Source organism: Lacerta agilis, chromosome 2 (assembly GCF_009819535.1).
Source record: "Lacerta agilis isolate rLacAgi1 chromosome 2, rLacAgi1.pri, whole genome shotgun sequence".
Classification (NCBI taxonomy): Eukaryota; Metazoa; Chordata; class Lepidosauria; order Squamata; family Lacertidae; genus Lacerta; species Lacerta agilis.
This window is the reverse complement of record NC_046313.1, coordinates 95,126,122-95,196,908: the sequence shown is the minus strand read 5'-3', so window position 1 is coordinate 95,196,908 and position 70,787 is coordinate 95,126,122. Positions and strand designations below refer to the sequence as shown.

General features: G+C 42.2%; 1 protein-coding gene across 1 annotated transcript; it reads left to right on the top strand.

Moving 5' to 3' along the window:
• The first annotated feature begins 15,799 nt into the window (after positions 1 to 15,799).
• LOC117041924 (monocarboxylate transporter 2-like) lies at positions 15,800 to 50,178 on the top strand. Its single transcript, XM_033141257.1, has 5 exons — positions 15,800 to 15,889; positions 18,809 to 19,072; positions 40,051 to 40,194; positions 42,986 to 43,843; positions 48,283 to 50,178. Exons 2-5 carry the CDS (start codon positions 18,856 to 18,858, stop codon positions 48,582 to 48,584), a joined length of 1,521 nt encoding a protein of 506 aa, XP_032997148.1. The 5' UTR covers positions 15,800 to 15,889; positions 18,809 to 18,855; the 3' UTR covers positions 48,585 to 50,178.
• The last annotated feature ends 20,609 nt before the right edge of the window (positions 50,179 to 70,787 follow it).

The window sequence follows — 70,787 nt, the reverse complement described above, 5'->3', positions numbered from 1 at the left end:
CCACCTGCGCCCCGCTGCAGCCAGGTACTAGCACTAATGTAACTACTTTGTGGCATCCCATAGTTTGGTTCCCACAAGCTGCATTGTGCCCTTCCCCACCCTCTTTCCATTCTAGTGCTTGAAAACTTCCTCACAAGTCTAATAATGATGGCACCCCTTAGTTCAAATATAGAGGACTGCCACTGCTGCAATAAGCAGAAAGATTTAGATAACTTGGTTGATGCCAGCACAGCTTTGCTCAGGAGTAATCACTTGTGAACCAGCCTGTGTACTTCAGGGTCAAACTGCTTGGTTTTCTGTAATCTCTTCTCCCCCACCCCACCCCACTCCATCCTCCTAGATTCAAAAGTTGTATTTGCTCCAGGATGCTGAGACCAGCTTCAATAGGTAAAATTTACCATACAGAATTCAGCCCTGAGCTCCACGTTACAGCTTCCCATAGTTGCTTTCTTAAAAATAAATAAAATAAAGAACACATCCATCTGGCTTTGGATCATATGCAGTTTGATTCTAAATACCTGCCCAAATAGGAACATTCTGCATTGCTTCTAGGAAGGGAATATTTTCTTCTCACACTCAAGCAGCAATGTTCTATATCCTCATGATATGTCTTTACAAGCCTTAGTGCCCTGAGCCCCTGTTTGGTAAAAGTCTGGGTCTAATAATAATAATAATAATAATAATAAATAGCCTAAGGAGCATTGGGAGATTTTTAGCACTAGACTGATGGAAGAAAGGATAAGGGTTGGTATCTGCATGTTCTTGTTGAAAAGAGCTCTGCATGTCCCAGCCTATGAATAGTATTAAAGATAACACTAGGGTACTTGATAGATAGTTCAGATGAGCTTGTCTGTCTGGTATGATGGGGCCCTTAGAATTGATTTGACTAGAGGTTTATTTTAATTTCTGTTTCTATCCATCTTTCAGGATGCAAAGCTGTAGCAAAATGGATCAGAGGCAGTGCTTTCAGTTACACATTCAATAAATGCCATGCATCTTTTCAAATGTGATACTGGTCAACTGGAACAACACTGAATAATGTTTATGAAAAGAGTAGGTGTTGGATATAACATGACAACAGCAGTAGCACACTACCAGCACAATTGACTACAGCGGATGTGTGATGAAATCATAAATGTGCAGATTGGAGAATACACTCCTGTGCATCATGCAGAAAACCCCCTTATTGCTTGCTCTAAGCTTAACATTTCTTTTTTATTCGTAATTTCTAACTTACCTGTCATCATACCATCCCAGCGCAGTTTACAACCAAACAGTAAGATTATGCAACCAAATGACCGTGGTTTCAAATGGCTCAAGACTTCCAGCAAGTGCACAAGTTCAGCAGTGCAAAAGTGAAAGGTTCAATATACAGCAACTAAAACACAGAGAGCCAAACTTCCTCAAAACCACACAGCCAACCAGAGCGCAACTATGGCTGTGTTCTTTCTGCACCATTTGGAAGCATTATATTTGATTCTGTAAACTGCAGGTGGGCAGAGTGCTGTTGCACTTAGCTCCTGCTTGTTAGATGGGCCATTGCAACCTTATTGAAACAAGTTATCAAGAAGAAGTCTACACTCTGGAGAAGAAGCTACTTTTGAAGGGAACTGTAGAAGTGAAAAGGAAAGAAGTCAAGCCAACGTTGGATGAGATAATAGGAGAAGGAGAATCTGGACTGGTGGCATGTTGGGGGGGAGACTGTGGGGTGTGTGGGAAAGCTGAAGAATAGGAAACAAATGGGCAAGAGAGGGGTGGGGTAAAGGGTGAATTAGTAGAAAGGAAGGATTGATTATGGTATCTGACACCAGAGGGAAAATGGAATATGAGATTGGAAGAAACATTTAGGTATAGGTTAATTTGGGTTTTTAATAGATTGAGAATTGGAATCAGTAGAAATATAGGCTATAGTATAACAAAGTTAAGTTAAGAAAGGATATAAGAGGTAGTGAGGGGCATTTGAGGTTTGTTTTAAAGAGAAAATTTTTTATGAAGTTAAAATGTGTTGAAAAGAATAAGGATCAAGATTTAAGATTGTATGACTAAGATTAGGATTGTATGATTAAGATGTGAGGGTGGAAAGTAGATATTACAATGTTACAAAGTTACTAAAAGAGGTTTGGAAATGAACACAGAGGAGAGGACGGGAGGAGGTCCCAATGAAATGTTAAAAAATTGGGATAAGATAATGAGATTTTTCTTTTTTCTTTTTTGTAGTTTTATAGTTTTGTATTTGTTTGTTTGTTGTTGTTTGTTGGATTGTGGTTGTCTCATTGGAAAATACAATAAACTTTTTCTAAAAAAAATAAAAATAGATGGGCCATTGGCCTCAGTAGCAGTTGGTGGGAGTGGGGGTGGTGGAAGGCACCATTGGTCTCATGCGTCCAAACACTGTGTCATTGGCGCTTACTGGAGGGAGAGGGGAAAGCTGTGGGGTGCATGGCTCTGTGCAGCGCAATGTCCCATCTCTGCTGACCCACCAGCTGCTTCTGATTGGCTTGATAACAGCAGGCTAGTCTTATGTTCACCTTGGGCAGGTTTGGGGTTGTGGCACCCATCTGTTGACTGTCATTTACCAGGCTCAATGATAATGTATTCATCATGTTTATAAAGTGTACACATGTGCTTTACTCTGTATTTTTCAAAATCTGCCAAAAAAGCCCCCTCCCTTCTTACATTTCACCCCTTGCTTTTTCCTGTAAGACCAATTGCAGTCGTTAACAGTCGTCAACAGGTTTACCACACCTATCAGCCAATCACCCATTCCCACCACCCTTATGAGTAATACCCCTCCCCACCCTCTCACTATATATAAGGGTCTGGTGACTTCTGTTTCAGTGTACAGTGGTACCTCTCAGGGGCGTTCTTAGCCCCTTGGCTGCCGGGGGCGGGAAGCCAAGAGGCACCCCTGGGGGCGGGGCATCGTGGGGCGTGCGTGCGTCATGACGCACGCGACGCCCCGCCCCCGGGGGTGCCGGGCGGCGGATTCAGGAGTCTTTGTGGGCTGCAAAGACTCCCGAAGAAGCCGCTGCCCGGCGGCAGCACCCCTTCTTGCCGCGGCTGCTCACGCAGGCACGAGCAGCCGCAGCAAGAAGGGGTGCTGGGCGGCGGATTCGGGAGTCTTTGCGGGCTGCAAAGACTCCCGAATCCGCCGCGCGGGCTCCCTTGGCGGAGTGCAAGTCGGGGCAGGGAGAGGGACGGGCCACCTCGCTGGCCCGCCCCTTGCCTCCATGCCGAGCTGCGCCGCTGGAAGGGGGGGCTATTTTCGGCGCTGCTGGGGCGGAGCCGCAGGGGCGGCCAGCGAGGGGGGGGGTGACACCCCGGCAGTGCCGAAAATAACCTAAATTTAAAAAATAAAATAATTTTTTTTAAAAAAAACAAATTTTAAAAAGCCCATTGGGCGGGGCTGCCCCCGATGTGTCACCCCCAACAGGGGCACTGCCCCGGGCCCTCCGCCCCCCTGCGACGCCCCTGGTACCTCTGGTTACGTACTTAATTCGTTCCGGAGGTCCGTTCTTAACCTGAAACTGTTCTTAACCTGAAGCACCACTTTAGCTAATGGGGCCTCCCGCTGCCGCTGCGCTGCCAGATCAGGATTTCTGTTCTTATCCTGAAGCAAAGTTCTTAACCTGAAGCGTTATTTATGGATTAGCCGAGTATGTAACCTGAAGCGTATGTAACCCGAGGTACCACTGTATCTGAAGAAGTGTGCATGCACACGAAAGCTCATACCAATAACAAACTTAGTTGTTCTATAAGGTGCTACTGGAAGGATTTTTTATTTTGTTTCGACTATGGCAGACCAACATGGTTACCTACCTGCAGGACCGGTGCTAGGGTTTCTGGCGCCCTAGGCAGACCACCTTCTGGCACCCCCCGCCCCCGCCTGCTTTAGCGGGAGGTGGGGGGGTGGAGAGGCAAGCAGCAGTTTCTCCGCTGAAAGGAGAAGCTGCTGCTCGCCCGTCCCCCTGCCCGCCCCCCGCCAAAGCCTGGTTTAGCGGGAGGTGGGGGGTGGTGGAAAGGCAAGCAGCAGTTTCTCCGCTGAAAGGAGAAGCTGCTGCTCGCCTGTCCCACCGCCCGCCCCCCGCCAAAGCCTGCTTTAGCGGGAGCCGGGGGTGGTGTGGGGGGCAAGCAGCACCTCTCCGCTACAGCGGGGAAGCTGCTGCTGGCCCGTCCCGCCCCCCTGCCCAAGCCTGGCCAGCGCCCCCTCCATTTTGGCGCCCTAGGCAATTGCCTACTTCACCTAAATGGACGCGCCAGCCCTGCCTACCTGTATCCAGCAAAATGGTCCTTCGGTGGATTCCTTATTGTCATACTTAGTTGTATTATTATTTACTCACTCATCACTCCAAGGTACCAGGGCAGGTTACAACAAATAAAACGCAGCATTATGTTTAAAGCAACATACGAACACAGAAATACAATTTCTGGGTCCCAAATATTGACATCTCAAGGGTCAAAAGCCAGGGTAAAGACATGCAACTGTGGATGCAATGTTTCAAGCAGTGCTGTGCAGCCTCTGCTCAGCCACACTTTTAACTTCTCAGAATGCACCGCAAAGACATTTTTATTTATGTCTACTCAGAAGTGGGCTTACTCCCACTAAGAGTTGATAGCATTACAACATTAGTTGGGTTGAATGTTTGGAAAACAATGATATGGTTGTTAGGCCTGCATATGTTTTATAGCTGTATAATTCTGCTAGGTGACTGAACTAGCAGCAGTAAAATCTAATTTCGGTTTAACAGTGCAGTTAGGTCTAAAGTAACTGTGCATTTTTATGAGAGAGTCAGACAGAAAGTGTGTGAATATAATTACTGTGGCAAAACTCCTATTCACTTGTTTGACTTTAAAAAAAAAGATAGAAGGTAACTTAAAAGTACAAAACCCAAGATTTTGCAGCACTACAAACTCGATGGATTTGATTTTACCTATTATGCTGTTTTTATTTTCTTTTTAAAGTATTTTTTATTAAAGATTTTCTTGATTTATAAAGGTATATGCAATGTCTCTCTGGTATTTTTTCCATGTAACATTTTTACAAATCAGTTTCGTTTGTTGAGACATTAGGAAGAGAAGGGGGAAAGAGGTGGGCGGGATGGGGAGATGGGTGGGGTGGGGTGACAATGTTTCTATTTTACTTAATATATGTACGGTTTGGTGTCAGCGTTGTTTGTGCAGGTTCTCTGTTCTTCGCTTGTGCTCCTTTGGTGGTGAGAGAGGTCGGGTGTGATGGTTCATTTGTGGTTGGCTGTGGTGGTCTTTGGTTTCCTGTGTGAGTGGGGTGGGTGAGTGTTTTCAATCAGGTTAGCCATATTGATTTGTATGCTGTCGGTAGATTTTTGTCATCTATTATGCTGTTTTTCTAAACCCATACTGTTTTTTAAAGAAATGTTTTTATATATGCTATTTTTTAACTGTTCTTATATATGTAATTGTTTAATATATGCTTCTGTGACAGAGTGCAGATTTAAATCAAGGTCTCATTAGCCCTAGTGTGAAACTCTAACCCAGAGCTTTTCCAACTTTTCATATTGATGACACACTTTTTTGACATGCATCATTTCTGTGACACAGTAATTCAGTTTTACTATCAAACCAGAGGTTAAACTAACCCCTTTCCAGCCCTGGAAGAAGCAATGGGAATGCTCATGCAACACACCTTCACACTGCAGCCAACACATTAATGTGTCGTGACACACACTTTGGAAAGCTCTGCTCTAACCAGTGTACCACGATGGCTCTCCAATAGGGTTCAGTGTCTAACCCAAGTCTGGCCCCATATCAGGATTATGAATCAGGAACATAGGAACTTGCATTGTACTGAGTTGCATTGTACTAGGCCCATCTAGCTCAGCATTGATCAGCCGTAGAGTTCTCTAGGGGTTATTTATTTATTGCTTCATTTCTTGTCTGCCCAGTAACTAAAATTATCTGTTTTATTTGCCATTGTTCATCCTAGAACTTTGGCTTTCAGAACCCTCATCATCTTGTATGTGTTCCTCTGGACACACTCCAGTGAATTTGCCAATGCCATTCTTAAAATGCAGCATCCAAAACTGGACCCGAGTACTCTAGATGAGTACTCACAAGGCTCTTATAATGACTAGTTGCATGGAAACAATTCAAGGAAAGGAGGAGATAAATGGAGTGGTTATGTCAGGAGAGCCAATGTAGTAGGCCTCTCTTTTTATTTCTTCCTTTGCTACAGACAGGTGGCGTGGTGAATTATTGGATAGCCAGCTTTTCACAAACTGAAACAACGATTCAGACTGTTCCTGCTCACTTTCATTCCTGAGAGTAACATAAGTCAGTGCTTTTCCAGCACATGAGAGGCGGATGAAGTAAGTAAGGATTGCTATACAAGGAATTGCTATGTGAGCTCCTTTACTCCACTGTTCTCTTTTGCGAACTCTTGATTACCAGTGTCAAAGATTTAAACTTAGCAAGCCAAAGTTCATGTAAATAGTGCATTCCTAGGTCTTAGAAAGCATATATAAATATACTCTTGCAGATGAGAGAGACACTTTACAGTCTTTTATAACACATTTTAAGTTATTGTTTTATGCTAGTATATTGACCTGTTTTACAAGTCAGTTTACACCCATTGTGGTGTTCAATTGGCCTTGGACCTAAATGTTTATATACTACAACAGCATGGAATACAAACCCATCCACAATGTCTCACTTCACACAAGCTTTCCAGTCTCTCCCCTTGCCTAAATCCCCCTTTTCCACATTTCAGCTATAACTTGATGAGTTGACTGCTCTGTTAATCCTTGTCTAAATATTTTCCCTTGATCCTGTACCTTCCGGATTCTGTATGCCACCTCTCCTCCTGCTGATATATCTCTTCTCCATTGTCTAATCATTCCCTTTCTCTCCAGTAATGTGGGTTTCCTGGAAATTTTGAACAATTTGTGTAGGGTAGTTTAGATCGGAAAGTTTTCTGATGCCCCCAAAAAGTGGTCTAATTTATCATGCTTACTTTTACTTGTCTTTAGTAAATAGAGCTAAAAAAATTGGGCGGTATCCAATGAAGCAATTCTGTTAAGTGCAAGGCCTTCTGGCTGAGCAATAGAACTTTCCCTGCCTCTCTTGTATTCTCCACACTCCCAATCTATTCTGGGTCCCTCCCCCAACCCTCCGGAGCAGATTTGGGAAGGGCTCAGAGTGTGCGTGGGGAAGAGAGATTGGCTGGAACTACTTCGTAAACAGAGCTATTGAAGCACACCACTGGTTCTCAACAAAATAATCCCTCAACCTACCACCCAATTTCCCCTTGGGAATTTCCCCTTCTGTTATTGTCAACTCAAACCATAAAACCATGGTTTGTTTTCGCATCTGGACTGTGTACAACCTGTGATATTTAAGGGCCTGACAAACCAGGATCTGAAGCTACAATTTGTGGTTTGCTCTTTTGTCTGAATTTGAAGACAATTTACAAACCACAACTGGGGCCATTTCTCATCTCAGAAGGCTGTTGGATCATGGATAAAAGAAGAAACTTGAAATCCTGAGTCCTGAGCAGATAAGGAGATGAAAGCAGATAAACATCCATTAACACTGGAAGGGAAGCTTCCCGAAACAATGCCATGTGCTAGAGGAGATAGAAGCAGCCCCCATGTCATTGCATTTTAGTAAGCTGCCTTGGGGGGTGGAGGTGGGGGCTACTGTATCAAAAGGTGGGGAGAAATCAATCCCAGAAACACACAAACACTTCTCCTACTACCACATTTTGTACTTACCGGTAGATATGCCAAGTATAATATTTTCAAAGGCAGGTTCATATTTTTATTTTTTTTAGTATTAAAAGCACTTTTATTGAAATATCGTTAAAAAGTATTATCAAGTAATCATACAAACAGTATTACAATATTACATTGTACACTAAAGAATTGCAGAAAAGAAAAGGTAGGTTACCCCACACCATCAGGTAAATAAAGTAAATTACGACACACAACACACATTCAATTACATAGAACAGAAATAAAAATAAAAGTTACAAATTAAAAGACTTCCTAAAGTTCTGCTTCATGTTCATTACAAAGACTCCTGTCAATGCTCTTTTTTGTAAATCGAACTTATACCAAAATGTCTATATTTATATTTCTCTGTAACTGTCTATATTTACCTTATCCCTGGTGAGTAAATCATTCCAAACAGATCACCAATTTTGTTTCAACTCCTTCTTTTTTTCAAATATTCCTCCACATATTTCAATTCACCTGTCACTTTTTGATTTGGAATGTTTCTAATTGCTGATGTCATTCTTGCCAAATTCATAAACTCTACCAGCTTTAAATAAGGCAGGTTCATAAATTAAACAGCATATCTCCTCCTTCTGCACACCCGTATTCTGGGGAACAGTTTACCTGTGCCAGGTTGCTGCTGAAAACACAGAGCTGGACTAGTGAAAAGGCTAGCGAATGCTGTGTAAATACCAAAGAGTTAAAACACATGACTTCTCACAAAGAATCACTGGAGCTGTAGTTTGCTAAGGGAGCTAGGAATTGTAACTCCATAATGGGTAAACTACAGTTCTAATGATTCTTTTGGGGGGGCAGTCATGTGCTTTAACAGTATCATGCACACAAGCCAAAGGTATGAGCCAAAATATTGGCTCTTACCTGTTCCTTCCCTACCTTCTCCTCTGCACCATCTTTTTCCTGCCCACTATGTGGTAAGGGCTTGCTTAAAGGGTTTTGCACAGGTGTTTGAACATCCTTTGCCCATGTCGTGGAATCTTTGTGTAGCCATGTAGAGAAACACCACAGTGTTCTTTTACAGTGTGCAAATTGCTAGTCACTCTTGGCTTGCTTCTCTCCTCCCCCCAACCCCCTCCTTTGGAAACAAACTTTGCCATGGATTTGATTTTTCATCTTGAGAGAGGAGGGACTTGGCCTTGCTCCTAAGAAGGTAAATTTTTATTGGCCCATGTTCTTGCCTTAACGTTTCAAGAAAATTGTAAGAATGCTAGTGATGCAATAGCCCCTGCTGCTTCTGGATCAAATATGAGGTCCTGGTACAAGGATAAACAGACTGCTTCCAAACCTTAGAGGAACTCTTGAATTAGTTTCTCAAAAACGTTTCAGGGGCTTTGAGCTGGTTGCTTCTGGAATCCTCCACTTTCCATTGCCATAAAATTTTAATAGCCTACACTTCTGCGATCAAGACGCTGAACAACAAGTCACCTGCTGCTTATGCAATGGGCTTATGCTTGTAAGCAGGGATCATATGGGACCAGAGTTTTTTGTTCAGTTTTTAACCAGCCGTTCAGAAAATAGTATGATGATGAAGCATTAGTCCTAAAAAGGGGGTCAAGTTTAATCTCTCTTAAGGACAAAGAAGCAGCGACCACCAGGACAACTGTTTGGAACAGGATTCGAAGGTAAGAGAGTTGAAGTTCCTGTACGAACGAGATGCGATTCCATATGCTTATCACTTGGGCTCTGAGCTCCATAACCTTCAAACCATTAAATCCCAAGGAGCCCCTCTTTTCTAGCCTGAAAAGGGAGGGGGGGCATGCTGCTGCTGCTGCTGCAAAAAGGTAGGTACCATTTCTTTTTAATATGTAGCACAGAAGTAGTTAAGAATCCTTAAAGTTCTATAGAGAGTTTGTCTGAGTCAACAAGTCTCTCTCTCTCTCTCTCTCTCTCATATGCTCCCCCCACATGTTTTAGGGCATTGGTCCAGGAAGCCAGTGTGGTATGGCAGTAGACTACTGTTCTCTGTCTTGAGAGATCATTCAGCCATGGGTGATCTTCAGCCAGTTGTTCTCTCTAAGCCTAACCTGCCAATGTTGATTTGAGGGTGAAGTAGGATAACCCTCACCTGCTTGTGCCACCAACCTCAGTGAAGGAAATTTGAGTTATGAATGTGAATGCTAGCACCACCACCATCACTAATAACAATTGCATTCTTATTGGTTAGGGCCCATAGGTAGACTACTCTAGTAGTGGTTAATTAATGAGACAAAAAATGGGAAGGTGAAAAACCCAGAGAGAGAAAGAGGAGGGCAGAGTTGTTTACTCTGAATCACTGTGCAGAAAAAGAAATTTCATCCGGTTCACCCCTGCATGACAAATCCTAGCTGCCAAAATTCCCTCCTTCGTATCTATGGGTTGTAGCTCATGTTAGTTCTCCCTAGAGTAGGCCCATTGCAGTTAATGGGCATGGCTACCTCGGGTTCATAAATTTCAACAGGTCTACTCCGAGTAGGACCACCATTGGCTACAACCCTGTATCTATATCTGGTAATAAATATATCTATATCTATATCTGGTATATTGGACAACAAACAGAGAGATTGATGTTGCAGCTTTGGGTTGAAATTGGGTTCTAGGTCAGAGGAAGTTGAACACTGCTGTTCTGTTAGTTCATGCACAGCAACTATGAATTACAGAGATTACCAGTGTCTGACAGTACTGGCCTTTTCATTGGCCAGAGTGAGGTGGCCACCTAAAGCAGCTAGTTTGGAGTGTCATGAAAGGGCAGCATGTCGTTTTGCTTTTTTCACAAATGCTCCTAATTACAGTCCCCTGTCGATGACAGTACCCAATTATCCTATGGAAAACAAGAACTCATGGAATCATAGAGGGTACCCTCGTGGGTCATCTAGTCCAACCCTTTGCAATGCAGGAATCTAAATGTAACCAAATGCACACAGAAAAATATATACACTAAATAAATGAATGCTGTTTTAATGCATTCTGGTCTTCCAAGTGGTTGCAGCTCTCTGAGAGATGTCTTTGTGTGAAAGACACACACTGGAGTCAAAATTTACTTCTGTTGTTGAAATTTAATTTCTGTGCTCTTCTATATATATGACCATCTGTCATGGGTGCTTTAGTTGAGATTCCCACAATTCTCTGTTTCTATGGTCTATATTTTGCCTCTAATTAGAGAGTCAGTCTTTAGCTGAGTGGAATTCCCTCCCCATTAAATATCAGACAGTTACTATCTTTAATGACTTTTCGGTGCTCACTGAAGATCTTCCTGCTGTATGCAAAATACCAATTTTATATAACATATACTGTATAAAAGTTCTATAAGCACCCTGAGAGTGCTGTACCTATGTAGGTTTTCAATTTATTTTTATTTATTCCTGTTTAGGTCATCCTTGTTGCATCCGATTGTGAAATTCAGCCATGTCTCCCCCACTTAACACAAACTATGGCTACACCCCTCCTGATGGGGGATGGGGATGGGTGGTTGTCTTTGGAGCATCCATCTCTGTTGGATTTGCATACTCCTTCCCTAAGGCTTTCACAATCTACTACAAAGAACTCCAGGCTGTTTATAATATCTCCTATGGCCAGATTGCATGGGTGTCTTCAATTATGTGTGCCACAACCTATGGAGGAGGTAAGTGAATTGAAAATGTCCCCCCCCCCCAAAGTGGAAAAGAAGAATCCTCCATACCTCAAAACCTCACTTCTTCTAGAAGTTACAGGTAGGTAGCCGTGTTGGTCTGCCATAGTCAAAACAAAATAAAAAATAAAATAATTCCTTCCAGTAGCACCTTAGAGACCAACTAAGTTTGTTCTTGGTATGAGCTTTCGTGTGCAAGGTATGCATGCACACAAAAGCTCATACCAAGAACAAACTTAGTTGGTCTCTAAGGTGCTACTGGAAGGATTTTTTATTTTTTATTTTGTTTCTTCTAGAAGGTTCTTGAGCATATTAAACCAGGCTGTACAGTACATATCATCCAGCTACATAGAATCCAGCAAATTGGACAGGCTTTCGTGGAAATAAAACATTCTCTTTGCATAATTTTACATTTCATGCAATCTCTCACTGAAGTTTCAACCAATGATGCCAACTTGAATAAAATGTATGGGGGGGAGGGCAGATAAACCCCGCCTTGCATCACAAGACATGGCACATGCACACCATTTGAATGGCAATGCCCATTAACCTGGTGGGGCAGCTCTCTCAAATATTCTATTGGGGGGGGGCAAAGGGACCTTGACCCCTAGGAGTTGGCTCCTATGGTTTCAACTGTTGTTAAAAATGGTGGAACTGCCACCATTTTGTGGCCTGGAAACATTCTGTTGAGGAACTGAGTTGGTTAAAAAAAAACTGTATTAATTTTATTTTTCAGTCTTTATAGATCATTTTGTAAAGATTTTTTTTTTATTTCCGTGCTACCTATCAATAAGACAGACTTTAAATTGCTTTGGGTAGGTTTCATTGGGGGGGGGGGCTTGCAAGGGCTTCTGCATGTGCAATGGGATTTTCTCTCTCTTCTCCCCCTGCGTCCCCCAAAATTTCAGCTCAGAACCCCCAGAAGAGTATGTGGGGAGAGGGGGGATCCATCTGTCTGGCAAGCTCATATGCTTGAGCAGATGAAACATTTGTATTAGTGCGACATTTAAATCAACTCTTTGGGTCTCATTCTATTATCCCACATCAATATAGGCGCTTCACACAGATGAAAGTGTTGTTGGAAGGTGATGCTTCTCCTTACTTTTGTTAATGAAAGATAAAAACAGAAACGAAACCTTGTCAAACAGATCCTTCTTCACCATATACCCCCAATTACCTGTTGATGTTGGGTGAGACACTTTGGCACAGCTATGTCCCATATATTGTTGAACCAAGCCTTGGATGACGGCCTAACAGAGGGCACTGGTTATTTTGCCACTGGCCCATAAAGGTTGGCTGATCTGACCACTATTTCAAATTCTTACTTAAATCCCATCAACAAATGATTGTTTATTACATTTATTTATTAATTTTGTGTCGGCAATGATTGCAGGAGAGGAAAAATGAAACACAAAGTCAAGCTGTGGACTTTGGCCCGAAAATGATGGAAACGACAATTTCAGACAAGAAGGTCCCTAATAAAAAGAGAGCCTTGGGTCAAAGGTAGACGTGCTGGTTATTTCCATGTAGCCATGGGGGGCTTGGATGTGGATTGGTGCAACAGCACCGAGAGAAAGGGAACGCTCAGTTCCAACCCACACTGCTGTTCTACGATTGGGCTAAAAATGCTGGCACCCAACCTAAGGTGCATGTGATTCAGATGAAAATTGTAGCCCCTTTGCAGCTGATTTTAGAAATACATACCTCGTGTTACGGCCGCTTCAGGTTACATGTTTTTGGGTTGCGGACCGCGGGAAACCCAGAAGTACCGGAACGGGTTACTTCCGGGTTTCGCTGCTCGCGCATGCGCAGGTGCACTAAATTGTGCTTCGCACTTACGCAGAAGCACCAAATCGCACCGGCACCTGTGCAGACGCGGCGCTTCAGGATGCGAACGCTGCGGGTTGCGGATGTGCCTCCATCACGGATTACGTCCGCAACCTGAGGTTCCACTGTACAGACAGAGATGGGCCCTATACTGTGTGCGTAGGGGGGGGGGTATTGTTTTTGTTTCTTACTATGTTATGTCTTTTTGTAAACTGCCCTGTGCTCCTTGGATAAAGACCAGTATAAAATGTAAATAATACTAATACTAATACTACTAATACTAATAATAATAATATAATGAGCAAGCAAGATACCAGAATTAGAAACAAAACCTAAGGGTAACATGTCAAGTGTAAATGCAACAGTATAGTGACACTAAATAAGCAACAGTTAGTGGGGCGCAGCCTCCAAAAACAGGCACCTGGGCTTAAACTAACCTTGTTCCTAAAGTGTGAATTATTATATCAGTCTCAGCGCGTTATTTCCCCACTGTTGGATCAGCGCCTATGCTCAGTAATGGACGGGAGAGTTATTCTTTAATATCTTAGCCATAGGCAAGCCCCTCTCTCTTGGTCTTAGTCCCCTCCCCCACCCCATCTGCAATTTGGGGACAACTGTACTGACCTGCTTTAATTTAATAAATTTGTCAGTCGTGTGTGTTTTTTAAAAAAATGAAATATTTTAAATAAAAACTAGGCATGCAATATCTGATTTTTAAAAACCAGCTGAAAGCATATACAGTATTACAATAAAGCACCAAACCATAATAGAGCAGGAACAATAACACCGCAACATGCATTTTAGCGAGTTACTCAGCAGAGACTAAAACAGGCAACGGAGGGTAAAAAGCAGCCCTACTCTATCCCTGCAATCAAAAGCAATCTGATTGGGCAGTCATTGTTGAAATTACTCAGTTAATCCATGTTTTTTTTTTTAAAAAAAACACTTTGCACTCTTGAAATGTGCTATTTAAATGTTAAGCATTGTTATTAGTTCTGAAAACCATTCCTATAAATAATATTACTTAACATTTTTATGATGTTTTCAAGTGTTCAAAGCACTTTGCATGATCTAGCTATAATCTTTACAAAATTCTTGTGAAGAAATATTAGTCTCACAACTTGTTCTTGGACGCCTTCCAGCCCTCTGAAGGAACAGGTACTTCTGGATTTCCTCTGTGGCAAGCAGTACTTGTGCCTGGCTTAGATGGGTTCACAAGCTATGGCAATTCCCTTGGCCTGGGTAGCCTGACCTCTGCAGCACAAGCCCTAGTGACACTCCCACCTGGACTACTGCAATGTGCTCCATGTGGGGCTGCCCTTGAAGATGGTCTGGGAGCAAGGGTGAGACAGAAATTTATTAAATAAACACCCCTGTAAGGTAAGTCAGTATTATCATTCCACATGGGGTGGGGGTTGTAGCCTGAGAAAGACAGAATTCATGGGGAACTGCCTCACACTGAGTTAGGGCATTGAGCAGGGGTAGCCAACATGGTGCCCTCCAGAGATTGCTGGATGCCAACTCCCATCATTTCTAACCAGCAGGTCAAATGGTCAGGGGTGATGGGAGTTATAGCCCAATCACATCCGGTCGGGGACGACGACACACCACATTCTGGTTTACACTGACTGGCAGCAACTCTCCAGGGTCTCAGGCAGAAGACTTTCTCAGCCACAGGTAGAGATGTCCAGGATGGATCATGGGACCACCTGCATGCCACAAGGATGCTCCTTTGGGATGCAGAGCCAGTGTAGTGTAATGGCTGGGGTGTTGGTCTATGACCTGGGAGACCAGGGTTCAAACCCCCAACTCAGCCATGAAGCTGGCTGGGTGAGCTTGGGCCAGTCGTCACTTCTCAGACCCAACCTACCTCACAGGGTTGTTATTAGGATGAATTGGGGAGGAGAACCACCTTGAGCTCCCTGGAAGAACAGGCAGCATATAAGTTAATAAATAAAATTAGATAGAAATGTGATGATGACGGGTAGAGCAGGTGGCATTTCACTAAGCTTACATTATTATGATTATTTATTGAATTTATATACCGCCCTATACCCGGGGGTCTCATGGCAGTTCGCAGAATGAAATTAAGATAAAAAACCACAAAATACACAATAAAAACAACCTAATAGCCCCCCTCCCCCAGTAGGGAGGCCAGATTCAAGGGAGGACACAGGGCTCCTGCACCTTTAGTTAGAACCTGTCAAAGCCTCACAAAAAAAGTTTGGGTTAACTATCAAGGATCATAGCCCGTGCGGGAGAAGTTGCCACAGTTTGAAAGCTGTGGGTGAAGCTACCAGAAGCGCCTCCCTTTCTGTATTTTTCCTCTCGAGGCGAAAGGGCAGCGCTGGCTGGAAGCCACGGCGAGCCACTTCCACAGGCAGGTTCGGGGCGCGGGATCCCCGCTCAGGTGTGTGTGTGTGTGTGGGGGGGATTATGCTCTGACAGGAATCCCGCCTGAGCGAGCGAGGAAAGCGACCCCCGAAGCCAAGCTTTCGCTCGAGGCGCCTTTCCGCGCGCGTCACGGGCCCGGCGGAGGGGAAGAGGAAGACCCGCTTCCCCACACACGGGCACCACGCCTCCCCGTGGCTTCCCGCCCTGGCTCCTCCTCGCTTCCCTCCCCTGAAGCTGCTCGGAGGCGCCGCGTGCACTCGGGCGCTGACACCGGGCGTCCCAGAGGGAGCACAAGGTAAGAAGAGCAGCGCCGCCCCAGGCTCCGGGGGATACGTGCGCCCGCAGGCGAAGGCGCTGAGCCCCGGGCGGCGAAAGCGCGCCAAACTTCTTGGGGAGTTTGGGTAGCAAAGAGGGAAACTCCGAGGAGTGCGCTCGTGTGCATCGTGGACGGTGCTGCGTGCGCACCGTATGCCAGCGTGTCTGCTTTCGTGTGCCTGGCGGGGAGGCCGTCGCGCGCGCGCGCGCGCTATTTATCACCCTCGAATATCGGGGAAGCTTGAGAAATTATTATTCTTGCATTTATGCGTACCAGCTGTGCGTATAGAGGCAGGAACCCTGCGCAGACACTTACAAGGCCCTCCAGCCCCCCTCCTGCAGCCTGAATTTGAAAATTCAGTTGCTCCTTGAGCTTCGGTAGCCATCTGTGTGACTCATTTACTGCCCAACATTCCTGCAAGATATAAGTTCCTTTGAGCTTAAATTGACAGTTTGCACACATCATGTTAAGGGCAGTCACATGTTAAGGGAGGCCACTCGCTTCCCTTGCCTGGATTGTGTATATCCCCTCTCCCTCCTATTTTACATCAACGCCACAAAAGGACATATTAGGTCATTTGGGGGCAGTTTTCTGAGGTATGAAAGCACAGTCTGATGTGCAGCTTGCCTATTCTGTGAGATGCAGCACCTATGTGCACTTTAACTGTGCAATCTGCATGCTGCTTCAAAATACAGAGAAAACGCACACATGCGTTTTGTATGTATTAATTCACATGTGAAGGGCACCATGTCCTGCGTGAGTGTGCAGTGCAATGTATTTTCTGTATGCATCTGCATTCCTTGCGGAGAAGTTTGCGTATGTGATTGTGTATTGGTCTCCTTCCCAAACAATGGCAGCTCAGGACACAGGGCCAGAAATTAGATGCATATTGCTGTCACGTCAGAGCACATAATGCTGATTTCATTTATTACAGAACATCCCCCCCCCCTGGCTTGGCTTAATGTATTTAGTAGAATAAAATCATATGAGGCCTTCCTCTGGTGACATATGCCATGAGTGTGTGAGAAAACAAAAAACAGTGGAAGCAGCGCTTGGGAAAAGCTGAATAGATTGTATCAGATTCCTGCCTCAGTTTACATCTTTAGTCGGCTACCTTTGTTCAAGATGAGTTGCCTAGAGACAAAGAACTGGTTTTAACATGGCTTCTGGTCTTAAGTAATAACCGGCTCTGAAGTTACGGTAATTAAAAAAAAACAAAAACCGCCTTAATGCTCATATAGAAAACTCAGCTAGTAAGTTGGCTGCAGGAATCTAGAATTAACTTCTATGGGCTTAAAATAAAAATAAAAATCTGAAGGCACTCAAATCAACTATGATTTTGCCATTAGCTTAAGTTCAAAGTAGAGCTTAAATTTTGCTTCAAATATTTATTCAGTATCTTGCCTACCCACTGCAGCTTTTGAGGTGGCTTGCTACTGTTTCTTTTAAAATCAACAATATACAAAAACCAGTACTAAACCATCCAATACAATAGCCTTCGGCAGATTAAAAAGAACTGGAAACTTCATTTTTAAAAACACAAAGCCCCAGGTATATAACATTTAAAAAACAAACAAACACACACCTGGTGCCTGAATAGAGTCCAAGTAGATTTTACAAAGATGGATTTCCACAGATGAGGTGCCATCATAGAAAAGGTGCCTCTCTCCATTAGCTACCCAGCTGGAAGCACCCAATTGAGGTCCTTAATGGTTGGACAGCCTCAAAGTAGGGTAGGCAGTCCTTAAGATACTCAGCCCATTTATGGCTCAGGGTGGTTCACAGCCGAAACAAAATAATAATAATGATAAAATCTTTCCAGTAGCACCTTAAAGACCTAAGTTTGTTCTTGGTATGAGCTTTCGTGTGCATGCACACTTCTACTGTAAGGATTTTTTAAAATTTTTATTTTGTTTCGACTACGGCAGACCAACACGGCTACCTACCTATAGGTGGTTCACAGCATAAAAGTACAAAAGTACAAAATAGAACACCAAATACATAATAAGAACTAGAGCAGGAGTTCTGTTTTGCACTATATATAAATTAGGCCTTTAGTTTTGTAGCATCTACTCTTTGGGATTCCCATGTTTTTTCAGCATGTACTGAATACCTTCCTCTTCCAACAAGCTTTTAAAATACAGCCGTACCTTGGTTCTCTAACAGAATGCGTTCTGGGAGTCTGTTTGACTCCCGGAACTGTTTGAAAACCAAAGCGCAGCTTCCGATTGGCTGCAGGAGCGTCCTTGCAGCCAATTGGAAGCCATGCCGGATGTTTGGCTTCCGAAAATCGTTCAAAAAACCGGAACCCAAAAACTTCTGGGTTTCGATCATTCGGGAGCCGATCATGTTCGGGAGCCAAGGCGTTTGAGATCCAAGGTACGAATGTAGAAGCTTCTTTCCTAGTCTGCAACTATATGGCAGATGTTTTTTATTTTTTTTATTGTTTGTGTTTGCCACCCTGGGCTCCTTTGGGAGTAAATAACATTTTTAAAAACCCCCAATAACATTACCAAGATTGTAATACATCAACCCACATATAAATAATTAATTTTCTTAGAAATCACAATCATCATTTTGATTATGTGGGTGTTGGCTATATTGTGGAAAGAGGTCATAGTGAGATCCCATTCCATCCATATTTGACAACAAACGCCAGTGAAGAAGCCTGACAAGCATAGGCAGGTAAATGTTTCCTAAGATAAGATTTCCAGAATTACCTGTTGTGCCTCTTGAAGGAGCTACAGGATTAGTTTTTTTAAATAATAATAATAATAATAATAATATGGAGACCAAGATGAATGAGAAAGGGAGAATGGGTAATAATGTGTGTGTGAGTTGAGTTAACTATATGTGGGAATCTGATAAGAGACTGTGAGTGTGCACTTTGTTTTTCAGGGCTTCCAGAAAAAAAGGGAATTACAGGGAATTAACTTAACCTTGACATGCCACTTCCAGCAGACACAAGCCAAGCCCATACCCCTCCAGATGGAGGATGGGGATGGGCGGTGGTCTTTGGAGCATTCATATCCATTGGATTTTCATATGCTTTCCCCAAAAGCATAGCAATCTTCTTCAAAGAAATCCAAGATTTCTTTGGCACGTCATACAGTGAGATTGCATGGGTTTCTTCAATTATGTTGGCTGCTACCTACGGAGGAGGTGAGTAAAACCAGAACAAAATGCTTTGATTTGACTTGGGAATGGAAGGTGAAGCAACTCCACATTAACTTGAGAACAAGGGGCTGTTGGAATTACTTCAGGGGGGGAAATGCTCGTAATTGGTGTGTGAATATACTAGTACTCACGATTAATCTGTGTTACTCTTCACATTGGGACATATTTCGAGAAACACAAAAAACAACCACATAATCATAGTCAAATTATTCAGAACTGTCCTTAAGTAATCAGATGGGATTCTGTGCTGGTAGGGGTGATAAGTTTTTGAACTTTACTGAAGGCCATGCAGTAATCAAAAAAGGGAAATTTAAGTTGTTTAGCAATATAATGAAATAGGTACTGAAGAGTAGTTTCATATAAATGCAAGAGGAGGAATTGTTTGCAAGGAACTACTGAGGTCAAATGTGCTTTGCATTAATTATTTCATTTTATTTTAAAATACGAACCAATTTTCTTCGCAGCAAATAGCAAAGTGATTCACAATATGAAATAACGTGGAAATTCAGTGAAGTAAAAATTATCTGTTAAAAAAGCAAAAAAAAGCAAAAAAGAAGAGCATATACACACACACACACACACACACATACACACACACACACACACACACACACACATTGCCTTTTTCCCTGATGGGACTCAAGGTGGCTAACAGATAAAAAAGAACACAGCTAAAAACACAGACAATAATAATAATAATAATAATAATAATAATAATAATAATAATAATAATAATAATTTATTTGTACCCCGCCCATCTGGCTGGGTCTCCCCAGCCACTCTGGGCGGCTTCCACCAAACATTAAAATACATTAATTTTACAAATCAGTAATTTAAAAACAAGTAAACACTGATAGAATTAAAACTATCTACGTATATAAAATCTGTTTAAAACATACAAATAATTACAATAAAAACAGCATGGCACCACCCCTTTAACTAAAAGCAGTCAATCCCACAAAGCCTGCTGGAACCAGAAAGTCTTCACTTGCTGGCAGATGGAGAACAAGGAGGGAGCCAGTACGGCTTCTCTAGGGAGGGAGTTGCAAAGTCTGAAGGCCCTTTCTGACATCCCCACCAAACTTGACTGTGAGGGTGACGGGACCAAGAGACGGGTGTTCCCTGAAGACCTCAAAACCCGGGCAGGTTCAAATAAGAGAGTACAGCCTTTCAGATAGCATGAACCTTAGCTGTGTAGGGCTTTATAGGTCAAAGTTCCAGGCAGTTTGAATTGAGCCTGGAAACAGACCAGTAACCTGTGGAACTGTTCTAATGAGGGAGTCATGTGCTCCCTATAACCAGCCCTGGTCAGCAATCTGGCTGCTGCTCTTTGAGCCAGCTGAAGTTTCTGAATGCTTTTCAAAGTGTAGAGCCCATTACATTAATCAAAAGGGGGATGGAACGAATGCACGTGTCACTGTGGCCAAATCAGACATCTCAAGGAATGCAGCTAGCACACTAGCTTTAATTGTGCAAATGCACTCCTGGCCATTGCAGAGACCTGGCCATCCATCCATGTTCAGGGCTGAGTTCAGGAGCATGCCCAAACTGCAAAACTGTGTATACAGGGGGAATGTCACCCCACCCAGCCCAGGCTGAATCCCCATTCCTTGTTCTGAGCAATAACCAAAGATGTCCGGGACTGGTACCTAACCGAGTTCCTTTTCAATAGTGCTCTCAAAAGAATCACTGTAGTTTTGGGCATAGATTTTGCAGTTGTGCAAAACTGCAAAATTGTCTGAATTTGTAATATAAATAATTAGTTGGTGTCATTGATATGCATCAAAGACCAGGGTGTGGTCTCATTGGACAGTGTACACAAGTTACATTTCAGCCTCTATTCTTGATCTGAAAAATGGGACTGATACTATGGCACTTCATAGAAACATGATGAGAAGGCTTTGTAAAAAACATTTTGTACCACTAAAATAGTACAAAAATTAACTACAATGTCATCTTGCCTACCTTTGAAAATATTGAAAGGGTTAGGTATTCTTTGCAAAAGTATTATTTTCAGCTAATAAAGCTCTGAATTTATTTCAAGAATCGCAATACCTGCAGCCATTTTCTCTGTTGTGCAAGGTGCTTTTCAGCATGTTTAGAAAAATCCAGATTTCAAATTTTACCTTCCTTCTTTAGGCCTTTGGAGAACCTAAAGAAAACGGGACTGTTCATTTACCATGTGGCTCTTACTACAAAATGATATCACCTTGGAGTGCAGGGTGTGTTTATGATTGTATTTTGGCCTTCTCTAACGGCTGGAAATTAAAGAAATGGAAAATAAGAGAGCAAGAAATCCAACCAGTGAAGATGTATAGATATCTGGGAATTCTATTCCAGAGCAATTTAGGGTGGTCTATCCATCGCACAAATGCTATAAAACAGGCAAAGTGTACCTCATCAGTAGTTACCCTTTTTATTATCAGAAGGGAAATCAATTTATCCCTGCGGCCAACCAGATATTCCAAGCAAAAGTGCCATCCCAGATATTCTATGGGATCCCACTATGGGTTCAAGCATATAACAGTGACTTAGAAAAGATTCACTCTAGTTTCTTGAGACGTATCCTTGGACTCCCAAATGTTATTAAATATGAAACAATGTGTGCAGAATTAGGCATACACACAATGGAATACTGGGCCTGGACTACCGCTATAAAATACTGGCTGCGCTGCCATTTCTGCTGTTCACCATCAAGCCTGCTCTCTGACCTGCTTAAGGACTCCTATAAATCTAGATGGTACCAACTCCTAGAAAATTAAATCAGATCGATAGGCATCGAGCTGGAGCCCTTGTACAATTCAAGTGAGCAACATATCTTTCACAATGTCCTAATTAGACTAAAGGATGTTGAGAGACAAAATATTGCGGCAGCTGTAAATAAAATTTGCTCTCCCATATTCTATGATTTAAATATCCTAGATAGCAGCGCCAACTATGTTACTAAACTAATAATACCAGCCCAACGTAGGGCATTTATGTTGGCCCGACTGAATATATTTCCCTCGGCATTTGTCAGGGGTAGATATCAGAATATTCCCAGAAACAAGAGATACTGCAGATGTTCCCTGAATGTCCCGGACACTGTAGAGCATATTCTCTTTTATTGTCCACTACAAAGTACGCTGCGTGAACGCGTGTTGTCCCCCCTTTTGGACGGTTTGAAACCGCAGCATGGTGGAAGTGTTGGATTCTGTCTCTCTGACATCGACCAAGGGGTGACTGCGGGGGTAGCTGAGTTTTTGGCAGCAGTGCTTCAAGGAGCACTTTAACAGGAGGAAATTCTAGATTTTACATATACATACATACAATCAGCCTATGAGTTTAATTGTTGTTTCTTTGTGTATATATATTTTAAAGTTCCTGTATGTGGTTCTTTCTCGCGCGATTTTACTTGTAAATGCCTAATAAAGGTTTGATAAGTAGTAGATTGTATTTAATTGCTTGCACCTGCAAGAATGAGTTTTCTCCAAATCCCTGTGTTATGTTTTTCTATAGCACTGTGTGTCATTGCAAGACTGTGTCTTCAAAGCTCATTTCATCTTGTTCAAAGTGTGTTTTCTTCAGGGTTGCAACAAATTCAATTCACTTTCATATGACTTTTCCCCTTTTAATATTTTTATTGCAACATTCATTATTTCTGCCACCCTTTCGGGCCTCTTAAAGGTGCTACCTAGTATCCAACAATAAACTGCAAGATAAACAGAAATTGTTATAGTTCTGTTTAAGGACAATATGATATAAAGCACAGGGAACTCAAAATAGCTGGTTTAAGCATTATTTTCTTAAAATATAGATTTAAGAGACTTTGGTAATGCAACAGGTCACCGTGGAGTTAATGTTTGATTAAAGAGATTGTTCCAATTCTATGCAGCAATCTGTGCTGAAGCCAGAAATCCAGGATGATGCAGTTATATCCACAGAGGGTTATTGCGTGTGTAGAACATATAAAGTGGGGATGGATTATTTGTGTTTCCTCTTACCCTGGATACATTGACCCTGAACCCGTGACCAGAATCTGCACTTGAAAATAGGCATCCCTGTGCAGATATGCTGCTTTAGCAAGAGTGCAAAGAGCAGCTGGGCCAGGGGCACCGCCATTTCTATGTGCATGCCTCTCTTTGTCAGTCCGTCCCCCACCCACAATCCTGCCCCTGTTGTCTAGGTCTGATCACATTTTAAGCAGGAAAGGGCAGGGCAGGCAGAGGGAATCAGTGAATGCACTGATAGAGGCTTCTTGGTGCGTGCAAAAGTTTCCTGAATTTGATTGATGATGTTGAATAGAGTAGCCGGAGTCACAACTCGCTTCCCCCAGAGCATCATGCTTCTTCTTCTTCTTCTTCGGCAATCACTCGTAGCCGAGTAAGATTGTCTTCCATAAACACGGTTTTAACAATGAGTCTGTAAGTGACTGTGGAGGCCAGTTTTGGATCCGCACGTCCTTCCACAGTGGGGGCATTGGTTTCTGGGAGGGAGTTGATCACGGTGTGGATTGCCAAGTGTCTTAGCACATTTCTCCCTTGCGTCCTGAGTTCGAGTGTCTTCAAAGCCCATGACGCCTTTGGTAAAGGCTGTTCTCCAACTGGAGCGCACACAGGCCAGTGTTCCCCAGTTGTCCAGAGTTTATGCTAGTGTGCTATTGAATCAAGATCACTTGGGCCCTTCCTTATGTCTCTTTAGGCTCCAGGCAAGAACATTCCTCTTAGGCCGGGCCTTTGGCTAATTAAATAATCCATGGTCTTTTAAACTTAAGTATGTGTGGGATATTGTTTTTGTTTGTTACTGTTATGTATTTTTGAGTTTTTATATTGTAAACAGCCCTGTGATCCTTGGATGAAAGGTGGTATAGAAATCAAACAAATAAGCAAATAATCCATGACATTTGGACTGTTCAGAAAAACGGAGAGAGGCCTGCACTGCTGCGATGCTAATTTAGCATTAACTCTGAAGTGCAAGAAGCAGTGTCACAAAGAAAGTAAGGAGAATCCAAAATTTTGCACAATATTTAATCAGTGACCCCCCCCCCAAAAAAAAATGTCCACGAGGAAGCTTTTAAAAGACCAGTTGCCACATGGGGGAGGTTTTTGTTGGGGTGGTAACTGTGATCCCAACAAAAATTTGCCCTGCCCCTGCCTGACAATTAGGATTAGGGGACAAAAGCTGTTGCTGACATTTTCTAAGCGTGTTTGCCATTTGGGGCCAATAAGGTGAAACTCCCGGGGAGGGGACAAGAAAAAAGGGGTGGGGGGAGAGAACACAAACAAACAAAGAAGCAGGAAGATTGTCATCACCCCACACTCTGCTTGTTTCTTTTTCTCTAAGAGAGAAAGTAAACAGATGATGAATGGGTAATAGGAGCCTTTATCCTTCACCCTTTATCGAAACAACTGGGCCCATTCTCCTTTAATTTGGGATGCGCTTCTGAATGCTCGGCCCATTGAAAGTAATGCAATGTGGAGCAATGGTGTCCCCATTCAGGATACATTTCCTGAAGCAGTTGACAGCAAAGCAGTGAAGTAATGGCTGCAAGTAGGCATCCGGCCATCGTTGAGATTCCTGAAATGACAAACTTCACAACAAAAATTCAACATAGAACTTCACTATAGAGAAAGAGCTTTCACAAATGCTAGACACTTCTTATAGCAGCACTGTATTTCGGGCGGTGCGGGTGGTTCCCCTCCACAGGGTGCCGAGCCGAGTGGCCCAAAATTGAGAAGACCCATAATTGAGAAGACCCATTTGGGGGCACCAGATTTTGGCCTTGCACAGTGCGCCATATTATGAAATATTACAAAAGCCTGCCCCTACTTAAAGCGTGGAAGTACAAGCATATCGTATATCGAAGCCATTGAGTAATAACCAGTCACAGTGCAGAGGTATGTTTCAAGGCCTAATGCACTAATCTAGGTATGATAACCAAATACAGGCCCTAAAACAACCAAGAGTCTAATGACTATTTTTGAAAATTAAACATTTGATCCAATACTTCATTCAGAGCAAATGGTGAATTTCTTTTTTTTTTTTATATAAGATTTTATTATTTTCTATTAAGACAAATAAAAAACATAACATAAACAACAACATTAACAATACAATGCATAAACACAACACAAAAACACAATCAAACAATTACAATAAAAAGAGACATATACAAACCTTTAAACTAACACTTATCCTCTTATTTTTCTTGTTTCTATCTTCTCTGTTTTGGGGGACTTCCCCCATTCCCTCCACTGTCTTCAAAATCATATATACCTTCTAGGTAGCTTTGTATCTTATTCTGTTCACATTTCCACAATTTTTAATGTGCTTTACTTTACTTGGTCATATCTTAACTTAAACACCAAATCTTAACATATTTTCTAACAATTGAATCTTTCACACAAAAATATCTTACTGACAATTTTATCTAACATATACCTACTAAAGCCGCTATTCTATTTAGTTCTGCTCAAATATTCAATTTTACTGATTTAACCAAATAGTCTTTAAATTTCTTCCAATCTCGTGGCACCTTCTCCTCCCTCTGGTCCCGGATTCTGGCGGTCAGTTCTGCGAGTTCCATGTATTCCATCATCTTCATCTGCCATTCTTCCACTGTTGGTATCTCTTCGCCTTTCCATGTTCTTGCCAATAAAATTCTAGCCGCTGTTGTGGCATACATAAAAAACACTCTATCCTGACTGGGTATCTCTTCATTAGTTATGCTCAGGAGAAATGCCTCTGGTTTCTTACAAAAGGTAACCTTCATTACCTTCTTGAGTTCGTTATAAATCTTATCCCAGAAAGCATTTACCACTGGGCACAACCACCACATATGAAAAAAGGTACCTTTCGCATGTTTACATTTCCAACATACATCTGACATTTTGGTATTCATCTTTGCTATCTTAACTGGTGTCAAATACCATCTGTAAACCATTTTCATTATATTTTCTCTTAAACTATGACAAGCAGTGAATTTAATACCTTTTTGCCACAATCTCTCCCAGTCATCCATCATAATATTATGTCCTACATCTTTCGCCCACTCTATCATTGATGATTTAACCAGTTCATCTTTCGTATGCCACTCTAGCAAAAGATTATACATTTTGGAAAGGTTTTTAAAGTTCGATTCTATCAGTTCTGTTTCCAGTTTTGATTTTTCTACTTGAAAACCAACTTTTTTGTCCATTTTGAATGTTTCATACACCTGATGATAATGCAGCCAGTCGGGGACCTGGCTTTTCACTTGATCGTAGCTTTTTAGCTTAAAAGAGTCCCCTTCCTGCTGCAATATGTCCATGTATCTTAACCAGTTTGCAGACATGTTTGGTCTCTTATAGGCCTTGGCCTCCACTGGAGAAATCCATCTAGGGGTCTTTCTCTCTAACAAGTCTTTATATCTTATCCAGACCTGATACAAGGATTTTCTAACTATATGCGTCTTAAAAGTTCTGTGGATCTTAACCTTGTCATACCACAGGTATGCATGCCAACCGAACATATTATCATATCCTTCCAAGTCCAATACATCAACATTCTCTAGTTTGAACCAATCCTTTAGCCAGCAAAAGGCCGCTGCTTCAAAGTATAGTCTTAAGTCCGGCAGGGCAAAGCCTCCTCTATCTTTAGAGTCTGTTAAAATCTTAAACTTGATTCTTGGCTTTTTGCCCTGCCATACAAACCTTGATAAGTCCTTTTGCCATTTCTTAAAGCAATCCAGTTTATCCAAAATTGGTATGGCTTGGAATAAAAACAGCATCCTTGGTAGGACATTCATTTTTATCACGGCTCAAATGGTGAATTTCTGTTTGCCTCTCCTTGGCTCCCTGAAATACACATGAAATGTTCAACAGTTTCTTCCTCACTTCTGGCTTTTGGCCATGTGCTTTCCCCCCTCAACATCATATAATGTGGCATTTCCTAATTTCATACAACAAGAGAGTAGAAGGGGATGCCTGGATATTGGCTAATAAATTTTTACCTGCAAACAAACGAATATGCGCAACTTTGGTATATTTTTTCAGCAAGGCTCCTCGATATTTTTTTTTTTAAAGAATTTGTATGTATCGCTGTAAGATAATGCAGGAGAAAAACAACTGTGGTGAATAAGTGCTGTATATCAATTGCCGTAACGCGAGTGATGCAATTTTGCACTGATTTATGCCAGCTGATTCTGGTTTGTCTTTGAGTGCTGTGCTGGGTGGAGGAGAAACTGATGTTCGGTCTGATAATAACAGCTTTCATTTGCAGATAGCATAGGTGTGCTTGCCTTCATTTCCTCCTCATGATCCTCATTACAGTTGGACATCACTGTTTGCATGGCGCGCTATCTGCTCCGCCTTTGTTTTGCAAACGAGGCAGAACAAATCTATTTGCCTGAAGCTATTTTCACAAGCAGCATTTGAAGTGTGATGTGCAAATCATTAGGGGACCTAATGTTAAACATTGCGAGCTTTGTTGAGGATATATAGGCCTAAACCATGGCTATACATTTGATGAAAGCTGAGAAATTTGTATCCGTTTGGGGAGGAGGAAGGCTGTCTCCCAGTTTGCAAGCCGCAGTTTGCAATGTTAACATCTTCATTGGGCTCACCTGTAAGAACAGGGAGGAGCTTTTTTTTTTTTTTTTTAAAAAGCATGGTGTTCTGTTTGCTGCCTGGGATCTTCACTCCGATGAAAAGCCATTTTGAAGTCTGGTGGGACTCCACATCATATAATGGTTGTGATGCTGTGCAGGGAACTGAAGTGGAGAGGAGTTGGCAACCTCCCCATGTGCAAGCAGCAGTGCTTTCCATTCGCATGTATAAGCCATTCATTAGTGTAATTAAAATTGTTAAACAATATCAAGTCTTGTGTTGAACCTCAGAAAGTTCTCAGATTCATTTAACTTTCATCACATGAGCAATTCTATTGAAATCATGCGACTAATCACAAGTTGAGCATTAAAAACAAACAAACAACTTTTTCAGGGAAAGTGTCTGTTCACCACTGTTCCCACTCTAGGGGTTTTTCTTCAGCTTGTCTCCCCCCCCCTCACTTTAAATGCTATGTTCCTAGCTGTCATGGTTTCAGAGAACAATTTGTTAACATTGTTGGCTAAAGCGGTGGCATGTTAAATGGGACCAGAGTTACCTTCTAACAGTCAGAAAGTGAAATTTATTGAACTAGTGGTTTTCAGTTTGTTTTCGTACCGATCTATCCCAGTTCATGGGGTCTGAACTGGCAGGGATTGATGAGGAACAAGACCTTGGGGTCATAGTGGATGGTTTGATGAGGAAGATGTTGACCCAGCATGTGGCTGCCGTGAAAAAGGCAGATCCTGTACTAGGGATCGTTAGGAAATCAATTGAAAATTATATATATATATATATATATATATATATATATATATATATATATATATATATATATATATAATTTTTAGAACTCTATGGTGCAACCACATTTGGAATAGTGTCTCTCATCTGGGTCATTTCACCTCAAAAAGCATATGGTGGAGTTGAAAAGTTCATAAAAGAGCAAGCAGAATGATCAAGGGAATGGGGCAATTCCCCTATGAGGAAGTTTGGGACTTTTTAGTATAGTTAAAAGGTAAAAGGTGGCATGATAGAAGTTTATAAAACTGATGTATGGTGTAGACAGAGAAAGTGTATAGAGAAAAGTTTTTCTCCATGTCACATAACACTAGAATTCGTGGACATCCAATGAAGCTAAATGTTGAAAGGTTCAAGAAACGTACAAAAATACTTCTTCACGCTGTGCATAAGCTATGGAATTGGCTCCCACAGGATGACCATGAACTTGGATGGATATAGAAGAGCATTGGAGACATTCATGGAGGATAAGGCTATCAGTGCCTACTGATGGCTATACTTTGCCTCCATTGTTGTAGTCGGTAACCTTCTGAATACTAATTTCTGGAAACCATAGAGAGGTAGTGTGCTCTTGTGCTTGGCTCCTGCATGTGGTGGGCCACTGTGAGAACAGGATGCTGGACCAAATGGGCCTCTGGCCTGATCCAGCAGACTCTCCTTAAGTCTGTATCAAATCTCTCTGGCAAAAAATGAATTCTTTTTCCAGGTTCACAAAGGTTCTCCTGCAGGCTTAATAAAGCTCAGTCATATGGCTGCTGTGTTTCTTGTAACATGTAGTTCTGCCCTAGCAAAGGAACGTCTTTGCAAACAATGTTCTATAAAGGAAAAACAACTAGCTTCTGCAATCCTGTACATACTTACCTGGACCAGATGAACCTTATGGTCCCTTCCAACTTTACAATTCTATGATTGTATGAACTAAATCAGGCTTACTTTTGAGCAGGCATTTTCAGGATTGCACTGTGAACCAAGCAAACTTAATTTTGGAGTTTTCAGTCTCAAGCAAGGAACATATTCTCAGACATTGGGCTGTAGGTCACTTTGCTGCACATAGGAAGCTGGAAGCTGACAGTTGACCTTGAGCATTTTCATCCAAAACTTCATAACTATGCTTTATTATTCAGCTGCTACTATAAATTACAGTGGCAGGTACAGAAAGCCCATTCTGACCGGGGCATAAATAAAGCATTAAAATAATGCACCTCATTCTTTAGCCCATTGAAAGATGTGCCTGAGGATTCAGCTTAGCATTCAGAGATCTGCTTCAAGTTCCACTGACATTAAAGGTAAAACAGTGAATATTTGCAGATCAAAATGACACATTTGTTTTATTTAATGCATATTTGGAATTTTGCTACTCCAGGTATGCATTTCTGCTGCTGTACTAAAAAAAATTATATGGGCATTCCTAATCCCCTTATAATTGATATGTACATTTATTCGTATTTGAAAGCTGAAAACATATTTTTAAAACACACTGACAAACGCACATTAAGTACACAATTCAATCCCAAGTCAAGTACTTGAACAGTCTAGTGATTTCAACAGGAAATTCTGTAAGCAAAAGTTGGATTGCATCCTTAATTTTAAAAGACAAATGTTTAAACATTTTTTTTTTTTGCTTTATTATAATACTGCATTCCCTTTGCATGCAAATCCAAGTTTTTGTTTGCAACAGTAGTGTCTGGTATCTGGAATCTTTTTTTTTTTAATTAAGTCACACAGATTTACCTAACACAGTTATGATTAACAATAACAATAGCACTATCAATTCAGGTGAAATGTTCCTGTGTTTTGACGCTGCACTACAAACCATAATTTCGTCTTTCACTGTGGCTATCAAGGTCACTGGGCAAGAGTATAACAGAGCTGTGTGATAGACTTAAAATATAATATGAACTAGCAATGGAGAGGAAGGTTAACTCTTTGCAACCATGCAGGGCCATAGCTAAGGGGTGTTTCCCACTCTTTCTTTAAGAAGCCCAGTGGGAAAAAGCTCCAAATTGTACCTCTTGATTATTAAGGAGCACAGCAAAAACAGGAACTGACCCAAGCAAGTGGAGTCTGACTCTGTTCATGTACTTTTCCTTCTTCCCACAGTTCTGCACCTTCTTCCTAAACCCTTCCTTCCTCTCAGGCTTCTTGGTCCCCACACCTGAGCTGCCCATAGACCAGATCAAACAACTGTCTTATAAGTAGGGTTGGCACTAGGGATGGTGTTCACTGCTGTGTCTCTGCTTGTTTAGTGCTCGTGTTTCTCATTATGCTGGTTTGCTTCGTGCTAATACTTGGTCTGCTTTAGTAGTATGGGCTTGGCCCATAGCAGGTATATAGACCATGAACTTGACTGCTGTTGAGCTTTAGCCTGTTGAGGTCTAGCTCAAAAATATTGTGACTGATTTTGACTCCACTGGAAATCATCTGGCCCCAGGACACACAACACTGACATAGGAGAATGGTGTGTTTTTAAAAATTTCTTTTTATACTGCATATTCTGTATTCTCTGGTAAGATAACGCAGTTGCTTTAAGGCTGTTAATTTCGCCTCCACAAATAAATAGCATTTGATATTCTACATTATTATTTAAACCCCGCCTCCACTCCCCTGCACCTGAACCAGCCCGCCTCCCCATGGGATCATTTCGTTGCCTTCAGGCAGTGAGTTGAGCAGAGTTTATAAGGTTAAGCTTGGAGAATGAGAACAGTGGTGACAATTTTGGAGTTAAGAATTTATTGAAGACTGCTCATGAGCTCTTGCATTTGAAGCAGATCAGTTTGTGCACAAATGTGCAAGCTCCATCAGAGCTTGCACTTCTCACTAATAATTAACTTTATCCCCATCCCTAGTCAGCACTGCCACTAATTTTTACCTAGCATACTGTTACTGGATTCAGCGGAGACCCTGATTTCTTTAAGGCAAGACACATCTGTTCAGTTAAGGGTGCAGACTGACAGAAGCCAGGATTTTTGTTAGGGGGCAGAACCTCAGATTTGTATTGATTTGTGTTGATTTTTTTGGGGGGGGAGGGGGACAGCTGCCCCCTGCCTCCCCCTTGGCTACACCCATGTCTGGAGGTGGACCGCTTTTAACAACATGGGCACTATTTAAAACAAGTGGTGTAAAAATGCAGGAACCCGAGTGATCTCATAGAAGTGCTATAATGAGATTGCACCTTCCAGACCTTATACTAGTTGTACAAGCCATTCATGCCTGCGTTTTATCATTCTATGATGTTTTTATTGTATTTCTGGTGTACACTGCCACAATATTTTCATTGTGAGTTGGTGGTTTATAAACGCCCTTATAAACAAATGTTAGCAGGAATGTATATTTTGCATGCAGAAGAAATCAAGTCCAATCTTTGGCACTTTAAAGGGCCCAGTTAGCAAGTGGCGGTTAGCAGACAGCAGGCTGCTTGACATTTTGAAGAGCTGCCGTCAGGTAGGCAGACAATTAGTCTGACGTGATCTAAGGCCGCTTCATACATTCCAGAACAAATTCTGGACATTGAAAGACAAGCTCGTATTTTCCGGTTGATAACAACCCAGGTTGTTCACCTGCTTCAATTCCCACCCCTTCCTCTATATTAAAGGGTAAAAATGGCAGGCTGGAGTTGGCATTATAGTAAGTAAAAGAACCTTTAGTCATCTCAGTCACTGATCCAGAGAAATCTGCACCCCAAACTAGTTGCTAAACTCAAAACATGGAACATTTCCTTTCACATTTTTGGAAGAAACCTCACCCCAAAAGCTTTTATTCCTGGCACAGTTATTAGTTAACTCCATGTCAGTGACAAAGAAATGGCAGTATCTCATTAACTTGTCAATGCTGGTGCTATTCATTCATCTAAAAATACACTAAAAATAATTGTAGTGACTTACTGCAAAAGGTGTGCAGATGAACGCAGAATCATGGGTTTTGCATAACACACAATGCATTGGGTGATGCCCCACTTCTTAGCCTCTGCTCATTATCTGTTAGATGGGAATAATAGTCACCTACCTTAGAGATTCTTTAAAAAACCTACTATTCTGAATCAGCAACATTTGTCAATAGAAACAAGCCTTTCCAACCACTCATGAGTTATTCATAGGTCAGTTGCCTTTGCAGGCAAATCTGCACTCTTTCTGCCTCTAGTCTACCAGAAATGATGCACTGGTATTATTTATATAATCACTCATGCTGGGGTCCAGGAGAATTGAGCCAAGAGCATTTTCAAGGGCTCTTGAAAAGGACTCTCTTTCTGCTAAGACATTAACTCACCCTTCAATGTGTAAACAAATGAGAGGTTATGTCGAATTAAGAGGTTGCTACTCCCATATGTCTGATCCTGCAAAGAAACCTTAACCAAACTCTTCCAACGATGAATAAAAGGAATATTGCATTTTTAAAAAAGCACTTTGCTAGGTAGGTTCCAGTGCTAAATGAATGTCCATTAATGATGCAGCGGTTGAAGCAGGAAGGCTATAGCTGCAGTTCCCCAATCGGTAAACAGGGTTATCCTGGTTTAAGTCTAGGCTCTTCATGCTCACTTGTTTGTAGAATACGGCTGTAAACCTTTCTCAGCAGGTCAAATCAGCACTAATTCCACTGGGTTGTAGCTTTCATCCATAGTAGGCCTCTTTTAGTACAGAGGCATTGCTTTTCCCACCATGAAGTGGAACAGAGAGAAAGAGGGAAATGCCCATCACCAGGGACAAAATATTCTATCATATCTGTGCATAGTTATCTATATAAAAATCATCCTATAAATCATCCTTTTAAAAAAATCCTTTAATAATCTAGCAAAGATCCACAACCAGGAACCTTCTTCAACGCCTACTCAGCAGTAAATCTCATTTGACAATGACCCCTTGCAATGCATTCTTAGTGATTTCTGGCAATATTAACTCAGTTTTCATCATGGCTGATGCGTTACCGACAAATTGATCTCACCATTGCCCCTTAATTATTTTATTTATTTTCTTTCATAAAAGTTATATACCAGTTGATTGTAAAAAAAACAACAAAAAAACCACAACCCTCAAAGTGGTTTTAATAAGTAATTTAGTAATTAGCATGTTTCTGTGTCCCATGGTAGAAGTCACAAGAAGGAAGCTTTTAATTATAGGTATAATTTTGTTGTTGTTGTTCAGTCGTTCAGTCGTGTCTGACTCTTCGTGACCCCATGGACCAGAGCACGCCAGGAACGCCTATCCTTCACTGCCTCTCGCAATTTGGCCAAACTCATGTTAGTAGCTCCGAGAACACTGTCCAACCATCTCATCCTCTGCCGTCCCCTTCTCCTTGTGCCCTCCATCTTTCCCAACATCAGAGTCTTTTCCAGGGAGTCTTCCCTTCTCATGAGGTGGCCAAAGTACTGGAGCCTCAACTTCAGGATCTGTCCTTCCAGTGAGCATTCAGGGCTGATTTCTTTAAGAATGGATAGGTTAGATCTTCTTGCAGTCCATGGGACTCTCAAGAGTCTCCTCCAGCACCATAATTCAAAAGCCCCCCCAAAGCTTCAGTAGCACTTTGCCTATATACCCTGGACAGGATGCTGCTGCTATTGCATTTTCAGCAGGGGAAACTGCATAGATTCAGGTGAGTGAACAAAGGATCACAATACAGGACTGAACAGCTGACATTATTGCACATGAGCAAGGAATAGTTTCTGTGCCAAGCATATATAGTACCTGCCTGGAAGCCATACACCCATGCTAAGAAATGCTAATCTCAAGTGTTGGAAGATGGATTGTATTTACTCAGTGGTGAGGGAAATGTATTCTTGTGCACAGAATGACTTCCCATTATTATTGCTTCACATGCCATGAACGTATGAAGCTGTCTTTTCCCAAATCACATCATCGGTTATTTTAGCACAGTACTTTTTACGCCAACAAGCAGCATTCCTCCCTCCTCCCTCCTCCTTTCCAGGCTCCTGACAGGAGTATTTCCCTTGCCCTCTCCTTAGATATGCTAAGGACTGAATCTGGGAACTTTTGCATACAGATCATGTGCTTTGCAACTGAACTATCAAACTGAGCCCTGCATTTAATTCCAGCACTAGAAGAAGGAGGAGGGGGAGAAAACATGCCAGGGGTTTGTTTGTTTGTTTGCTTGCTTCCCTTCACTTTTTCATCCCTTTTCTCCTGTGACAGATGATTAATAGAATACATAGAATTCGAAAGGTCATTGAGAGGAAGGAGTGATGTAATCGGTTGTCTCGCTGACTTGGCCTGGGGACTGAAAAGAAGTCCAGTGCATTTGGTTATTTCTGTCTGCAAAATAGGTAAAGGTAAAGGGACCCCTGACCATTAGGTCCAGCCGTGTCCGACTCTGGGGTTGCGGCGCTCATCTTGCGTTACTGGCCGAGGGAGCCGGCATACAGCTTCCGGGGCATGTGGCCAGCATGACAAAGCGAACCAGAGCAGCGCACGGAAATGCTGTTTACCTTCCTGCCAGAGCGGTCCCTATTTATCTACTTGCACTTTGACGTGCTTTCAAACTGCTAGGTGGGCAGGAGCTGGGACCGAGCAACGGGAGCTCACCCTGTCGCGGGGATTCGAACCGCCGACCTTCTGATCAGCAAGACCTAGGCTTTGTGGTTTAACCCACAGCGCCACCCGCATCCCTGTCTGCAAAATACCCAGCACTAAAAACCCCACATCCAGTTCTTGAAGGCATGCAAACAAGTGTTCTTAGTGGATTTGGGGTGTGATGAGGAGCCAGAGTATTCCCTTTGCCCCCCCCACAGCAGGCTGCTTGGTGCCACTAATGATTGTTCTCACGTGGCATGTCTCCCTCTGCCGCCCCTCCAGCCCCGTTTTTGAAAGCTGTAGGCCATATTGATAAAACCTTCAGCATCTGTTGACTAGACCTCAGAGGCTATTTCCTCATCTCTAAAACTTTTCAGTGGAATCTGTCAACGCTTCTGCCACTTCTGCGGCAAGGTCAAGACAAGCACATGGCAGGTTTATGAGTGTGCCAGATCCTTGCCAGCTGTTTCTCCTACCTTCATTTTCACCTAACTCTCTTAATTAAGAAAGAGAAATATATGAACCCCCTCCCTTCCTTTTAACAGCAAGAAAAGAAGACACTTGGCATAAGTTACCATGAAGGACGACCCGCCCCTCCCCCCCGGAAAAAAACTTTGATTAAGGAGTATGGAATCGGGGCCTAAACCTGCATACAGCTATGATGATATGGACCACTCTTTTGATCTCTCTCCCCGTTATCTAAAGTGGCAGTTAGGCACCATATTTATTTATTTATTTATTTATTTATTTAAAATTTAAAATAAACCTTTATTAAATTTGTGTTGTTTTTTTAAAATCAAACATAAAACAAAACATTAAATCTTACACCACACAAATAATAACAGACATAAATTTACAATAGTCTCTTTTAAATTATAAATCAAATTTAAAATATGACTTCATATTGCTTCTACAACAGTTTTCTTAGTATAATACTCATTTCATTACTCTAGCTAATAATTTAATTACTCTCATTCTTAAAAAACAAAAAATCAAAATTATATGTAGTTTAAATCTCCTATGTGCGTATCTTAATCTAAGCAAATCATTAGTTCCGTTTTCAAACCTTTTCTTAAATATTCTTCCACATACTTCCATTCTGCTTTTGTTTTCTGCTTTTGTATATCTCTTATTGCCGCTGTCATCCTTGCTAAATTCATATATTCTATTAGCTTAATTTGCCATTCTTGGACTGTTGGTATTTTTTCTCCTTTCCAGGTTTTAGCTATTAAGTATCCTAGCTGCGGCACAAGCGTACAAAAGGATGCTTTTTTTCTGTCTTCAGGAATATTCTCAGGGGTCATACTCAATAGAAATATTTCAGGTTTTCTGAAAAACTATCGTCCAATATCCCTTTTGAATGTGGATTATAAAATCTTTGCAAATGTTTTGGCTACAAGGTTGAAAAGAGTGTTGAAAGATCATATACATAGAGACCAAGCAGGTTTCTTGCCAGGAAGGCAAATAAGTAATAATACGAGAATCATTGTGGACATTTTAGAAAAATTGGAGAGAGACATAAACACAGATGCAGCACTATTGTTTGTTGATGCAGAGAAAGCTTTTGATAAAGTATCCTGGACATTTATGAAAAAGAATTTGGAAAAGATGGGAGTTGGAGAAAAATTCTTAAATGGCATCAAGGCCATTTACACAGAACAAAGAGCAAAAGTTATTGTAAACAGTGTGATATCGGAGGAGATTGAAGTAGAGAAAGGAACAAGACAAGGGTGCCCTATCTCCCCTTTACTTTTTATTACGGTCCTGGAAGTCCTTCTGAATATGATTCGGAAAGATAAACAGACAAAAGGAATTAAAGTGGGAGAGAAGGAATACAAATTACGTGCCTTCGCGGACGATTTGATGCTATCCCTGCAAGAACCAGAAGGCAGTGTCCCCAGAGCCTTGGAATTAATTGAACAATTCGGACTTGTAGCTGGCTTTAAATTAAATAAGCAGAAAACCAAAGTTTTAGGTAAAAATCTGAGTGCGGAACAGATCCAAAGAATTCAAGAAGCCACAGGCCTCAATTTTGTCAAATCTGTAAAATATCTAGGTATCAATCTCACAAACAAGAATTTGAACCTGTATAAGGATAATTATGAAAAATTGTGGATGGAGATAAAAAAAGATATGGAGATCTGGACAAGACTTAAATTGTCGTTAATGGGAAGAATAGCAGTGGTTAAAATGAATGTCCTACCAAGGATGCTGTTCTTATTCCAAGCCATACCAATTTTGGACAAACTAGACTGTTTTAAAAAATGGCAAAAGGACCTATCGAAATTTATATGGCAGGGCAAAAAGCCAAGAATAAAATTCAAGATTTTAACAGACTCTAAAGACAGAGGAGGCTTTGCCCTGCCGGACTTAAGGCTTTATTTTGAAGCTGCGGCCTTTTGCTGGTTAAAGGATTGGTTTAAACTAGAGAACGTTGATGTGTTGGACTTGGAGGGACATGATAATATGTTCGGTTGGCATGCATACCTTTGGTATGACAAGGTTAAAATCCACAGAACTTTTAAGTCTCACATTGTGAGAAAATCCCTATATCAGGTTTGGACTAGATACAAAGACTTGTTAGAGAGAAAGACTCCTAGATGGATCTCTCCAGTGGAGGCCAAGGCATATAAGAGACCGAATATGTCTGCAAACTGGTTAAGATATATGGACATACTGCAGCAGGAAGGGGACTCCTTTAAGCTAAAAAGCTATGATCAAGTAAAAAGTCAGGTCCCCGACTGGCTGCACTATTATCAGGTTTATGAAACATTTAAAATGGACAAAAAAGTTGGTTTTCAAGTAGAAAAATCAAAACTGGAAACAGAACTGATAGAATCGAACTTCAAAAACCTTTCCAAAATGTATAACCTTCTGCTAGAGTGGCATACAAAAGATGAACTGGTTAAATCCTCAATGATAGATTGGGCAAAAGATGTAGGACATAATATTATGATGGATGACTGGGAGAGATTGTGGCAAAAAGGTATTAAATTTACTGCTTGTCATGGTTTAAGAGAAAACATAATGAAAATGGTTTATAGATGGTACTTGACACCAGTTAAGATTGCTAAGATGAATACCAAAATGTCAGATGTATGTTGGAAATGTAAACATGCGAAAGGTACCTTTTTTCATATGTGGTGGTTGTGCCCAGCGGTAAGCGCTTTCTGGGATAAGATTTATAATGAGCTTAAGAAGGTAATGAAAGTTACCTTTTGTAAGAAACCAGAGGCATTTCTCCTGAGCATAACCAATGAAGAGATACCCAGTCAGGATAGAGTGTTTTTCATGTATGCCACAACAGCAGCTAGAATTTTATTGGCGAGAACATGGAAAGGTGAAGAGATACCAACGGTGGAGGAATGGCAGATGAAGATGATGGAATACATGGAACTCGCAGAACTGACCGTCAGAATCCGGGACCAGAGGGAGGGGAAGGCGTCGCAGGAGTGGAAAAAATTTAAAGACTATTTAGTTAAATCAGTTAAACTGAATATTTGAGCAGAATTAAACAGAATATCGGCTTTGGTAGATATGTGTTAGATATGAATGGTAAGAGGAATTGTTGTTATGTGAAAGATGTATGTGTCAAAATATGTTAAGATAGGTTGTTAAGATAAGATACATAGTTACTGAGATATTTGACTAAGTAAAAGCTAAGTATATTAAAACTTGGGTAAAAGTGAATTGAATAATATATAAAGCTACCATGAAGAAGTATATGTTTTTTGAAGACAGTGGAGGGAACGGGGGAAGTCCCCAAATAGAGAAGTTAGAAACAAGAAATATTCAAAGAAAGATATTGGTTAAGGTTTGTATATGTTATTTTTATGTTTTTATTGTTGTTATTGTTTTGAATGTTGATTATGTTTATTGTTGATTATGTTTAATGTTTATTATGTTTTTATTGATGTTTATGTTATGTGTTGATGTTGTATTTTGTTCTCTTTTTCTTTTATGGGAAAATAATAAAATCTTATAAAAAAAAAAGAAATATTTCAGGTTTTCCCCCAAATGGGAGTTAGGCGTCATAAACAGCAAAGAGCCTTGTGGCACTTTTTGAGATTAATAGATGCACTTGTGGAATAATCTTCCAGCAACTCGAGCCATGCTTCATCAAATGAATGAAATGCGCTATTTCAGTTGGCAGATTATGTGAAATGACATTTCTGTCCAAAAAAGCTGAAATGTATACAGTATCAGCTGAGTAAGCATTTGCAACTTCTGCAATTGGTGATGATATTCCTAGCTGTGCCAATTATTGCTGTTGTGCATGGCCACCGTATCTCACTAACTTACATTTGAACCTTGCATGGAAATGACACACACCTGCGGCACCTCCTGCATTCCATGGCCCTTTGGCATCCCCGTTTTCCTCTCTTTCTCCATAGCTATATGGACAATATGCCAACTGCGATAATAGGCTGTGCGCACATGTGATCTTATGCCAGACTCCTTTCGTTAGACCTTGTAAGTTCCACAAGGATCGTTCCTGTTTTTCGTTGCGGCAGGTTAACACAGCCGCTGCTCCCGTGTTCGAAAACACGTTTTCATTTTCACAAAACAACTTTGCTTTACTGTTTCGTTGTGGTAGCTCTCATGCCACCTTGCTGCAGTTGTTGCGACACCGAGATCATGTTCCCTGAAGGTTGCTTTTTGCCAGGAACCTATGGAAGAACCTGGGCATGCCTATAGAGTTTTTCCAGGTGTGGTTTGTTCTTCATGGAGGCAAAAAAAAAATAAGGGGAGGGGGGCAACAACGAAAGGGCTGGGATATATGAGTGCAACATGACATGGAAGAACCTTGCACTGATAGCATATTTTCACCCACATAGCTTGTCCTTCTGGTTTGCGGATGGGAGGAGACCATGAGGCATCTGATGTTACAGGGGTTGAATGTCATGAATGATCATACTATGCCCCTGCAAAAAGCACCATGCAGCCATTGTCTTGCTAATAACCTGAGCAATATTGAATCCTTTGAACGATTTTAACCATTTTACCTTGAAAATGTATTTTTTCCCCAGAAATGTTTGTTTTGTTGTTTCATTTTCCTACTTTGATTTTATTTATTTTTTAGGTCCCATCAGCAGCATTTTGGTGAACCGTTACGGTAGCCGACCGGTGGTCATATTGGGAGGCTTGCTATGTGGCATAGGGATGGTTTCTGCATCCTTCTGCACAAGCATTTTTCAACTGTACTTATGCGCTGGGCTTATCACAGGTAATAACGAAACCTTTCTTTACTTTCCTTAGAATAATGGACACTGCAGGGATGTCTAATGAGGATATTTAAATCAGTCCTCACCAATGCTTTGCTCTCTGGACATTTTGGACTACAGCTCCTGCCACCTCCAGCCAGCACAGCCATGCTGGAATGGGCTGATGGGAATTGTACTCCAAATAAATAAATGGGAGGGTGGCAGGACTGAGAGAAGAGCCTCTCTTGAGGATCTCAGAACCCGGGCAGGTTTGTATGAGGGAATGTGGTCTTTTAGATACTTTGGGCCTTATAGGGCTTTATAGGTTATAACCAGCACCTTGAATTGTGCCCAGGAATAGACTGGTAGCCAATGGAACTGCTGTAACAAGGGAATCATATGCTCGCTATAACCAGCCCTGGTTGGCAGCCTGGCTGCAGCTGTTTGAACCAGTTAAAGTTTCTGAGCACTTTTCAAAGGCAGCGTCATATTGTTTAGTTGTTTAGTCGTGTCCGACTCTTCATGACCCCATGGACCAGAGTACGCCAGGCACTCCTGTCTTCCACTGCCTCCCACAGTTTGGTCAGACTCATGCTGGTAGCTTCGAGAACACTGTCCAACCATCTACAGTAATCCTCTGTCGTCCCCTTCTCCTTGTGCCCTCAATCTTTCCCAACATCAGGGTTTTTTCCAGGGAGTCTTCTCTTCTCATGAGGTGGCCAAAGTATTGGAGCCTCAGCTTCAGGATCTGTCCTTCCAATGAACACTCAGGGCTGATTTCCTTAAGAATGGATAGGTTTGATCTTCTTGCAGTCCATGGAACTCTCAAGAGTCTCCTCCAGCACCATAATTCAAAAGCCTCAATTATTTGGCAATCAGCCTTCTTTATGGTCCAGCTCTCACTTCCATACTTCACTGTTGGGAAAACCATATCTTTAACTATATGGACCTTTGTTGGCAAGGTGATGTCTCTGCTTTTTAAGTTTCTAAGTTTGTCATCACTTTTCTCCCAAGAAGCAGGCATCTTTTAATTTCGTCACTGCTGTCACCATCTGCAGTGATCATGGAGCTCAAGAAAGTAAAAGCTCTCACTGCCTCTATTTCTTCCCCTTTTATTTGCCTGGAGGTGATGGGACCAGTGGCCATGATCTTAGTTTTTTTTATGTTGAGCAATCCAAATGGCATGTAATCAAGGCGTGTGCCACTGTTGCTAAATCAGACATCTGAAGGAATGGGTGCAGCTGGCACACTAGTTTTAACTCTGCAAATGCACTTCTGGCCACTGCAGACATCCATGCTCGGGGCTGAGTCCAGGAGCACGGCCAAACTGCAAGTATGTGTCTTCAGGGATAGTGCTACCCTATCCAGCACAGGTTGAATCCCTGTTCCTTGTTCTGCCTTCCAACTGACCAAGAGCAAAATTCTCTGTTTAGAGTTTAAACATAACACAATTCATTACTTGTAAATTACTAAATTCTTTTACTGCATCTGAATTTTGAGGGTCTTTTTTTCTTTCCTATACTCAACTTATCAGCCTGGCTTTAATTTTACAATAAAAAAAAATTATGAACAGGTTGAAGGAAACAAAGATGGCTGTTGAACCCATTCAACTCACACATGGGTCATAGTTTCTAATAGCGCAAGAAAGTACTTTGTGTGTGTACTAATAAAACACAAACATTCCACTGTAAAATTTCCACCTGCATATATGGCATATGCCGTATTTTTTGCTGCTGCCATGATTGCTCAATTACGAGTTTTCTTGAATAGGTTTTACTTCAACATTATTCTGTGCATAGGCTTGCTCTGAGTCTAGTTTGTGGGTGGAATCTTGAGAGTAGTTGGAGAATTCATTAGCATACAGGAAATATTTTTACTCCTACCAAGCTTTTTAGAAACAAAAACGGAAAAAAGCTTAGAATCCAGATTTCAGATCTCATGCTGAATTGTTTGTTTTGTTTCTGAGAAAAAAAGTTTCAGCATGCACAGCGAACTACCGTTTCCAGGATTCTTTGGGGGGTGGCAGGAGAGTTCAACTTATATAAAGCGAAGAAAGATACACAATCTTGTGCAACCTTCCCAGCCTTGGGTCCACAGGTGTGGTTGGACTACAACTCTCATCAGCCCTAGCTAGCAGAACCAGTGGTCAGGGATGGTATGATGGGAGTTGTAGTCCGACAACATCTGAGGACCCAAGGCTGAGAAAGGCTGGTCTAGTGACCACAGTCTCCTCAGGAGCCGAATTTTTAAAGGTTTTCTAGCTTTTCTTTCTCATTTCACTTCATCTTTTGATGAAGAAGATGGTTGTCTGCAAAAGCTCACATCGCCTTAAGCTCTTCTTCTGCAACCAAGGAATTAAAAAGCAAGATTCCAGCATAGGACTGCTGGATTAGAACATATCCAGAAGTACGATTTCCCATCCTATTACAGATGTTAATTAACATGGCTGCTCTAGCTTGATTGTATTATCAGTAATTACTGCTGGTGTGAATGATCATTTGTGCTTATTCTGCATACATTTAAGCTTTAATCGAATTGTCACAGACAGCTCTTTTTGCATTTCATTGCCATTTGGCCCCAGAGTTTATCATTTTCCTCTCTAGCCTGTGTGTGTAGGTATATATTTCCCCAGTGAGAACAACACCTCATTCATCATGCTACAATAAATCTAGTTGTGAAGGGGCATGTGGCTCTTTTGTTGACTTTGATGCAGAAAGGACAACATGGCTACCCCTCTGGGGCATATGGTCAGTCCCTGCTGTGCTGGAGCACATTTTGCCTTCTGAATTAATTCTGTCTCTGTCTCTGTTACAGGATTTGGACTTGCCCTCAACCTCCAGCCTTCCGTGATCATCATTGGAAAGTACTTCCTGAAGAGGCGTCCAATAGCCAACGGCCTCGCCATGGCAGGAAGCCCTGTCATGCTTTGTACGCTCGCTCCCTTGAACCAGCTCCTTTTTGACAACTTTGGTTGGAGGGGGAGCTTTTTCATTCTTGGGGGGATACTACTGAACTGCTGTGTGGCTGGAGCCCTCTTCAGGCCCATCGGCGCAGTAGCTGGCCCCTCTGAGAGGCAAACAAATAAACAAGCAAAAGAGACTTTAGCTAAAGAACAGCTTGATATGGGCATAGCTGAAATGGCTGACCCTGGAAACGAAGAGAAAGAGGACAAAGACTGTTGCGAAAACTTTAACAAATTCCTTGATTTATCTCTTTTCAAGCACAGGGGCTTCCTGATCTATTTGATAGGGAACGTGCTGATGTTTCTGGGCTTTTTTGCCCCTATTGTTTTTTTGGCTCCTTACGCAAAGCACCTTGGGATTGATGAATATTCAGCAGCTTTCCTCCTTTCAATTCTGGCAATAGTTGATATGATAGCTAGGCCAGCTACGGGGCTCATTGCCAACAGCAAGTGGGTGAGGCCAAAGATTCAGTATTTCTTCAGCTTCTCCATTGCTTTTAATGGCACATGCCATCTGCTGTGCCCATTAGCAACAGGCTATTCAGGCCTGGTAGTGTATTCCGTCTTCTATGGGCTGGCCTTCGGTATGGTTTGTGCGATGCTGTTTGAAACTCTCATGGACCTGGTTGGCGCTAGCCGATTCACAAGTGCTGTTGGACTCGTCACTATAGTGGAATGCTGCACCATCTTACTTGGGCCACCTATTGGGGGTAAGGATATTTCTATACTTCCGCTCATTGTTCTGTCTGCAGTTGGGAACAGACCTGTGAATTCTTTGACTTTGAGTAGGGGACATCAGGTTTTAAGGTGCGCTCCACCACTGCGAATGTTGACCCACCGTTTCTTCCTTTTGCTGGACCAAACCCTCTTTCCTTGAGTTTTCCAGCAATGCAGTTTCAATGGGACTTGCTCCCAGGTTAAGTACACATACGATTGCATTTTAAATGGCAACTGATATAAGATGGCTGGCCACCATGAGCTCTGTCCCCTGCTTGAAAACGCAGCACAGCTAGAAAGTTCAGTTCCCCTGCAAACTAATTGAAATGGGTCTTGCGGAGCTGAAGTGCCAAATCAAAAGTTTCTTCTTCAAACAAATTCAGATGAACATAGTGAAATGTCTGCTGCTTAAATGTAAGGTATTTGCAAGCTAAGATGTAACTCCACTGCTGAGATGTAACCTTGCAAGACCTTAGGTTCCTCTGCAGGCAAACTAAGTAGATAATACTTAGATTAGAATTTGAAGAGTTGACAGCACAGTTCTTATCTTTATATGTTTGCTTTTAGGAATTAAGACCTTTTAAATTTAGTAACTCTTGTTTCTGAGCGGACATGTGAATTCTAGCCACGTTTCTCTCCCTCTGTCATACCAAGAATTCAGGTTGGGCAACAGGGGTTTATATGGTCAGTTACACAGGAAGCTACACAAGCCTCTCTTCAGTAAACAGTTCTAAACAAATATGAAACCTTCCAGAGCTCTGTGTGTGTGTGTGTGTGTGTGTGTGTGTGTATAGGAGCTGGTTGCAAGTGCTGGAATCCACACATGTTTTTATTGTATAATCCCTGCTTTTTGTTCTTCAGAGGTATAACTGTTCAATCGAAAGCTTATTAACTTCAAACAACAACAGAAACCCTCTGATAGCAAAATCTGCTCTCTACAAGAAAGCTCTGCAGGAGTTGTGTCAATATGACAAAACTTTTGATAGGGGGAAATTAGATGCAATATTCATGTAACTTTCAGAATAAAATCCCTTTAACCATCCACAGATTCAAATATGCAGTGACATTGGGTTTCGGTTTTATTACAATGTGAGCATCATTTCATTAGTAGGTGCCATTCCTGTTAACACTTGTTGTGTTCTGCAACTACCGTATGAGGCCATGTTCCCAGATAACTTGCTAGAGCTATAATTCCAAAATGGTGGTACCCCTAGGGAACAGCCTTGTGGATAAGCTTTTGGTGGTGACTTGTGATATTAACTTGGCATGTGCACACCAAGTACGTAGTATTTGCTGGCATTTTAACTGCAGCACACTGATCAGTGCTAAGATTCATTTATCTGCCTCATAGGAGTGCATCTAGGCGGCACTCAGCTCTACTGTCTAATTACACCCTGACGTAAATGATGCCGCTTCTCATGAATGAAATCTGAGTTGTTGCAGCAGCCAGCTCTCCTGCTTGGTTCCATTGCTGCAAGGTGCAAAGTCAGCCCATAGTAAATCCATTCAAATCAGTGAAGGAGCTGGTCTGGTATGCATTACTAAGGCCTGGCAAAAGGGAGGGGCTGATCTAACCAAGCACTTTCCCACTGGGTACTTGCTGCAGCACCAGTGCAAGTTGCGCTAAGATGGAAAGAGAATGGAATTGAACCAAGATGGAAGAGAAATGGATGTGATGTTACCAGGGTGATGGTAAATTGCAAGTGGTTGATCTTAGTAAATGTTTTTGGGAACTGCTGCAGTATTCTACACACTTATGAGAGCAGCAGTCTTTTGCAAACCTTGGGATAATTTGTTGTTTAGTCGTGTCCGACTCTTCATGACCCCATGGACTAGAGCACGCCAGGCACTCCTATCTTCCACTGCCTCCCGCAGTTTGGTCAGACTCATGTTGGTAGCTTCGAGAACACTGTCCAACCATCTTGTTTAACTAGATATAAATCTTTGCATAGTTATAGGATAAAAATTGCCTCTAAACCTTTTTTTTTTTTGTCTCAGTGCTGGACTAGAGAGAGTATTGCAACAAGGACATAAATGACCAAATATGGTAGGCTCAGTAATATATAGGATCAATGCCATCCTCTCACTGCACAGGGTTTGTGTTGGATTCTATGGTTTGTATTCACAAATTAACAGAACAGCTCCACTTGCATTGAAATTTGCTTTAACCCTATGGATTACAGTGGGACTGAAATGGCTTTGGACCATTTCCTACCTAGATGGTTGGTGGGTTTGAAGATATAACCCAGTGTGGTGTAGTGGTTAAGAGTGGTAGACTCCTAATCTGGGGAACCGGGTTCGTGTCTCCGCTCCTCCACATGCAGCTGCTGGGTGACCTTGGGCTAGTCACACTTCTCTGAAGTCTTTCAGCCCCACTCACCTCACAGAGTGTTTGTTGTGGGGGAGGAAGGGAAAGGAGAATGTTAGCCACTTTGAGACTCCTTCGGGAAGTGATAAAGCGGGATATCAAATCCAAACTCTTCTTCTTAAAATGCAACTGCTTAGTGGGTAATATTGTAACTTATGCTACCCCAAAAGCATTGCCAGGTAAATGGACCTCAGATAGTGTAATTCAAAAGATTTACAAAAATGCAGGCTCCTTTTTTGTTTTGTTTTATTACCTCGATGAGCAATTCACTTCTTCGCTTTTTGTCCTTTGCCTGGAAGAACACCTGCACATTACCTTCCTTTTGAGGGGAAACTTTATTCCATTCAGGATAACTTGGATTTTGTTTTAAAGCAGCCATTTCCCAAGTTACATACAATTTTATGAAGCAGATTAAGCTAATTGCTAAAGCTTGGTAATGAGGCCAGAAACTGCTGTGTAATAGTTTGCAATATGAGTTTTGCAGCATTGTTTCCTCCATTTTAATAAGCAGCACATTGATTGGTTCTTTGGCATTTAATAACCTACTACTGCGTTTTGCTTTAATGAACTAAGTAAATTGTTCCCGGTATGCTTTATGACATTGCCTTACTCTCAAAGGGGGGAACAGGGTGAGACTTTTCTACTGCTGAATTCTCCAATATTCTCCTCATTAAAGCGCTTGGTGAAATGTATTTAGCAGACCTCTAGGTCATTCTGATTAGCAGAAAGTGAGAATTACTGCAATTAGCCTCTGGCTGGCTGGGGGTGGGGGACACAGAAAAAAGAGGGGACATGATAGAAGTATATAAAAATATGCAAGTTGTGGAGAAAGTGGATAGAGGGACATTTTTCTCACTCTCTCATAATACTGAAACCCATGGTCATCCAGTGAAGCTGGAATGGATGATTTAGGACAGGCAAAAGAAAGTATCGTTACATGCTACCCTGACCTGACCTGAGGGACGCAGGTGGCACTGTGGTGTAAACCACTGAGCCTAGGGCTTGCCAATCGGAACGTCGGCGGTTCGAATCACCGCGACAGGGTGAGCTCCCATTGTTCGGTCCCAGCTCCTGCCAACCTAGCAGTTCGAAAGCACGTCAAAGTGCAAGTAGATAAATAGGTACCGCTCCGGCGGGAAGGTAAACGGCATTTCCGTGCGCTGCTCTGTTCGCCAGAAGTGGCTTAGTCATGCTGGCCACATGACCCGGAAGCTGTCTGCAGACAAACGCTGACTCCCTCGGCCAGTAAAGCGAGATGAGCGCTGCAACCCCACAGTCGTTTGCGACTGGACTTAACTGTCAGGAGTCCTTTACCTTTACCTTTACCCTGACCTTCAAGGGGCGCAAAATTCCAGGGGTTGCAGGTATGCTTTAACTCAGGGTTTGTGTTTCCTTTTAGACAAGGAAGCACAGAGGAGGCTGCAATGTCTTTATGATATATTTACACATATGCACAACCTGAATCTAATGGAGGGATCTCCAGCATTACATTACAAGTAGTTCTGGCTTCTCCTACAGCCATAGCTTTGGATTCAAAACAGACACCAGCATCCTGCTTTTTGACTCTTTCTCCAACCCACTGCTAAGTAACTCTGCTCCTTAACTCCTGTCATACTAAACTCTAACCTCCGCCGAAACACTGCCTTTTAAGCTAAACGCTTAGTTGAGGGAGGGAGGAAACCCACACATTTGCACATGGAAGCCACTACTGAAAAGCCATTTTCTCGTGTTCCTGCCCTCCGAACCTCTTATGGAGGAGGCACACAAAGAAGGGCCTCAGAGGATGATCACAGGTGCCGGTTTGGTTCTGAGGCTTTGGCAGCCTGGGTTCAGAGCCCTGCCGGGCCATAGAAACCTCGTTGTGTAGTACAAGGCTTAGTGCTCCCTTCTGTGAAGCTGTACAGTTAGTCAACCTTTGATCTGTTTGTTTTCTGGGGCTGGAGTTACTACTCAGTACACGCTTGATTGATTATTTATCCAGTTGAATAGGCTGAAAGCAATGATTAATCCTATTAAGATTCCTTTTTGGTTGATTGGCAGCCCTTTTTCTTTCTCCCTTCGCAGGAACTCTCATTGACATGTTTGGGGACTACAAATACATGTTCATCAAGTGTGGGGCAGTGATGGTTCTGGCTGGGGTATTCCTCTTCATTATGAATTACTACAACTACAGGATGCTCGCAAAAGAGGAGAAAGCAAGGAAAAAAATCGAAGCGCAAAAGAAGGACGATGGACCCGTAAGGAAAGTAACTGCAGAAGGAAACGCCACGGGAGCAGAAGAGATGAACGGTGGTCCCGAAGCAGTCCCTCTGAGAAGTGAAGAGGAAGCACCAAAGAATGGGTCAAACGTCGCATGTGAAGCCTAAATGTGCATCACCTGATTTTCTGAATGGGAAATAGCTCTTTCGTATTTCTTAAAGTGACTTCAGGTGTACAGCATTTATAATTGGCCTTCACACACTGTTGTCTCCCCACCCCCACCCCACCCCACCCCCCGCTGACTCCAAAAGCCTAGAAGCAAATAACAAGCCAAGTTTCCTACGAGCACACAGCAAATGCTGTGTAGTGCTCGTTACTACACTACTTCAAATCTGTATAAGCTTAGAGCCTTCCCAGCCACTTAGGCAGCAAATATTTTCCTCCTTTGTTTAGTCCCGGATAATTGCCTATGTCGGAGCTTCGTGCCTGTGCCCCTCACTCAAAATGGAAGGACCAGGGAACATTTTGTAGGAAAAGTTGCATGGCATTGGGGAAGTTGCTCACCGACAGTGGATCCTCTACGTTGGAGAGTCAGCATCCCTTCTTCATGGCCTCTTAACAGAGAAGAGGCACAGATCAGCGGTAAAGCACATGCTTTGTGTGCAGAATATGCCAAGCATCTCTAGTGAAAAAAGGTACTGAGTAGCAGTCCTGAGAAAGAACATAGGAAGAGCCTGCTGGATCAGGCCAGTTCATCATCAGTTGCAATATGGGAAAGCCCAAAGGCAACAGAACTGTCCCCTCTTGCCGTTTCCAGCAACTGGTATTCAGAATACTGCCTCTGACTGTGGAGATAGAAAATATCCACCAGGGTAGCCTTGTCTTCCATGCATTTGTCTAATCCTCTTTTAAAAGTGCCTCTTCCTAAGAGCTACTGCTACTCAGAGTGGACAGTGCTCTCTTAGAAGGATCCGCGGTTTGACTTGGTATAAGGGATGCTCGTATTTTCATTACTCTTTCATAGCTTATAATTCACAGTGCCTGCTGTATGGCTGGGGTGTACACAGCTGGCCTCTTCTAGTGGCGATCTGGTGCACAGAACCAAAAAAGTAGAGAGAGAGAGAGAGAGAGACCCTGAAGAGAGCTAAGTGTCGCCACTGACTTCTCGTGTTGAGAAACACCCGTTCGACATTCAGACCCAGTCATGTGATGGTTGCTCATCACTTTTTCCAACAGGAGAGTTTTCTGGATCTAGGCCTGCGAGGTCTTAACATTATGAACGTGCGTAAGAACAACATACAGTTTGAATGACTAGGTTGCACTGCACAGTTTCAGTTTCTGTGGCATGTTTACTAAAATTAACAGTAATTCACATGCTAATATAAAGCTTACCAAAGTTTTATTGTTGTCCGGCCTGTAATTTCTGGTTAGACTTGGATAACTTCCAGCTAGACTGTACAAACCCCAATTCATGCATTGTCCCAGAATGCCTCCACAAAAACCTGACCAATGACCTTTGCCCAAGACACAGTCCTAACCTGATCATTCAGCAACAATTTCCTCTGTTATCATTTTATGACCGACACAAACTGCACACAGAGCTTCACACCAGATATTTTCCCAGAAACACAGATTCCATTGCTGCTCCTTCCTCTCTCTTTTTTTTAAACAACCTGGCCATTCGTTCTCAGGAAGGCTTCCAAGTAATTTCAAAAATCATGAGCTTGGCTTGTTACAAATAAAGGTATTATTTTACTGCCACTGAATTTTATTATTATAAAGCGAGCCCAAGAAGACATTTTTTTCTGATAAAATTGTCTTTTCTTCTTTTTCTCACCAGGGGGAAATAAAGAGACCACTTTGCAGAATTGGGTACTGAAACTTATACATCAATGTTATATCTGTACATTTATTTGCTGCCACAGCCAAAATTAAAGGGCATCTCCCCCCCCCCAAACAAATGCTTGTGGAGATTGATGAGGCCAGCAAGCTGATATTTCAGCTTGCCCGACATATAACATGCGAGTTAGACCCTAAGTCAGGCTCAGATCCACGAGAGTGAAACAAGGAACATTAGGGACTGAGTCAAGGGAATTTTGGGGTAGAGAACATGGATAGTCCTTTGCAGAGAATTAAAATCCAGGAGCTCTAAACCCCAGGCAAAACTTACTTTGCCTGCAGCTGATGGATACCAGATATACTTGCCAAGATGAACATGTGCTGCTTTATCTGGCAGAACTACCTGAACATTTTAAAGAGAGAAAGTGGACCTGTTTTGACACAGTGTGCTTCCTTCTCTGAGAAGCACTGACAGAGGAATCCTTTGAAAAACGTTAACATCAAAATGCAAACTCCACATGATCCCAAAATCCACAGGAACCAGTAGGATTCTCTTCCCCAGAAGATGCTTTCACTGTGAAGGTGTTTTTTTCCTTTCTGTCCAGGGGGTGTTCCTCTGAAGATTCTTTCCTGAAGTTCTTGAGGGAAGGGGCATTTTTTTTTAAGTGAAGACATAGTCTACACATTAATTAGCAAAAACTATGGTTATTTTAATCAAATTTCAATAACATCAGAGTAAAAAAAAAAAGACTTTTAAGTAACTTCATTAGTATTATGAGAGAATCAGGCACATTAAAAGGCATGTTGACACCGATTTCTCAACTGAACCCTCAGTTTTTATTGCCTGAGGTTCTTCTTGGAAGGACAATAGTTGCGTGACAAGGCACCTGAGCAACAAAGTTCCCAGGAGAACAATAAAGGACACAGTCTTTTGGTTTATGGGTTCAAATAACTTTTATTGGATACAGATGTGAGCGGTTTGGCTTAGGCATTGGGTGAAGCCAGGCTATATCTTGACTCCTGCCCATCTGCAGGGAGTCCAATGGGGGCGCCCTATGACTTACATAAAATAGGGGCACCCCGTGGGGTCCCCGTAGGGGCTGTGACATGGCCCTAGCCCACGTTCAAGCTTCAGACAGGATTCACACCCGGATCTCTTAACGCCGCTCACCGGCAGAAGGTGAACAGACTTACCACACCTGAAAGGCAATCATTTGCTAGCTTTGCATGCAACCACTGACATTTATTCTTACCATTTGATGCAGCAAGAAGTAAAGGGTATAAAGTTTTGTATCAGTGCCTGCTCCTGTATTTGGAACAGAAGCTCTGTCTGCTGACGTTAGGATGGGTTAATGTTTATCCCAATGCTGCAAGAAGCTTCACCTGCCAATTAGCAGAGATTAAAACTGCACAGAAGATGGCCACAGAAGAGTCCCCCCCCCCCGATGCACAATTGGCAACATTAGCTAATAAAGGACCAGGCATATTTATGTAACCTATACAGTACAATTCTTGAAGACCCCTCGGTCTTCAACCGTGAATCTGTTGTCATCTCCCTTTATTAATTGGGATATACATTTTGTTGTTGTTCAGTCGTGTCCGACTCTTCGAGACCCCATGAACCAGAGCACGCCAGGCACCCCTATCCTCCTCTGCCTCCCGCAGTTTGGCCAAACGCATGCCAGTCGCTTCGAGAACACTGTCCAATCCATCTCATCCTCTGTTGTCCCCTTCTCCTTGTGCCCTCCATCTTTCCCAACATCAGGGTCTTTTCCAGGGAGTCTTCTCATGAGGTGGCCAAAGTATTGGAGCCTCAACTTCAGGATCTGCCCTTCCAGTGAGCATTTTAGTATTTGGTAAAAGCTTTAAGTTGCGATCCCATTTATTAATTAAGATATTAATTAAGATTTATATGCCACTTATTTTTTTTAAAAAAATCACCTCCTAAGTGATTTTCATAAAATGGCATAAAATATTCTTTATAAAATAGCCATAGACTTTGAAAAGAGACGACATGACATTATCAACATATAAAAAACCCAACAGATTAAAAACAAAAGTGCACACAATGAAGTACATGCATTGGGTATGCTTACATAAAAAAGAAAAGTTCTTAGCATGCATCACATACTAGGAAGTCAGTCCCATTGAGTTAAGTGGGACTCCCTTCCTTGCACATTTTGTATATTACGGTGGGATTTCACATTTTATGCAAAATGGATTTTCCAGCTAACCAGAACAACAGATCTCAGTCACCAATCCATGCTGTTATTTATGTAAATGCTGCAGTTATCTGACCCCAAACACACTGGCATCTACTCTTTTCTTGAGCAGCCGCTGAAGAAGCAGCGCATGAATCTTCAGATACGCACAGCTCCCTGCCCCCTCCTATACCCATGTGCTGCAGCGCTAGGGCAACCTTGACTGAAATGCTAGCTACGCTTATGAGGACAGCGGATAACTTAAGGAACAGGATATTTAAACAAAGCCTTCCCGTTGAGATAATGTAGGCAGCCACCATATCTAGTTTTTAAAACAACAGAGGTTCCCCTTTTCAACTGGGTGCATTCCTGTGGCTGGATGGAGACCAAAAAAAACTGATTAGCAAGCAAACAAAAGCACACACCAGTACAGTCTTACTCTTCTTTCAACATAAGCCGCTTTTCGGCAGGCCAGATCCTTTTGTCTGGAGCATCCCAAACTCAGCATTAGAAGCAAATTGGGAGGCGAAATCAAACTTTGTGACCTGGATTGCAGGTGGAACCTCATACAAGCTCCCTCTTGATCTAACTGCAGTCCTCTGGACAGCTGAACAGTCTGATTCCAAATATTGAGGGATACGGGAACAATTGTCCATAGTAGAGTATACGACAGAATGGAAAGACAGGCAAGGGAACATATACAAATGTTTATGCAAATAATTGCAGATGTGGGAAGGAATGTGGATTTTTCCTATTTGACTATTCTACCTGCAGGTATGGTCTGGAACAGGGTGGAGAGTCTCTCAGCCTCAGGGGCCACATGTTGTCTGTTAGACTTCTTTCTCTGGCCTTGAAGGCTACACCCCCCAGCCACACCCACTTTCCCCAGGTCACACCTTTCACCAGCCTTGCTGCACACCCTCCCTATTTTTATCTTTCTGAAAGGTGCCGTTGAACTCTGTGCTTCTTGTTTGTCTGGACAGAGGTTATAGAAGTGTGTGTGTGTGTGTGTGTGTGTGTGTGTGTGTGGAAAGTAGCCTACTGTATAAAAACAAAATTTACACCTGTGACTTCCCGGAAGTTGCTAGACTCCAGCTCCCATCCACCCCAGCCAGCATGGAGGGCCAAAGTTTTCCCATCTCTCCCATAGTGGGATAAGTCTTGTCTTGGTGTTTTGGAGAAGGTCCAGTGTGCTTGTTCCCTCGGTGTTCATGCATATGCGCTTTTCATAGTATAGTAAAAATACAAATTCAGGACAGGTTGGGAACAGACACTACCAGACAAAGTGCTCAATGAGAAAGAGGAGCCGAAAAAAATCATGGTGTTGAAAAAATGGATAAAAAAGACAGAGAAGATATAGAAACTGCAAAAGACAAGTCATAAAACTGCCCAGAATCTTAAAAACACCCTTCCTGCTTTGTAATGGGGAATCTCATTATACCTGTGTCTGGGCTTGGTGGTAGATACTGGCTTCACAGATTATGATGATTGATGATTACTTAATCACTATACCACTTAATATATTAGAATAATCTCTAAGCGGTGTACAGAAAACTGAAGCGATGACCAACAGCTTAAACAAGAACATTACAAAAATACACAGAAACATATAAGAAAAGTTACCTTAATACCAAATTGCTACTTTATTTTCCTTCTGACACACCTTCCGGGTTCTCACTTGGAGTCCAAACAAACTTTCCATTCACCCATAAAAATCTCACAATGAGAAGAGTTCCTGGAAGCAGTGGACACCACCCTAGTCTCTCAATCTAGACTTGCTTTTTATGGGTAGGTCCATGGTGGATGATCCTTCCTCAGGCTGCCCACAGCTGTGTCCCATTCGGCTTCACTCTCCATACCCAGTTTCAGGTACAGCAGGTTTGTTGAGTTTCCCACAGCGTCCAAAAGATGGGGAAAGAGCCTCCCTCCACTCACAGCTCATTCTTTACCCTCTGCTTTCTTTCCATTCCAAAGCAAAGCCAACGATTTATACAGTGTGACTTCCACTGAACATCTATAACTCTCTAAACCATACAGTAGGGTCGCCATATTTCAAAGAGTGAAAACCAGGACACCTTGAAAGTTGTTGAGCATACCCCAAAATTGTTGAGGTTTTTGTTTTTTTACAAAAAACCCACAATCTTTTGATTGATTTGTCTAAGATCCAGGATAAAGCGCCACCTTTTGGAAATTCCCCCGCATGTCAATTCCGCCTTGGAAATCCCAGTAATGTCCAGACGTATGGCAGCCCTACCATACAGTGAAAAGCAAAAATTGAACAAAGGTAAGTAGAAGCTTATTTGAGGCAACAGGATAAATTGATTTGGTTCAAAACCAGAGAAAGCTTTCGTTTCCCAACTACAATATATAATGAATCAAGCTTGCACAGACTTCGATGCAGCATATGACAGTGACATTCTGTTTTCGACTTCTCAGGTTACTTCCTCTTCTTACTATTTTCATTCTTGATAATAAGAAACATGGGCATTCAAAGCCCCCTCCTTCTTTAAAACAGAGTGTCAAAATGGGATGTGCCATCATTTTTAACAACGCTTAGAATGTCAATAATGTTGTCCTGGGTTGTACTTCAGCATGTATTAAGGTTTGTTAAGGGATTAAGCCTTTTTTTCCTTCTTCCTCTGCTGAGAGCACTATGCAGAGGGCTTTGAACCAAGGCCACAGGGTTAACAGTTTGCACTGGGGTCCGAAATACGCTTTGCTCGAAGGCTACTCAGGCCTGCTTGCCCTCTGCAAGAATAATGATGTGTAAAGTATATCCAGCACCACAATTCAGCTTCGTTAATACAGGACTGAGGTAATAGAAATTCTCACACCGAGTGTCACAAAAGCAGAGCGTACAAAGTTGAACTCATCTTCACGCTAACAGCCTCTTAAATCCTTACCTCTCGGGCATGAGGAATGGAATAGTGGACAATTCTAACAAGTGCCAAAATGTCTCCAAAGTGGCAAATAAGCACAAACAAAATGCAGCCCAAGGCTTGATCCAATTCATGTTCAATGCTCCCTAATCTCATGCAAATACAAGTACAAGTGGTCTTTTCATAGAAGTTTCTCTCTTTTTGTCTTATAGTCTATGCACGTGACCCACACATATATTTCCAGGTTTCCCCCAGAACTGTCCCCATTTATTTTATTTTATTTTATTTTATTTTATTTTCAAACACCTTTTTGACGCATAAGATTGCGGGTTTACACACAGGATGATTCCATACAGACATGTATCTCTTAGGAGAAATTTGTACTAAAATGCTGATGTTTTTTTTTTTTTTTTAAAAATTATTTTTATTAAATTTCAGAATTAAACAAATAAAAACAACATATACATACAAATCCACACCCATCCTCGCTCCGTCGAGCTACGACTTCCCTCCATCCTGGCAACAGGTTTTCTAGTCCAATCTGATCACACAGTTTCTTACTTTAATCCTTCAAGTTATGTCATAGGGTTATTCCAGTCCTGCTAGTGTCTTTAAACTTCCACGATTACATCTTATATAGTCAATAAATTTACTCCAATCTCTTTGGAATTTTGATTCATCCTGGTTTCAGATCCTGCAAGTCAGTTTTGCAAGTTCAGCATAGTCCATCATCTTCGCCTGCCACTCCTCAGTCGTTGGTAATTCCTGTAATTTCCACTTTTGGGCTAAAAGTGTCCTCGCCGCGGTTGTTTCATACACAAACAATCTTTGGTCCTTTTTCACAATCTCTTCTCCCATTAAGCCTAGCAAAAAAGCTTCCTGCTTTTTGGGGAAGGTATACCGGTACTTAAACATCTTTTTCAACTCATTATAAATCAATTCCCAAAATAATTTTGTTCTCTCACATGTCCACCACATATGATAAAAATCACTCATCCTATACATTTTAGCTAACTTAACCGGCGTTAAGTACCATCCATGCATCATTTTTAATACATTTTCTTTCAAGGTGACACATGCAGTAAATTTCAAATTTTCATTCCATAATTTCAACCACACGTCATAATCAATATTGTACCCAAAATCCATTGCCCATAAAATGCTGATGAATTTTCACAGGGACTTAAAAAAAAGTCACAAACTGATATGGAAATGTGGAGAGCTGAAATTAAATTTCATTTTTTTAAAAAAAGAGAGAAACTGAGAGAAACTAAAACTGATAGACTCACCCATCTCTACCTAAGCCATTTACAGTGGTGCCTCGCTAGACGAAAAGAATTCATTCTGCGAGTATTTTCGTCTAGCGATTTTTCGTCTAGCGAAGCACCAATGCAAATAGCGGGTTTTTTCCCGTCTTGTGAGGCAGCCCCATTGACAAATTCATCTTGCGGGGCAGCCTTCCGCTAGACGAATGCCTTCGTCTAGCGAGTTTTTTGTCTAGCGAGGCATTCGTCTAGCGGGGCACCACTGTACATTTGTGGGCCCCAACCTCCCAAACAGATGCAATTCCTTCATTAGTCAGCTGATCTTTTATTTTTATTACAATGGTTCCATGCCTCATTGCCAAATGTTATACATGGATCACGCGCACACATTTTTCTTCCTCTCCCCCGACAGGAAGAGACTTTGTGTCCCTCCCTTAGCACTTTCTCCATCCCAGTAAAAGTGAGGATGTGTATATTTATGCAGTCTGACTTACGAGCAAATATATTCCTTCTTGACAGGTTGTGTTCTTTATAATGTCTGTCATTATTCTATCTGACAAAGGAGCCAGCAAGTTGATACACTTAAGATGAATGAGCCTTTGCAACTCACCCAAGAAGCTAATAAAGATGATACATTTTCACTTAATGACTTGGGCCTGATAAATTAATTCCAGCGTGAGACCCCACTTCCCCTCTGCAGCTGCATTGGGTTGAAAGGATTGCCCTCAGCGGAAGGTACACTTTTCAAAATTTATGTTGTTATCCAAAAACTAGGAGAGGTGACCAGCCCAGGGATCTTTACAACTCTGAAATGTTTGCTACACTGAAATTGCTTTCCCTTGAGTTGCAGTTTTCTGTAGCTACAGATTCACACACACGGCCTTCTCTGTTGCTTTTCTCAGCTCTCCCAGAGGGACGGTGCCAACAAGCAATGGAATTAGGTTTTAAAAAAATAAAAAATTATTGAGGATTTTCTTGATTTACAAAGGTGTGCGCAATGTCTCTCTTGTGTTTTTCGCATGTAACATTTTTACAAATCAGTTTTTGGTTGTTGAGACATTAGGGAGAGAAGGGGGAAAGAGGTGGGTGGGATCGGGGGATGGGTGAGGTGGGGTGACGATGTTTCTATTTTACTTAATATATGTAGGGTTTGGTGTCAGCGTTGTTTGTGTAGGTTCTCTGTTGTTCTCTTGTGCTTCTTTGGCAGTGAGAGAGGTCAGGATTGGCGTAGGGTGTGATTGTTTATTTGTGGTTGGCTGTGGTGATCTTTTGGTTTCCTGTGTGAGTGGGGTGGGTGGGTGTTTTTGATCAGGTCAGCCATATTGATTTGTATGCTGTCAGTAGATTTTTGTCATTGTCTGGGCTGTGTGTGTGATGAAGGGGAACCATAGCGGGGTGAAGGTGTCTTCTTCTTTTTGTCCCCGTGTCAGTTTCAGGTTACTGGTTAGTTTTTCTAGTAGGGCTGTTTCCCATACTAAGCAATGGAATTAACTGAAGGAACAGCAGCTGCCGATTGCCTGCCTTCCCTCTCTGTGAAGTAGTGGGATTGGGACCAGAGGCTGAGGAAGAAGAAATAGGTGACTGATGAAAGGAGGAAAGTGTCTACTGAAAACATCTTCTCCAAGTCCCTTTCCCCCAACATGGATCTGTCACTGCTGTGGATGACCCTTCTGTTTATTGTGTCCACGGTAATCTGAGGTGGGGAGGGAGAGACATAGGAAAACTGCCTAATACCAAGAAGGGCCATTGGTCCACCCAATGCAGTATTTTTAACTCTGACTGGCTGTGGCTCTCCAGGACTTCAGACAGGAGTCATTTCTTAACCCTACCTGGCAATGAAGAGGATGTGGCAAATGCTGTACCCCCTTAGCTACAGCACAAACATCATCACCAGAATGTGTTTTGTCAATGCAGATGCCCAAATGAGAGCGGGCCATGAGTGGAAATACATTTCTGGCGACAGATCTGTTTCACTGCCTGAACAAAATGATGTTGCTAAGAGATCTGTGTTCAATGTGGTCCAGCACACTGATATATTACCAAGCAAATGATTTCTTGCCAAATTCATCAAGGCCAGTCACCTGGTGAAGCAGAGAAGGAATAGAAAGAAGTCTGTAAACCTACAGCCCATTTCTATGCATACTTACTTGGAATAAATCCTATGATGACCAACAGGTCCACAGTTAATTGTGCACAGGCTCACAGCCTTAGCTCTGGTGCCTTCTCTCTCCTGCAACAGATGATCAGTTCTGTCACCACTGACAATACAGATCATATATTTGGTGAGTAGGAGAGGATGTTCCAAGGCTGCAACAGGCACCTATGGGCTTCTGCTGCAATAAAAACCTGTGAATTGGACCAATAACATTCAAGGATGCAAAACATATTTTTAATGCAATTTGATGCATGGGGAAAATATGGGTATATGGAAACAATAAGAAAATTCAAGATTGCCTGAACAGAATGGAGACTATGCTTTGCAAGGGCATGCACTTTTAACTTCTCTCTGGAAAAAAAATATATTTCCAAGGGTTTCAAGGCTCCCCTTTTTCGTTGGAGCTCTTGTTTTGCAGACACCCTTTGCCACACTTTTAATGTATCTCTTTGATGTGCTACTGCTAACCACTTCAGTGCATTTTACCTGAAGTCTGACAATAGCTTTATTTCTTCCTGAGCAACTGGAATAGATTCTAAATCACATCTTTTGTTTTGCGAAGGTGCCCAAAGCTGTGTGCAGTGTTTAAATATAACCACTAGAGTTCAATCTTGCGCTGCACAAGGCGCTTCTTCTTGCTGTAGGAATTCTTATCTCAAATTCACAGCATGACCTTTGGCTTTTAACGTCTAATTTACTTAATTTACCAGTTCTTTCCAATGTAGTTAAGGCTGCTAGAATGATAATCATATCAATTATTGCATCTGAATGGTGTGACTGCCGTCAGCCTAGTTACAGGTGATTTATAGGCACGGGAAGAAGTATATAACTTTTAAACAGATGCTGCGCTGCGCTGTCCTATTAGATGCACTTACTGCAACTGCTGCTGCTGGAATCAACTAGTAACCATTTGCTGTAGATGTAGTGACTAATTATTATTATGCATGGGACGGGTGCACGATGCACTTTGTCTCATTGCCAGTGTCTCTGGCTTCCAGGTAAACATCAACATCACCTACCACTTTGCTTCCTATTTCCAACATTACCTGTGCAGCATTCGACATGATTGAGCTGGTGCAACAGGTGGCGGCCCTGATAAAGACTTATGCCTTCACACAGTCAGAGTTAACCCTGCACATCCAGCCATGTCTAATACCAATGATGTCTAATACCAATGCACACATATACAAAGGATTGGCAGCATTAATATTTTCTGCTTTGTGCTCCTTTCATATGGCCAGCAGAAGCAGTGACCATCCAATTGCAGCTTGCCCCAGATGGATTTGTGCAACCATGAGTCTGCATTTATCACAGGATAGTGTGGTTGCTCAAAGCCTCAGCCACATGTTGATTTTAGGGTGCTTTCTAACACTTCAGCTGTCGTTACAGGTGGGTAGCCGTGTTGGTCTGCCATAGTCGAAACAAAATAGAAAATTCTTTCCAGTAGCACCTTAGAGACCAACTGAGTTTGTTCTTGGTATGAGCTTTCGTGTGCATGCACACTTCTTCAGATACACTGAAACAGAAGTCACCAGATCCTTAAATATAGTGAGGGAGTGGGGAGGGGTATTACTCAGGAGGGTGGTGGGAATGGGTGATCAGCTGATAGGTGTGGGAAACCTGTTGACGACTCTTAACGGCTGCAATTAGTCTTGCAGGGAAAGGCAAGGGGTGAGATGGCTAAAGATAGCTTTGTTATGTATAATGAGATAAGAATCCAATGTCTTTGTTCAGACCAGGTTTCTCCATGGTTTTAAGTTTGGTGATTAGCTGTCTCTTCACGACTTCAGCTGTCGTGAGGGACCATGCTTGGGATTGGCTCATCACACACAAATTACTCTCCCCAGGCTGTTCTGAATCCATATCCCTTTGTGACAAGTTTTAGCAATGGCTGAGTCAGTCTATATATCTGGTCCATGTTACTTCTGCATGTATTCACCAAGAAGGCTGTTCGATTTCTTCCTCAATCTGTGATATATATATATATATTTTAAAAATATGCACACATTTTTTTCATTTAAATACATATTTGATATGCATTTTAAAATGTATTTACTTTCCAATTATGCACTCTTAAATGTATTATATCTCAAAATACACATTTTAAATGTGTATTGCTTCTCCCCCCCTGCCCTTAAGCCAAGAACTGTGTCAGAATATTTGGGAAGCACAAAAGCCAGGATTGTGGATCAGATCAGTTTGTACTGGGATTCTGTTCCACAGCAGCTGCACAGTGGTTTAGAGAGGGAGCCAGGTGAAAGGCCAAGCAGGGGTGGCTGTTCCTTTAAGAAGCCATACTCCTCAGACATGAGGGGCAGTTTGGACTGAGGGAGTTGTAAGCTCTGTCAGCCTCCAGCTTTTGTTGGAGTGAGTTGTTGCACTGGAACTCTCCTAGGTGCTGAAACCCTGGCCTGACTCAGAGCCCACCCCATCTTAGCTCGACATATTTGGCACACAATTCTACATTTTTAAATTCCAGAACCAGTTTGATCTCCATACCTGTTTTCACAGGGAGGAGGAAAATGCAAAACACGGAGTACCAATGAGATATGAATGAATGAGATATCAGGATGAAAGAGGCTGTATAATCCCAACTTGGCAACCACACCCATCTTTATGGAGGCTGGGGAAAACATAAAGCACAACGTTATGCTTTAAGCTCCAAGATATCACAATGAAACTGGGATACATGTGCCCATGACATGTTAGTACCCAATTTTAGGCCTACTCCAAATAGACCCATTGAAATTAATGGGCATGATTAAATAGGTCCATTGATTTCAATGGGTCTAAGTAAAACATAGAGCTGGACACAATCCATAATGTTCTATTAGACCACCAACCATCCGATGGATTTCAGCACCCATCATTAAACGGGGTGGGTTATGCAAAATGCAGTGAGATGTAATCTCTGATATGAGGCCTCTCAAACATTGTCCCTTGAATGTTGCTATAAATGGAACTGTTAAACAAAACATGCCCCTTGCAAATTTTTGCATAACTGCTGTTAAAGCAAATCTCGTCCTCCAAAACGAATTCTGCCCAGTTTCCACTCCACTCCAACAACAAAGCAAACAGACAGCCTATAGCCTTGCTTTGTCCTTATTAGAGCCAACAGCAAAAATCTCATCCTGCTCTGAAAAAATCCTATTAAGTCCAAAGAAAGGTCAGCAGCATTATATCCTGCTGCCTCTCCTTAAAATAAAAGACCTCTTATTTGTTCGAAACAAACACACACACACACACACACACACACACACACACACACTTTGCTGGAACATATTTTGACACACGTTTCAATGAGAAATGGCAGGGTCTTTTTGCCATAGAAAGGTCAGTGCTAAAATTCAGAGCCAATAGTATTGAACTTGATGGGGCTTCTGGTTCCTCTCTGCCTTAATGGAGGCAGCATCCATGACAGCAGGAGATCATTGGCAAAGGAAAAACAAGGATGATTGAGGGTAATCATCCTTGCAAATTCCTCCCAGGGAGGGGGGAACGGGCTTCACTTACAGTTCGTCTCGATACCTGGCTCTCACTCCAGCATGGGATGCAGGGGTAGGGAGGCTCTGAGTGCAAAACACCTCGCCTGCTGAAAACCCTCCAATGCCACCATTAAGCAGAAGAGGTTCTCCTTTTAATTAGAGCTTAATTGGACTAAAGTGCAGGTGCATGCTAGAAGACATGAGATCACAAACTGTGGAACAAAACAACTGCAAGGACTTAAAGGTTTGAATTTGTGATTTCATTTGGTGCAAAAGACGGGAGGGGGGAGGGGAGCCCACGGCTTTTTTATTTAAAGATTTTTTTCTCTACATTTATGATTCGGCAACCCTCCTCTGAATGTTATGAATACGTTATCTGGAGCCTTCTGCTGGTGATGTGGTCACTCTGGATGTCTTTTTATGAAGCAGGGAGTTGAAATGGATGCCTTACGAGGGCCCTTGTGATTAAATGATTCTGTAAGCCAGGGTGAACGTCCAACATTAAGTGAATGTTGACCAATCGCAGAGGAATTTCACAAATGCCCAAAAATAGAATATGCTCCCATTTGTCAGATACTACACACACCAATGACTGCTGACAATCACATTTAGGGGACTGTCAACTTCACAGTGGTCTTTGGGACATGTGGCAGGGAATGTCAACATTCACATGGAAATAGTTGCCAAATTTTGAACAATTTGTGTAAAAAAAAATAGCCTCAGCTTGGTCTTTTTAACCTACTTTTTATAGCTAACCTTTCATAACCTACTTTAACCTACTTTTTACAGATGCTCACAGGACAGTTTAGTTTAGTTTCTTGAGGAACAATTTGACACACATCTATTTAAAATACTCCAGAATAATGGCTGAGAAGGTATTGACTCCCTGCTTTGAAATATATGAAAGGTGCTTTAGATTCGACACATCTGTGCCCTTCATATTTCAAAAGGGATCCTATTCATTTTCTACTTGGGTATCTGTATCTGAGCACAAAAGCTCAGGGCCAAACCAGATTTTCCGTCAAATGTGTGAATGCATTTAATGTGACTTGGTAACTATATTATAAATACCCCACTGTGTGTGTGTGTGTGTGTGTGTGTGTGTGTGTGTGTAAGATTGGGGTGACAGTGGATGGGGGAGCAGGTTTAAACTTTTTATCTGCTGTATTCACAATGGAAATGGCGCCCATGCACTGGTCCTTACACCTTTGCATGTTGGGATGCTTCCATTGGTGTCAATGGGTATTTCCTCCTGGGTCTCACAGGCTTTGGATGTGATTTTCATCAGGACAGTGGTGGGAGGAAGGATTAACCCCCTCCATGGCTCCTAGTGGAGCCTTCTGCAGCTGCTAGTTCTAAAAAACCCCAACAACCCCTAGACATGTTAAATGTATTTAATCTCCCCTTTATTGCCATGTCTAGTTCACTCCTGAGGATCAGCCCTGAGAAAGGAGTCAAAGTGGGGAGGGAACAGGAGTATACATTCTGCTTTATAAAAGAGGATGCACTTGTCCCTAAAGAGTGAGTTATGGAGACAGTATGTAAACAGTACAGAAGCGAAGCCAAGTTCCCTGAATAAGCCCTATAGGATTGCTCATTTCTGCTTGTCTGTGCTCACAGTTTACGTCATCTAAAAATCAAACCTCTCTTTTTGTTTCCTTTCCATCCCTTTTCTATTCTGAGCACACGTGGAGCTGTAAAGTTCCTGGATTACATATGCTGTACAATGATCAAGGCAAGTAGGCTATAAGTAAGGGCTATCATCTCTCATAAATAAGATCCGCATATTCAGCTCACATTACAAATCAGCACCAGTTACACGTTCTGACAGCACCAGATGTCATCTCTGAAATGAACTGCATCTGTTCAGCTCGACTTGATGAACAATATATGTGTGTGCTCAAAAAAGAAAAGAAAAAAAGGGATATTTTGAAAACCCTTCCTGAGCGATCTGTTGTGGGCTGCCATCAGGGACGAAGGCTGGACTTTACTCATTTGAATTGTAGAGGTTGAAGTCATGGCGTCAACCAAACAGCAGGTGAGAAAGTAAGGCTGCCAACCTACACGGCGGTGGTGGGGAACTTTTATAATCCTGTGAGCCACCTTCCCTTGTGGGCAACTTTCTGAGGGTCGCATGATAATGATGGGTGGGGTCAGAGACAAAAGCGGATGGAACAAGAAATGTTAAATTTACCTTTGTACAGTAGGCTAGTTTCTACACAGACACAGACATATACCCATATCTCTGTTTACCCTTCATTCCAATAAGCAAGAAGCATTATCTAGAGTTCACAGAAACATTCCAGCCAGGCAAGAACTTGTAGGGTGCAAAGGAATATCGATCACTTGGGGAAAGTTTCAAGGGCCAAATAGAGAGGGCTGGGGGCCACATTTGGCCCCTGAGCTTGAGGTTTCCCATCCCTACTGTACATATTTATCTTGGAGAATGCCTCATTGAACTCAGTAGGGCTTACTTCTGAGCAGACACTGCAATCCTTCCATTTTTGGAAGTCCAAATGCTTCCCTAATTCTTATAAATTGGTGACATGTTTGATGTTGTGGTACCTTTCTTGACCTGTGCTATACATTCTAGCTGAGTGTGTATCATGGTGGTTTTGAGTAACCCCCAAGTGTTCTGGAGAAATTTGACCCTCTTGACTTTCTCTTTCAGCTTTTGATTATTTATTTACCAATTCCATTTCCTGATTTTTATTTTTGGAGGGAGGAGTTTCCTCCTTCGACTGCGTTGGACTGGCAATTGTCAACTTTCATACAAATTGAATTCGATAGCAGCATGGCCACTGTTTCAACATCAATTCTTGTATTAGTTTCTGAGCACCATTTCAGATTAAATCCAGGTTTGTCTCTGTGGCATTCGTACAGAGCCCCTGGTCGTTTCATGGACTATTGACCTGTATACCACTGCTTTATTCTTCCGCTGCCACCAACCAGGTTTCTTCTGGTGAAATACTGAGTCTCAGTCAGGTTGTAAAGTCAACAACGAAGATTCAAGTTTATTGAAGAACAAACAAGTTTTAAATATATTCAGAACACCTTCTCAAATGCGCACCCTTAACTAGATGTGGCCCTATCTCACACTGTCACATCTTCTGTTCTCTCTCAGTTCTATCCCTGTCTCTCTAGCTATGTTCATCTTTTACTGGCTCTGTCTGACTCTGACTCCTCTATCTCCCAATGGTAAAACCCCTGGGCTGAGCCTCAAAACCAGGTAGGCTCCGCCTCTGAGCTTTCTCATTGGTCAATCTACATTAACCATTTCCACCCCCCTGTACAAACAAAATCACAAGGAATGGGCAAACGCCACAGTCTCCTTTCTGGTGAGTTCAGGGCAACTCTTTGTAACTTTTTTCCTACCCTGACTACTCTTTAAACCGTTGCCTTGACTCAGAGCATTCATATGGAACCCCAAGTGTGTTACAAAGGAAGGCAGAAGCCAAAAACATTTAACTGAAAATGAGTTAAATCTCTCTCTCTCTCTGTTTTGGCATTCATGCATTTTCATATATTTGCTGCAGGGATCACCTTTGACTTGAAGCTTTGTAAACTGTAATAAAGGTATCTGAAGAAGTGTGCATGCACACGAAAGCTCATACCAAGAACAAACTCAGTTGATCTCTAAGGTGCTACTGGAAAGAATTTCCTATTTTGTAATAAAGGTGATCGGTTGATTGATTGATTGATTGACTGATCACCTTCAAGTTTTAATGAGTGGGCGTGAAGGATATATTTTTCTCTCATCATAATGAACGGTCTTTTCCATGAGAGCAAATTGATTTTTATGCCACATTCTGTGTTCTCTTTATAATTTTTTTATGAGAAGAATGAGACGGTGGAATCTTATGTCCCATAAATTCCTCTAAATTCTGCTCTAGGCTTATGCAACCTGGTGCATTTATTTTGGCTATTTTGCTGCTCCCCTGTTTACAACCTCAGGAGGGGTGGTGGTGAATAGGCAATTAAATGATCCATCAGTCAAAACATGGAATATTGTAAAGGTCACATTAACTCTGAGCACAACTCCAAACTCTTAAAGATGTTAAGACATTTATTCAGATACATTATTTTTATTGGTGCCTGTCCGGATTGGAGATTTACTAAACAAGCCTTAGTTTAGCATCCAGCACATTTTAAAAATGGACACTGGCATGTTTGCCATTCGTTTTTGATATGCTATATAATGAAACCAACAGGGTTGCACCAATGCAGTGCTCACACAACAGAAATCCCCTGTCGCTGCCTCCCGACTGCACCCCCTCAAGCCCCAGGATACGTCTGATATGTGGGGTCAGGGGCTGCAGAGGGAGGAGGAATTGGGGAGAATCAAGCAGAGACTAGGTAGAGGAGGAATGGTGGAGACTGCCTCTCCAGTCTGACCCTTGCAGAGATGAAGAAAAGAAGAAGAAGAAGAAGAAGAAGAAGAAGAAGAAGAAGAAGAAGAAGAAGACAGTTCAGAATTACAACAGGGGTTTGAGGGAGTTCACAACTCAGAGGAAGATGGGGGGGGGTGAGTTGGGAAATAATGGGAGGGGAGGAGGTGGCAGAACCGGAGCAGCAGCTGGCTGACACTTTGTCACTAGAAAGCGTTTCAGAACCACCACCTCCCAGAACCCAGTGAACATTAAAAGTAGGAGAGCAAAGAACTGGAGACATATGGCCCTAAGCAGCAACCGTAAGGGTGGTGGTGCTGTTGATGAATGGGGAAGTGGAAGAAAAGGGAGATGGAGATTTATTTGGGACAACGCCATTATTCCAAGGGGCTGCATTCTTAAGCCTCTCTCTGTAAATACTGAATAAAAAGCAGATGGTAAGGACTTTTCCTTGTCTTATCTATTCCTGGCAACCTGCCGTGTGGGTTGGTTCCTCTGCTGCCTGACGTTGACCCTCAGGAGAGATTTTTTGGGGGTGGGTGCAGCAAGAAGGAGGAAGAACAGGGGATTCTCCCCACCCCTTCATGCTTGAACTGCATGGGATGCAACCCAACGTTCCTTATTTATTTACTTTCACTGAAGAAAGCTGTATCATTTAACTTCATGTGGTTGGATGAGCTGGAAGAGAGCATATGGCCTTCATGACCATAAATCTTGTTTATTTATTTTAACACTTATTAGAACACCAGAAGAACTTGCTGGATCAGGCCAAAGGCCCATCTTGACCAACCACCTCAGGTGGCAGGATCCACAAAGGCAGTAGATCCCGATTCTTCCCCCCTAGTTCCTGATTCAGATCCTCCTTCACCTCTTCTTCCCTGGCAGGAAGGGGGCACCATTTTGGGGACTGCCAAAGAGAACGAGAAGAATCCCAAACCAGTTGTAGGTGTGTGATGATCCCTTACCAGGGATGCCCAACTGGTTGATCGCGATATACCGGTCGATCACGGGGCGTTCCTGGTTGATCCCAGTTGATTGCGTGTTCCTCGCCCCAAAAAGCTCAACAACTTTGGGTCCGTCTCCCCCTAAAAATCTCAACAACTCTGGTCAATCCAATGGGTAGATCACTGCCCGTGTTTTTAGAGTGGGAGTAGATCGCAGCCTCTTGGAAGCTGGACATCCCCTACAGGAGAGTGATTTATAGAAAGTTGGGAAATTGACAGAAAGTACCACCTTGTTTAAGAACCCGAGTATTAAGATCTCATCTGTAACACCCATACAATTAGCTTAAGAAACTGATGTGAAAAGAAGCTGTGCATTCATCACCTGATTTAGAAGCCTGTAACATGGGTTGCCACACGTCTGGAATTTCCTGGACATAGCCAGAATACTATTGTTGGAAGCAGTGTTTGGGTGGAAATCGCTTAAAATGTTCAGGAAAATCCGGACGTATGGCAACTCATGTCGGCAGTGTCGGTTTTGGTGATTTTCCTTAAATCCTTAAAAAGCTCAACAGCTTTGGGCAAAAAAGGGCTCAACAACTTTTGTGTCCGGGTTTTCACTTTTTGAAATATGGCAATCCCACCATACACTGAATTTGGCATATACATAGTTTACTGTTTCTTGAAATAATTCTTGACACATTCTTTGTTTTACCCATTTTGTTCTCAAAATACATTCTTTTTTCCCCTGTTTATCTTCCCCAAGTCTCCAAGTAACGGAATTCTCTTTAGAAAAAAACAAAAGAATTAGCCAGTAGTTAAGAGGGGGTTCGCTGCAGTTGAGCTTCCTGTCTCTCTAGGCCCTTATCACACAAGAGAGACCTGTGTGGATGCTTGGAAGAGAACACCTGCCTCCCCGAGTCTTCCCCTCCTGAGTCTTTCCTCCATGCTTACAGAAGTGTGGCCTTTACTTTGCATTCTTCCCCCACAATTTCCTTTGTTAAGAGACTTCAAAGGCTTAGATTAGTGATTGAATGTAATTTCCCTTTAAGCAGTAGGTGACTTTATTGATTGCTGCCCAGATGCCTTGTAAACTGCTTTTTTTATTAGACTCTTTTACCTCTAATTCAAATTGTTAAGCAGTTTCTCACCTTCTAGTCCTAGGGTGACGAAAGTGCAGGATTTCAGATGCCTGCAGGCTCACGTTCACCACGCACAGAGAAGCATTTGCGGGCCAAATCAGTTGTCACATGGCTTTCTGCTTTTCCGCTTGCTCAGACTAATTATTGCTGCCAAAATAGACATGCATGCTAAGTAAGAAATGAATTAAATCTTGTGCTGACCCACCTTTAATCATGTGAGATGAGAACTTTACACTTTGTAGTATCCACAGCCAGGAGATAATGCACCCTCCTTCACTCCTAAGCTTTCTTCTCTTGATTCCTCTTTTGTTTCTAGAATTCCTTTCATAACTCTCTCTTCCCTGTCTGTGGTTTTGAACACATGTACTGTAGTTAGAAATGGGATGTTAAGAAAGGGAGGCGATCGTTTCAGACACTTACGGTATGATCCAAACCCAAGATCTGCCAGGTTAAGACAATTTAGATTTGGAGAACATTTGTCTTTCTTGGCTGAGCCCCTTGACATTGTACTTTAAATAGGATTTTGCCATCTATTGAGTCAAAACCTAGGTCCATCTAGCTCAGTACTGACCCTGCACTGACTAGCAGTGGCTCTCCAAGGTTTTAGACAGGGGAATTCCCAGAACTACCTGGAGATGCCAGGGATCAAACTTGGGACCTTTAGCACATAAAGCAAATGCTCTGCCACTGAGCTATGGAGATTAACTGAACCTGGCCAGCTCTTGTCTCCTATCTTCCTTCAAATCACATTTCCATTGTGTGGATGGAGCCGAGTATCCTTTATTTGGCAACTAAATATGCATGTGTTAATCTTTAGGTCAGGTGTAGCTGAACTCAGGATATGCCTAAATGCCTTTCAGGACACGAGGCTTGTACCAGGGCCATGAAGGTTCATCATGGAGGGTCTCCTGTCATATTAGAGTTATGCCAACCTTATTATTAATGCCATGATCTACAGTGATAAACCATGGAAATAAGTTCAGATCCACACACACCCATTACAGGTCCCGTCGTTATCGGATTCATGCTTCTACATGTCATCTAACACTCCTTTGGTACTGAAATCTTATGCATTCTTTGAGGACGTGGAAAGTCCATGCCTGTCTGGCCACCCATCATATCAGTACAGTAGTTGAATGCAACCACCATGGGGTGGGACTTCCTATGACATCAGATGTCAAACAGAGTTTGATGGGAGGTATACACCTAATACTACTCATACAGTATATCATCCATAACTCCGAGATGGGAAACCTTAGACCATGGGTGAGGGAGGAATGTATCCCTTCAGACCTCTCTATCTGGCCCCTGGAACTCTCCCCAGGCCACACCCACTCCTCAGCCACACCCACTCTCTGCAGGCCACACTCCACATCAGCCCTAGTTCCTACCCTCCTTCAGTGTTTTTGCCTGGCTTGAACATGTCCTTTTAACTCTGACACTGCCTATGGGTTGCTGGGATGGAAGACAGAGAAAGGTATTTGAGTGTGTGTAGAAACTAGACTACCTCACAAAGGTGAAACTGATTACATGGCTTCGTCCATTTTGCCTTGACCACTGGGCATGTGACCTGTAGGACGTTGCCCAAGTGGAAATGGGGCCCTTTGTGAGGAAACAGTTCCCTCTCCCTGCCCTGAATATTTGGATTACCTGACATATTTTCAGATAATGCTCCCCAGAGATAAGTGATACTCATGGGTTACAGAAGGCATAGGCAAACTCTGGCCCTCCAGATGTTTGGGACTACAATTCCCATCATCCCTAGCTAACAGGACCAGTGGTCAGGCATGATGGGAATTGTAGTCCCAAACATCTGGAGGGCCGGAGTTTGCCTATGCCTGGGTTATAGTCACTTGCAAAAAAAAGTGTGTTGTATTCCCAAAAGTCTGCGAAAGTTCTCCCTGGATCTGCCATGCCTGCTATTCCAGACCATTTCCCCCACCCCACATCTCTGAGCATGATGAAGCTTAACGTGGCATTCCACATCCTGACAAGAAATTGGTTTTCATTTGAAAGGAAACATTGATGTTTCTTAATTACTTTCTATTCTAAATCAGAATGAATTGTGAAATGTC

What these genes read in the sequence shown, in the direction of transcription:
- LOC117041924 (XM_033141257.1), top strand. Translation starts at nt 18,856, where the DNA reads ATGCCACTTCCAGCAGACACAAGCCAAGCCCATACCCCTCCAGATGGA. An exon ending in GGCTGCTACCTACGGAGGAG is followed by an intron (nt 19,073 to 40,050) that starts GTGAGTAAAACC and finishes TTTATTTTTTAG; the next exon opens with GTCCCATCAGCAGCATTTTG. An exon ending in ATGCGCTGGGCTTATCACAG is followed by an intron (nt 40,195 to 42,985) that starts GTAATAACGAAA and finishes TCTCTGTTACAG; the next exon opens with GATTTGGACTTGCCCTCAAC.